The sequence below is a fragment of the Acomys minous genome (assembly GCF_964271855.1).
Source record: "Acomys minous genome assembly, chromosome: 6".
NCBI classification, from domain to species: domain Eukaryota; kingdom Metazoa; phylum Chordata; class Mammalia; order Rodentia; family Muridae; genus Acomys; species Acomys minous.
The window spans coordinates 120,206,194-120,267,141 of NC_140487.1; the positions used below are offsets into that span (position 1 = coordinate 120,206,194).

At 46.0% G+C, this 60,948-nt stretch overlaps 3 protein-coding genes across 4 annotated transcripts; all 3 read left to right on the forward strand.

Annotated features, from left to right (window-relative positions):
• Positions 1–2,444: 2,444 nt before the first annotated feature.
• Positions 2,445–19,102, forward strand: LOC311599710 (PRAME family member 8-like; the record flags this gene model as incomplete). The annotated part of the gene is made up of 3 exons (XM_084785711.1): positions 2,445–2,731; positions 17,649–18,239; positions 18,538–19,102. The coding sequence occupies 3 exons, from the start codon at positions 2,445–2,447 to the stop codon at positions 19,100–19,102; spliced, it is 1,443 nt and encodes a 480-aa protein (XP_084641837.1).
• Positions 19,103–31,188: 12,086 nt separating this feature from the next.
• On the forward strand, positions 31,189–33,481 carry LOC311599085 (PRAME family member 20-like; the record flags this gene model as incomplete). The annotated part of the gene is made up of 3 exons (XM_084784741.1): positions 31,189–31,549; positions 32,028–32,618; positions 32,917–33,481. Exons 1-3 carry the CDS (start codon positions 31,263–31,265, stop codon positions 33,479–33,481), a joined length of 1,443 nt encoding a protein of 480 aa, XP_084640867.1. The 5' UTR covers positions 31,189–31,262.
• Positions 33,482–46,168: 12,687 nt separating this feature from the next.
• LOC311600471 (PRAME family member 20-like) lies at positions 46,169–60,566 on the forward strand. Of its 2 annotated transcripts, none has more exons than XM_084787206.1 (4): positions 46,169–46,237; positions 58,123–58,552; positions 59,035–59,625; positions 59,924–60,566. In XM_084787206.1, exons 2-4 carry the CDS (start codon positions 58,266–58,268, stop codon positions 60,486–60,488), a joined length of 1,443 nt encoding a protein of 480 aa, XP_084643332.1. In that variant the 5' UTR covers positions 46,169–46,237; positions 58,123–58,265; the 3' UTR covers positions 60,489–60,566. The 2 variants fall into 2 exon arrangements, with proteins under 2 accessions (XP_084643332.1, XP_084643333.1); XM_084787207.1 differs by lacking the exon at positions 46,169–46,237 and adding an exon at positions 53,967–54,080.
• Positions 60,567–60,948: the final 382 nt, after the last annotated feature.

The window sequence follows — 60,948 nt, forward strand, 5'->3', positions numbered from 1 at the left end:
GGCATTTGGCCAATTAAGGTTCTGCAGTTGTTTACTCAGAAATGTCCTTTTCACTCTAGCTAACAAATAGAGGTGGGCACTGCTAATAGTTTTGAACACAAGTCTCAGCTGATCTGTGAACTGGGGCTTTAGGAGTGTGGTTCCTTCTTCCTTGACTATTTTTTGTTTGTTTGTTTGTTTTTCAAAGCAGGGTTTCTCTGTGTAGCCTTGGCTGTCCTGAACTCACTTTGTAGACCAGGTTGGCCAGGAACTGACAGAAATCCGCAGGCTTCTGACTGCCAAGTGCTGGGATTAAAGGTGTGAGCCACCACCGCCTGGCACTTGTCTGAGACTAAATTAACAGAAAATTAGGATTCGAAGCTGGAGCTGGGGTCGTGGTGGCCACAGCAGAGTCCCAGGGAACTAGCATTATGGTTCTAAGCAGAGAAGAGGCCAGATCCAAGGTGGACAAGGCTGCATGAAGACACCCGAGACCTCAAAGAGGAGACTTCTCACTGTGGCCTCAGAACCCATGTGTAATGGGACCAAAGCCCAGTAACGACCACCTCAGTCAAGACACTAAAGACCAGGTGAGGTGACACACACCTGTACTCCCAGCATTCCAGAGGCAAACACAGGTGGATTTTTGTGAGTTGGAGGCCAGCTTGGTCTACAAAGTGAGTCAAGACAGCCAAGGCTATGCAGAAAAACCAAACAGGAGCGGGACGTGGTGGCACAGGCCTTTAATCCCAGGACTCCAAAGGCAGGGACAGGCAAATCACTGTGAGTTAGAGGCCACCCTCATCTACAAAGCAAGTCTAGAACAACCAAGGCTACACAGAGAAACCCTTGCTTGAAAACAAACAAACAACAGAATGGCAGAGCATGGTGTCAGAGGCCTTTAATCCCAGCACTCAGTAGCCTGCCTGGTCTCCAAAGAGGAGTGGCTTTCGGGAACCTTACTGTCTCTTTTGGGCTTTTACATTTCAGACAAGGTCAGGTTGTGCAGCCAGATGGCCACGAGTATAGACCTTCTACCTCAACCCCAAAATAGGGTAATAAAACCAGTTCCCCACCCCAAGCTCAGAAGCCTTCAAAAGCAAAGGGTGGTGTCAGCCACGTCAGAGATTCTCCTCAGTTCCTCCGTGGCATCTAAGGCAGAGCCTTGGGCATATGACATAGGCACTGCCTTTTATTTAATTTGTGTTTTTATTGATGGTAGTGCTAGTGGTTTTTTTGTTTTTGTTTTTGTTTTTTGTTTTTTGCTTTTTTTGTTTTTTTTGGGTTTTTCGGATTTATTTTGGTTTGGTTTGGTTTGTGTTGGTTTTGGTTTGGTTTGTTGTGACAGAGTTTCCCTATGTTATCTTATCCATCCTGGACTTACTTTGTAGACCAGGCTGGCCTGGAACTCCCAGCCATCAGCCTGCTTCTGCCTCCTGAGTGCTGGGATTACAGCTGTGAGCCACCACACCCGGTTTAGTGGGTTTTTTTCTTCACACAATATTTTATTTTTTTTTTTGTTTTGTTTTTTCACTCTATGTATTACTATGTTTACAGTGCTCTGCCTGCATATACATATACATTACAGATAGCTGTGAGCCACCATGTGGTTGCTGGGACTTGACCTCAGGACCTCTGGGAAACAGACAGTGCTCTTAACCACTGAGCCATCTCTCAAGCCCTTGTTTTGTTTTTATCAAGACAGGATTTGTCTGTATAGCCTAGGCTGTACTGGACTCCCTTTGTGGACCAGGCTGGCCTTGAACTCACATTAATCCACCTGCCTCTGGCTCCCAAGTGCTGGGATTAAAAGCATGCACCACCACGGTAGCCTCATACATGCTTTCTTTGTGTGGCCTTACTTCCCGAGAACTAAGTCTGTAGAGCAGTGTGGCCTTGAAGTCTTGGAAATCACTCCCTCCCTAGCTCTGCCTTCTAAGTCCTCCTGTATGGGAATAAAGGTGTATGCCACTACCACCTGGTGGTGCAGCCTTTCTTGGGGACTTGAAAGGTAATCAGTGTATTTTTGGCAGGAGAGGAGGCTGGTCAGATGAGGGGTTGGAGACTCAGGTCTTTAATCCTAGCACTGGGGAAGCAGCAGCAGGCAGTTCTCTGTGAGTTCAAGGCCAGCCTGGTCTATAAAGTGAGTCCAGCATAGCCAATATGACCCAGAGAAACCCTGTCTAAAAATAAGAGAAAACAGAAGCTGGTCAGGTTGCTATCCCCTGAATCACCTGCCCAATGGAGAAGGAGATTCAGAAGAGAGAGGAGGGCCAGTGCTTGCTACTTTGTATGTTGATGGTGAATTTGTGCCTCTATGCAGGTTGTCCTGAGAGACTCCACGGGAGAGAGTGAGAAAGATTTGCCTTTGAAACCACCAAATAGTACAAAAGAACAGGTGAATTCTCCAGTTTTGCCAGGCCTGGACTTCTGAGAGCTTCACTGCTGCCTGAAGATCCATCAGGATGAGCTCCCAGGCCCCACCCACACTCCTGACCCTGGCACTGCAGAGCCTGCTGAGAGACGAGGCCTTGGCCATCTCTGCTCTGAAGGACCTGCCCAGGGAGCTCTTCCCACCACTGATGAAGGCAGTCGTGGCTGGCAGACACCTGACCATACTGCAGGCCATGGTGGCTGCCTGGCCCTTTCCCTGCCTCCCCGTGGGAGCCCTGGTGAAATTCCCGGATGTGACAACATTGCAAGCTGTCCTGGCTGGTGTAGACATGCAGCTGACAGGAATCTTTCGCAAGAAGTAAGTAATGACTAGGTAATACGCAGTAGGTCACATTTGTGTGGAGGAAAAGGAAGTCTGGACTCTTGGCTAATGGGGTCAAAGAAGGATCAGAGGCTTTTATTGGTATCCGCTTGGGGAGCTGTTGAGTCCTTGTAGCAAATGCCCCTTAAGTGTGCGGTGTAGGCTGCAGCCGGTGTAGCCACAGTAGAATGAACCAGTCCCTGTGTCTCCATCTGGCAGTAGAAACAGGGACAGCACAAGTCCAGAGTAATGAGTAGAGGAGGCAGGCCGGGTCTCCTGATGCAGCTGAGGAAAAGAGGTCTTGCCTGGCAGGCTCCAGTGGCTGTGTGGAGACCAAGGACTAGAAATAACATATGTAAGAGGCTGAGCAGGGAACAGATGACAGCAGAGCTCTGAAGAGCTTGCTGTGTGCTTGGTCTTTTGTATGGTCTGACATTTCTTGCTGTTTTCCTCACAGGAAGAGGAAGCTTCAAGTGCTGGACCTGAGCAGTGTGCACCATGATTTCTGGAATGTGTGGGCTGGCACAGAGGACGGAGAGCGCTCAGCAGAGACTGTGCCTGAGAAGCAAAGAGCAACAGGCCTCCATAGATACGCACTGACCTGGTGTTTGAAGGTGGTCACTGACCTGAGCTTTGGGCTCTTTCTGGATGAACACCATGAATACTTGTTGCAGAGGGCACAAAAGAGAAGAGGTTCCCTGCAGCTGTATTGCAGGAAAATGCACATTTCGGGATCATCCATGGACACTGTAAGGAAGGTCTTGCAGATTTTACAGCCAGATTGCATTGAGGAGTTGGAACTGAATGGAGGCTGGACTCTGGCCACACTGACGTCTTTTGCACCTTGCCTCGGTCAGATGAGAAATCTTCGCAAATTCTTTCTAACAGCAATGGATGGCGCCGGCTCCAACCCTCATAACACACTAACAGAGGCACAGAGGAAGAAAGTCACCAAGGTCCGGTCTCAGTTCTCCAAGCTCAACAGTCTCCAGCATCTCTCCATGTCTGGTGTCTACTTTCTCAGGGGCCACATGAAGCAGCTGCTCTGTTGAGAAAGGAGGGGAGAGGTCTTGCTGCTACCACAGCCAACATCTCCTGTTTCCCATGTAGACTAGTGGGCATTTGATGTCTGGCCAATACTGTAGATTTCCCGATCAGGACGGAGTCTAATCACATTGGTCACTGGCCCTGACCTAGAAAGGTGTGACTTGAGTGAGCATACTCAACAGGCTGCAGTGGGTCCTCACTGCCATCTCACAGTCACATTGAGTCTGCCTATGTGGTTCCCCCTACTCCAGGTCAGCACTCTCACTGCATGCCACACTAACCCCCTTGTCTTTCCTTAGGTGTCTGAAGACCCCCTTGGAGTTCCTGTCCATCAGCTTCTGCAACTTATCACAGGCAGACTTGGAGTCTTTTGCCCAGTGTCACCGTCTCCATCATCTCAACCATCTGCAATTGGGAGGTGTCGTTTTGTCTGAGCTGAGTCTTGTGCCTCTCAGAATCTTCCTAGAGAATGTCGCAGACACTCTGCAGATCCTGGACTTGGAGGGTTGTAGGATGAAGGACTCTCAGATCAGTTCTCTCTTCCCTGCCTTGAGCCAGTGCTCTCAGCTCACCAGGGTCAATTTCTATGACAATGACTTCTCCATGGCTGTCCTGAAGGACCTTATGCAGCACACCGCCAACCTAAGCCACATGGCCCAGGGCTTCTACCCTGCCCCTCTGGAGTGCTATGTTATCGGACAGGCCATCTTAGAGAGATTTCACCAGCTTTGTTCTGAGCTCAGGAACACACTTGGCACTGTCAGGGAGCCCCGGTCCATCTCCATTGCTACTCAGTTGTGCCTTGTATATTGTCCTCACTGTGACTCTCTCCAATCGACCAGATTTTACCATTCTTGGCAGTAAACAGGAGAAGGTTGGTTTTGATAATGAGACAGGAATGTCTGTGGACAAGTCTCTCATCAAGGGTCTGCTGAGCACACATCTTCTGAAACTGATCAAGTTTTGCAAAGCATGGTATGCAACTGGGACAGACCACAGGGGTCAACTGTGACATGGACAACTATGGGACTGTGAAGAGTGATGTCCGGGGGAGTCAGACAGCTCTACACTTCAAAATGTGCTCTGTAGAGCATCAGGACCCCTCCAGTAAAGTCTGTGTGACATATGCTGTCGTGTCTCCCGAGGTAAAGACCCCTGTGCAGGGAGAGCCTTCCTGAAAGGGCCTGATGTTCCTGACAGGAGCAATTGATTGCAGCCTTCTTTCTTCTCATTGTGTGGGCACACTGTGTCCCTATTCTTTCTCCTAACCTTACTCCCATACCAAGAGCATCCGAAGATGACTATGTTGCTATGAAACTCCCAAACTTGGGACCATAGCCAGGGACCATTCAGGCCCAGCATTAACCATCAAGTTCCTCTTCCCTCAATAAAAGAAACATGGCTATGAATTAATCATTAGTTATGTATTTGTATTATGATTTACAAAGAAGTAAAGTGTTTCAAAAGCTCCAAATAGCAGTGTTCAGATATTAGTAAGGAAACCTAAAAAACTGCCTTGGCACACAGATGTTGGGCATAAGTTGTATTAATGAGAGAACACTGACCCTTGACGAAGAGGACACAAGCACACGGATGCCAAACCAAGAACTTAACAGTGACGGCATCTTCATGGTGTATTCTGTACCATGCATTATATCAAGTCAATAACTCAAAATTACTTTGCATTCTGTGCCTTGTACTGTGTATGCCTGGTTGCTCACTGGTTCCCTTGAACCTACTCCATGGGAAATGTAACCACAACACACTCTCTGATTCAAAAAATGTACATAAAAATCTAAACTGCTTGCCTGAAAAACACACTGAGATCAAACTCTCCCCTGGGTTTGTCTGTTTGTCACTTTGCCAAATCCTTGTGCACTGACGCTCTGAGAACTCCTGTTCCCAAAGACCTATGCTGGACTGGGATGGTCGATGGCACTAGAGGACTGGCTAAGAAATTTTGTTCTTTGAAGAACATTTTTCTCTTCCATGTCTTTAATGATATCATGCAGTCCCCTCTGGCATTGAACTCATTTAACGTCTCCTCTGGGCTCCATGACTGCTGAGGTCACTCGCATGTGCCCCCAAGCCCAGCTTGTGGACCACCTGACTGTGGAGCACTATTCTTCAAGGCCCCTGACCTCTGATGGTCACATCCTTAGAGCAGCCTCTAGGAGGTAGGCAAACTCCATGTCCTATCTTGAAGAATACATTTTAAATGTTCCACAGTGAACTCTCTTCATTTTGTTAATGAGTCCTGGAAGCCTTTCTTTTATTTTCTTGTGTATGAAGGACCATGTAGCAATAAAATATTGTATCCAAACTTTTGTAGTGTTTTCATTGTGAAGATTATTATGAATAAGCATACTAATACTCCGGAGGCAGAGGCAGGTGGGTCTCTGTGAGTTCTGGGCTAGGATCATCCACAAAGTGAGTCCAGGACAGCCAATAAAATAAAGCAATTAGTTTCTTGAAAATGACCTCATCAAGCCCAGACAGGCCTTTCCTTTCCCAAATTCTCAGAGTGAGGCCCCATATCAGCAATCCCCCATCAATGCTCCCACAAAGGGACATGAGTGAGCTCCGGTTGGGACCCATCTCTAATTCCTGCCACCTCTGGATGACACATGGATGCCATCATTTTCCCTGCTACCTAGGAGTGTAGGATGTACTGGGTATGGATTTGGGAATCTGGTCAAAACTAGAAGGCACTGTTAGCAAAGAAAAGGTTGTGTGGAGTTATGGTGGCAAACACCTATACTTTATACTTCCAAGCAGAGCTTGGAAGGTGCCATGCATAAATATGGTGTAGATCAGGCAGTCAAGGAATCACTTCAGAAAACTAGCTCAACTTCAATCAGGGAGAACAAAGACTGTATATTTCTTGGGAAGTGGGTAGCTGTGGTCCCAGACAGGTTTACATAATTGGTTGAAACCAATTAAGGATGGTTGGTTTGTGCCAGGTGTGCTGGCTCACGCCTGTAATCTTGGCACTCAGGAAGCAGAGGCTGGTGGGCTGCTGTGGGTTCAAGGCCAGCCTGTTCTACAAAGCAAGTCTAGGACAGGGAGGGCCACACACTGAAGCCCTGTCTCAAAATCAACTACAACAACAACAACAACAACAACAACAACAACAACAAAGGGTTACTTTCTTTGCATTTGGCAGAACACTCCTATCATACATACAGGAGCACAACCTAATTGTCCTATCCCTTGGTAGGGGAGAGCTAGCAGGGAGATGGGTCAAAGGCTACACATCAAATGTGCTTAGGAGCATCTGTGTCCAGAGCCATTCTCCAGATGAAGTCAGGAAGAGATCAGGACACCCTGCTGGGAGAGGGAGCCCCACACAGTACACCAAGTTCAGAGTAGCTATCTAGACTGGGAGGATTGCAACCTCCCTCAAACAGCAGGGTCCTCCCAAGATTAGGTCACAATACTCATAGTACTAGGAGGAAGGCTAAGGAACGAAGGTTGTTGGGAGTCGGAGTTTCAAATCAACCTAAGCTGTAAAGCAAGACCCTGTCTCAATAATGAATCCATATCAGGGCATGGTCGTGCACGCCTTTAGTCCTAGCACATGGGAGCCAGAGGCAGGCTGAACTCTGAGGTCAAGATCAGCCTGGTCTACAAAGCCAGTCCAGGACAGCCCGGGCTCTTACACAGAGAAACCCTGTCTCGAAAAAAAAAAAGTACAAAACTTAGTCCATAGCTAACAAGTAAATAAATGACATAAAACTTCAGTCAACAGGATCATGACATTGAAGTTTTTCTTGGGTTTTCTGGCTTTCACAAAAAAAAACTCTGTTAATCTAGACACTGGAAAATGCATGTATTTTCTAGTGGATCAAAGCACCCAATAGAAGGAAGTTACTGTGGCTGGAGAGATGGCACAGCAGTTAAGAGCACTGCCTGCCTCTCCAGAGTTCCTGAGTTCAATTCCCAGGAATCATTTGGTGGTTCACACCCATCTAGGTGGGATCTGATGCCCTCTTCTGGTGTACAGATGTACATACAGACTTGGCATTTATATACATAAAAGAAGTAAATAAAATCTTAAAAAAGAAGGAAGCTACCGGTTAGGTTGTGGAGCTGTGAGCTGTGAGAAACTAAGTGTTACTGATTCGGAGTGAGAGGAGACTTTGGGTGTCCTGAAGCCCAGACTCAACTCTCTGGCCCCATCAGGTTCAGCATCTTTGTACCAGCCCCATAGCCAGGAAGTACCTCCTGACCATGTGCTGCTCCATCATGACCAGAGCCACAAGACCAACAATGACACAGGAAATTCTGATCTGTGTGTCCTGGGGGAACTGACTGAAGACATTGGTCTTGATTCCTAATGATTGCTGTCTGTTTCTCTAATCTGGCTTTTTAAGACATGGTCTCAGTGTGTAGCCCAAGTGGCCTGAAAACCTCTAGGTAGATGGGGCTTCCTCACACTCATTAAGATATGCCTGCTCATTCCTCTTGGCTGAAGGAATTAAAGCCACGTGCTACTGTTGCATGGTAAACATAGGTTCAACTCTTCTCATGTAATTTTGGATTATTTTGGTTTGGTTTGGTTTTTGATTTTCGACACAGGGTTTCTCTCTGTTAGCCTTGACTGTCCTGGTCTCACTTTGTAGACCAGGCTGACCTGGAACTCAGAGCAATTTGCCCACCTCTGCCTCCTGAGTGCTGGGACTAAAGACGTGTGCCACCAAGCCCGGCTTGGATTTCTTTCTTTTTAAGGATGAAGAGATTCATTTATGGTTCACAGTCTTATGTGGGTTTTTTTGTAAGCAAAGTTAACATTTATGTATAAAGAATCATCAGTGTAGTTTAATGGAGTATTTCACATCCTTTTGTTTGTTTGTTTGTTTCTCAAGACAGTGTTTTTCTGTTGCCTTGGTTGTCCTGGGCTTGCATTGTAGACCAGGCTAGCTGAAAGCTCACAGCGATCCACATGCCTCTGCCTCCCTGAGTGTTGGGATTACCGACTTGCACCACCTCACCTGGCTCACATCCTTTCTCCTCAGAAAGTCTAGATCCACCTACCTTATTAAAGTGCAGGGGATTCTCCAGTATTTCTGGTTGTCCTGGGCTTGCTTTGGAGACAGGCTGACCTCCAAGTATAGAGATCCACCTGCCTCTGCCTCCCAAGTGCTAGGATTAAAGGGGTTTGTTGGGCTGGAGAGATGGCTCAGTGATTAAGAGCACTGTCTGCTCTTCCAGAGGTCCTGAGTTCAATTCCCAGCAATCAAATGGTGGCTCACAACCATGTATTATGAGTTGAGATGCTCTCTTCTGCTATGCAGGTGTACATGCAAATAGTGCCCTCACAGACATAAAGATGAAATTATTATAAAAATGTAACAATACATAAATAAATAAAAATAAGGTTGCATGCCACCACACCCAGACTTTTAATGCTTGTTGTTTGTTTGTTTGTTTCTTTTAATTGCTTGTTTTTTCTTCTTTCGAGAAAGGATTTCTCTGTGTACCCTTCGGTGTCTTATACTCACTTTGTAGACTAGTCTGGCTTTGAACTCACAGCAATCCACTCGCCTCTGCATTTGTACTGGGAATAAAGGCATGTGCCACCACACCCAGATTTTTCTCTTCTTCTTTTTAAAAGATTTATTTATACTTGGGCAGTGGTGGAGCAAGGCTTTCATCCCTGCATTTGGAAGGCAGAGGCAGGTGGATCCCTGGGAATTCAATGCAAGCCTGGTCTACAAAGTGAGTCTTGATTAGCCAAGGGTACACAGAGAAACTCTGTCTGGAAAAAACAATTTACTTACTTGTTATGTATACAGTGTTCTTCTTGCATGTACACCTGCAGCCAGAAGAGAGCACCAGTCTCATTATAGCTGATGTGAGTCACCATGTGTTTGCTGGGAATTGACCTCAGCATCTCTGGAAGAATAGACTGTGCTCTTAACCTCTGAGCCATCTCTCCAGCCCTAAGGGCATTTATTTGTTTGTTTGTCTGTTTGTTTGTCTGTGTAGCCTTAGCTGTGCTGGACTCACTTTGTAGACCAGACAGGCCTTCAACTCACAATGATCCACCACCCTCTGCCTCCTGAGTGCTGGGATTAAAGGCATGTGACATCACACCCGGTGTAGTTTGGTTTTTCAAGACTGAGTTTCTCATTTACCATTATTTGTCTGAAACTGGATTCGTAGACAATGCTGGCCTCCAACTAACAGAGATCTGACAACTTGTGTCTCCCTTTCCGAGAGTCCTGAGATTAGAGGAATACATCACCATACTCAGACTTTTTTTTTAAATCAAAGATTTATTTATTAGTTGGGCAATGATGGCATATTCCTTTAATCCCAGCCCTAGGGAGGGGGAGGGAAGCAGATCTCTGTAAATTCTGGGTCTACAAAGCAAGTTCAGGTTTGGGAAGGCTCCACACACATATATCATCGGACCACCTGCGTTTGGTGTTTATACTTTGATGTGAGAAACCCATTGGAGGGGCTTCATTTTTGATTCTATGAATTTATCTTACTCTATAAAATTTTTTTTTATATTACAGTGTGTGTGTTTCTGTGTGTGTGTTTGTGTGTGTGTGTGTGTGTACATGATTGCAAATGCTCCAAGAGACCAGAAGACATGTCATAAAACACTAGTTCCAGGTGTCTGTGGGTGCTGAGGTGTGCAGGAGGAACAGCAAGAGCTCTTTACCTCTGAGCCATGTGTCCAGAGGAATCTCTGTAGCTCTTTGACTGGGGTTTCCTGAAGATGAATGGTATAAAATTCCCAGGATCAGGAATCTTGGGTCATTATTTACTCTAAAAGTTGCAAAAGGAGGAGAAGCAGGAGGAGGAGGAGGAGGAGGAGGAGGAAGAAGAGGAGGAAGAGGAGGATGAGGAGAAAGAGGAGGAGGAGGAGGAGGAGGAGGGGCAGAGAGAAGGAGCCTTAAGAGTATGGAAACACAAGGCAAGAATGAACTACACACAACTAGGAGGTCATCAGTGAACTCACTCAGTCATTAAAAGAGTGCAACACACTCTCATGCAAAGGGCTTTAATGAGACCCAGGAGAAACTCTAATGCTAAGGACGGTGGGGAAATAGTATCTGCATGAGGGTCTCTCCAAGTCAGAAAAGAGAGATCACGGGGTGGTAGTTTGCCTGCTGGTGAGGGCATCTTTGAACAGTGGTGGGAAGAGCTCCATGGGCAGGTCCTTTCAGAGCAGGGATGGCCAAGCCTTCCTCTTTCCGCAGGCTGCTTCTCGCCTACTGCAGGAGCCTGCGTGCAGCCTGGAAGCTCATCCTGACCTTCAGGGAGGCAGATGCTATGAAAGCATCCAGAGGAAGAAATCCTTCCTGGCACAAGCACTGTTAGGAGCCTCCTGTGCCCCATCATTGCAAAGTCCACTCTGCGCTGCTCCTGCTCTGGCAATGGTGGGAACCTTGTTCTTCCCACAGCTCACTGTCTGCCCCTCTCCAAGCCACTGCTCCCTCCTGAGCCTCCTGCAGGATGGATGTGCACCCATCTCAACTGCTCTTCCTTGTTATTCTGCCCAATGGAAACCACTGCTGAACCCTACTCCACTGGAAAGGTGAGACGGAGAGCCCCAGTACACTTTAATTACGGATTTCTCCAACCTCATCACAGGCTCCACAGTACAGCACACTGTGCCTTAGGGAAGACACAGGGAAGGAAAGGAACAGAGTTCACTCACTGGCTCAGTGAAACCTGAGTTTTATTAACATGTCACCCTCAGATATATGAGTGACAGAACAGGAGTTTGCTTCTATTTAGGATATTAGAAAGATTAAAACAAAAACAAAAACAAAAAAAGCAGGTGATCTTTTGCCATGTTAGATTTTGCTTTATTTTGTGTTTCAAGATAGGGTTTCTCTGTGTACCCACCCTAATGTCCTAGAATCTCTTTTTAGACCCAGTGAACTCACAGCCCTGCCTCTGCCTCCAGAGTGCTGGGATTAAAGGCATGGGCCACCACACCTGGCTGTTTTTTTTGTTTTTTGTTTTTGTTTTGTTTTCAAGACAAGTTTTCGATCTATAGGTGCTAGGATTATCGGAATGCATAACCACACTTGGACTTTGTCCAAAAGGATTAAAGATGTATTCATTAGCTGACCTGCGGTGTTGCATGCCTTTAATCCAAGACCTCAGGAGGCAGAGGCAATCAGATCTCTGTGAGATTGAGGCCAGCTCCTTCTAAAAAGCAAGTTAGGGCAGTCAAGGCTACACAAAAAAACCCTTTCTTAGAAAACAAAACAACATCAGCAACAACAAAATATTTCTTTCTTTTCTTTATTTAATTTTATTTCTATTTTTATTTATTTATTATAATTTACTCATATTACATCTTGATTGTTATCCCCTCACTCTCTTTTTTTATACTTTTATCTTATTATACATGTGTAAAACGAACTACATACAGTAGGGACAACCATGTGACAATCATGAGAACACTGAGTACTATATATGTTACATTCATAGTGACTTGGCCATCTGCATTCGTCTCTTTTGAAGTAAGCATTTTTCCTGTCTTGTTGGGTCCACATTTCCGAATCAGACTCAATATCTATCTTATCTCAACTCTAAGAGCTTAACTTCTTTATCTTGATCTAAAACGATCTTGTCCCCTAACCAGCTAAACTTGGAATATTATCTTGTCTTCAATGCCCCTCAGAGACTCGAGAAGGAATAAAACTTAAATTCCTGAGTGAACCAGCCGTGTGGGTTAGCAGTGTCCAAAATGTACAAATTGACTTAAGACAGTTTATCTTTCTTTCTTTCACATATGTGAGTGCTCTATCTGGAGGTTACCTGGAAGCCAAAAGAGGACACCAGTTCCCATTATAGATGGTTGGGAGCCACCATATGGGCGCTGGAATTGAACTCAGGACCTCTGGAAGAGCAGGCAGTGCTCTTCACTTCTGAGACACTGCTCCAGACCCTATGCCTACATTTTTCATCAGCTGAGTTCAACTTACAGAGCTGAGTGTGGTGATGGGAGCCTGTGGTGGACGTTACTCAGGAGGCAGAGAGAGAAGGGGAAAAGTGAAGCCCTCTCTGGGATACAGGGTGAGCTCAAAGCCAGCCTGAGGGATTTGTATGAGAGCTTGTGTGCCAGTGACAACAAGGGAAAAGGAGCTGTGAGGACTGCATGGTTTCTATGGGGGTCTAGAAAGCGCTGTCTCAGAAGTGGGGAGGAGACTATGTGTGTGGGGTTGGGTCCGGCAAATCAATAGAACAAAGAAATCAATATGAAGAGAGAGTTTGGATTTAAGGCCAGCAAGGGCTGCCCCTGAGAGGGGATGAGCCAAGCCTTGTATTCAGTCATGCGACTACCCTAAATCTGAGCCTCCTGGTATACAAGGGGGCCGAGGGGCAGTGGGCCAAATAGACCTAAGTTCTCAATGAGCAGGCCCCTCCTCACAGGTCAGAGAGCTCTGTTCTCATTGGTCCCTAAGTGGAAGGACCCTCCTTTGCTCCCTGGCTGCTGTGGGGTGTCCATGCCAGCTCCCCTACTCCAGCAGCTTCTGTGATTAAGGAACTCTGGAATCCCTCTCAGGCCATCTCTATACAGGACATGGGAAGACCCTTTATTATTTACAGCACAGGATTCATCTCCAGGACTGTTAAAAAAAAGCATGCACACTGAATAATTCAATGCGTCCTTGATGCCACTGGATTGTTTTTGATTTCTTAGAAATAACTATGATTCAATCCATCGTCCAAAAGAACAAACAATTACTGGGGCCTGGTGGTACATGCCTCTAATCCCAGCATTGGCAAGGCAGAGGCAGGCAGATCTCTGTGAATTCAAGGCCAGCCTGGTCTACAAAGCTGACCATGAAAGTCAACATAACATACAAAAACCCTGTGTCTAAACGTTAAAAAAAGCACATAAAAATTAAGAAACAACAACAACAATAAAAACCAAATAACTGTGATTCGCTTAATCTACCATAAGAGAAAACAATCCTAGGGATGATCCAGCCCAAGGAGGCTCAGCATTCCAATCTCGTGGAAGCTTGGAGGTGAGAGGTGTGGCTAAATAGGGTGGGTGTGAGGGCAAGAGCTATAAAAGGATTGAAGGAGCCTTAGACAGCACCCAGAGTCCTGGAGCCCACAGCCTCTGCTTGGCCATTCTGGGAGCAGGAGGGCTGTCACCAGTGTCCAGATCAGGTAAGTCACTCACCTCTCTCAGGAGGCCGCTTGCATGCTGGGCAGGCATATTATCAACTCAATGTCAAGATTCTGTATTTTCTATAAAATTGGGCTGGGCAGTGAAGGCACATGTGTTTAATCCTAGCACTTGGGAGGTAGAGGCAGGTGGTTCTCCCTGACTTTGAGGCCATGCTGGACTACAGAGGGAGTTCAAGGACAGCCAGAGCTGGTACACAGAGAAACCTTGTTTCCAAAAAACAGAAATATATATATATATATATATATCTTGCTTTCTGATTCCCCGCTCTTGGTAATGATGAGAGTGATTTTCCTCTATGTTAGCTTTTAATGAGAAATGTAGGTTGGATTGGAATTTTTATATCAGATTCATAGGCTCATTTGAGTATTTAGGGGACAGAGCCTCTGATTAGAAGGGCTAGCCTTGAACTCCAGATTCTTCTGCCTCTGTAATTCTGGATGGGATCTGCTTGTAGTTTAATCCCTTCCTTGGTATTTGGTCAATTAAGGTTCTGTAGCTGTTTACTTTGAAATGTCCTTTTCACTCTAGCAAACAAATAGAGGTGGGCACTGCTAATAGTTTTGAACACAAGTCTCAGCTGATCTGTGAACTGGGGCTTTAGGAGTGTGGTTCCTTCTTCCTTGACTATTATCTGTTTGTTTGTTTGTTTTTCAAAGCAGGGTTTCTCTGTGTAGCCTTGGCTGTCTTGAACTCACTTTGTAGACCAGGTTGGCCAGGAACTGACAGAGATCCGCAGGCTTCTGACTGCCAAGTGCTGGGATTAAAGGTGTGAGCCACCACCGCCTGGCACTTGTCTGAGACTAAATTAATAGGAACTTAGGATGGGAAGCAGGAACTGGAGTCGTGGTGGAACACAGCAGAGTCCCAGGGAACTAGAATTATGGTTCTAAGCAGAGAAGAAGCCAGATCCAAGGTGGACAAGGCTGCATGAAGACACCCGAGACCTCACAGAGGAGACTTCTCACTGTGGCCTCAGAGCTCGTGTGTAATGGGACCAAAGCCCAGTAAGGACCACCTCAGTCAAGACACTAAAGTCCAGGTGAGGTGACACACACCTGTACTCCCAGCATTCTAGAGGCAGACACAGGTGGATTTTTGTGAGTTGGTGGCCAGCTTGGTCTACAAAGTGAGTCAAGACAGCCAAGGCAATGCAGAAAAACCAAACAGGAGTGGGCCATGGTGGACGGGCCTTTAATCCCAGGGCTCCAAAGGCAGGGACAGGCAAATCACTGTGAGTTAGAGGCCACCCTCATCTACAAAGCAAGTCTAGAACAACCAAGGCTACACAGAGAAACCCTTGCTTGAAAACAAACAAACAACAGAATGGCAGAGCATGGTGTCAGAGGCCTTTAATCCCAGCACTCAGGAGCCTGCCTGGTCTCCAAAGAGGAGTGGCTTTCGGGAACCTTACTGTCTCTTTTGGGCTTTTACATTTCAGACAAGGTCAGGTTGTGCAGCCAGATGGCCACGAGTATAGACCTTCTACCTCAACCCCAAACTAGGGTAATAAAACTAGTTCCCCACCCCAAGCTCAGAAGCCTTCAAAAGCAAAGGGTGGTGTCAGCCACGTCAGAGATTCTCCTCAGTTCCTCTGTGGCATCTAAGGCAGAGTCTTGGGCATATGACATAGGCACTGCCTTTTATTTAATTTGTGTTTTTATTGATGGTAGTGCTAGTGGTTTTTTTGTTTTTGTTGTTTGGTTTTTGGTTTTTGCTTTTTTTGTGTGTGTGTATTTTTTTTTTTTTTTTTTTTTTTTTGGTTTGGTTTGGTTTGGTTTGGTTTTGGTTTGGTGTTGTGACAGAGTTTCCCTATGTTATCTTATCCATCCTGGACTTACTTTGTAGACCAGGCTGGCCTTGAATTCCCAGCCAACTGCCTGCTTCTGCCTCCTGAGTGCTGGGATTACAGCTGTGAGCCACCACACCCGGTTTAGTGGGTTTTTTTCTTCACACAATATTTTATTTTGTTTTGTTTTGTTTTTTCACTCTATGTATTACTATGTTTACAGTGCTCTGCCTGCATATACATATACATTACAGATAGCTGTGAGCCACCATGTGGTTGCTGGGACTTGACCTCAGGACCTCTGGGAAACAGACAGTGCTCTTAACCACTGAGCCATCTCTCAAGCCCTTGTTTTGTTTTTATCAAGACAGGATTTGTCTGTATAGCCTAGGCTGTACTGGACTCCCTTTGTGGACCAGGCTGGCCTTGAACTCACATTAATCCACCTGCCTCTGGCTCCCATGTGCTGGGATTAAAAGCATGCACCACCACGGTAGCCTCATACATGCTTTCTTTGTGTGGCCTAACTTCCCTAGAACTATGTCTGTAGAGCAGTGTGGCCTTGAAGTCTTGGAAATCACTTCCTCCCTAGCTCTGCCTTCTAAGTTGTCCTGTATGGGAATAAAGGTGTATGCCACTACCACCTGGTGGAGCAGCCTTTCTTGGGGACTTGAAAGGTAATCAGTGTATTTTTGGCAGGAGAGGAGGCTGGTCAGATGAGGGGGTGGAGATTCAGGTCTTTAATCCTAGGACTGGGGAAGCAGCAGCAGGCAGTTCTCTGTGAGTTCAAGGCCAGCCTGGTCTACAAACTGAGTCGAGCATAGCCAATATGACACAGAGAAACCCTGTCTAAAAATAAGAGAAAACAGAAGCTGGTCAGGTTTCTGTCCCCTGAATCACCTGCCCAATGGAGAAGGAGATTCAGAAGAGAGACGAGGGCCAGTGCTTGCTATCTTGTGTGTTGATGGTGAATATGTGCCTCTATGCAGGTTCTCCTGAGAGACTCCACGGGAGAGAGAGAGAAGGATTTGCCTTTGAGACCACCAAATAGTACAAAAGAACAGGTTGAATTCTCCAGTTTTGCCAGGCCTGGACTTCTGACAGCTTCACCGCTGACTGACGATCCATCAGGATGAGCTCCCAGGCCCCACCCACACTCCTGACCCTGGCACTGCAGAGCCTGCTGAGAGATGAGGCCTTGGCCATCTCTGCTCTGAAGGACCTGCCCAGGGAGCTCTTCCCACCACTGATGAAGGCAGTCGTGGCTGGCAGACACCTGACCATACTGCAGGCCATGGTGGCTGCCTGGCCCTTTCCCTGCCTCCCTTTGGGAGCCCTGGTGAAATTCCCGGATGTGACAACATTGCAAGCTGTCCTGGCTGGTATAGACATGCAGCTGACAGGAATCTTTCGCCAGAGGTAAGCAATGAGTAGGTAATGCCCAGTGGGTCACATTTGTGTGGAGGGAAAGGAAATCTGGACTCTTGGCTACTGGGATCAAAGAAGGATCAGAGGCTTCTGTTGGTATCATTTTAGGGAGCTGCAGAGTCCTGGACAGCTGTTGAGTCCTTGTAGCAAATGCCCCTGAAGTGTGTGGTGTAGGCTGGAGCCGGTGTAGCAACAGTAGAATGAGTCAGTCCCTGTGTCTCCATCTGGCAGTAGAAATAGGGACAGCACAAGTCCCAAGTAATGAGGGGAGGAGGCAGGCCGGGTCTCCAGATGCAGCTGAGGAAAAGAGGTCTTGCCTGGCAGGCTCCAGTTGCTGTGTGGAGACGCAGGACTAGAAGTAAAATAGGTAGGAGGCAGAGCAAGGAACAGCTGACAGCAGAGAAGCCTCCGAGGAGCTTGCTGTGAGCTTGTTCTTTTGTATGGTCTGACATTTCTTGCTGTTTTCCTCACAGGAAGAGGAAGCTTCAAGTGCTGGACCTGAGCAGTGTCCACCATGATTTCTGGGAAGTGTGGGCTGGCACAGAGGATGGAGAGCGCTCAGCAGAGACTGTGCGTGAGAAGCAAAGAGCAACAGGCCTCCATAGATACGCACTGAGGCGGCGTTTGAAGGTGGTCACCGACCTGAGCTTTGGGCTCTTTCTGGATGAACACCATGAGTATTTGTTGCAGTGGGCACAAGAGAGAAGAGGTTCCCTGCAGCTGTATTGCAGGAAAATGCACATTTCGGGATCATCCGTGTATACTGTGAGGAAGGTCTTGCAGGTTTTCCAGCCAGATTGCATTGTAGAGTTGGAACTGAATGGAGGCTGGACTCTGGCCACACTGACGTCTTTTGCACCTTGCCTCGGTCAGATGAGAAATCTTCGCAAATGCTTTCTAACAGTAATGGATGACGCCGGCTCCAACCCTGATAACACACTAACAGAGGCACAGAGGAAGAAAGTCACCAAGTTCAGGTCTCAGTTCTCCAAGCTCAACAGTCTCCAGCATCTCTCCATGTCTGGTGTCTACTTTCTCAGGGGCCACATGAACCAGCTGCTCTGGTGAGAAAGGAGGGGAGAGGTCTTGCTGCTACCACAGGCAACATCTCCTGTGTCCTATGTAGACTAGTGGGCATTTGATGTCTGGCAAATACTGTAGATTTCCCGATCAGGACCAAGTCTAATCACATTGGTCAAGGGCCCTGACATAGAACTGTGTGACTTGAGTGAGCATACTCAACAGGCTGCAGTGGGTCCTCACTGCCATCTCACGGTCACACTGACTCTGCCTATGTGGTTCCCCCTACTCCAGGTCAGCACTCTCACTGCATGCCACACTAACCCCCTTGTCTTTCCTTAGGTGTCTGAAGACCCCCTTGGAGTTCCTGTCCATCAGCTTCTGCAACTTATCACAGGCAGACTTGGAGTCTTTTGCCCAGTGTTACTGTCTTCATCATCTCAAACATCTGCAATTGTTAGGTGTCGTTTTATCTGATCTGAGTCTTGTGCCTCTCAGAATCTTCCTAGAGAATGTCGCAGACACTCTGCAGATCCTGGACTTGGAGGGTTGTAGCATGAAGGACTCTCAGATCAGTTCTCTCTTCCCTGCCTTGAGCCAGTGCTCTCAGCTCACCAGGGTCAATTTCTATGACAATGACTTCTCCATGGCTGTCCTGAAGGACCTTATGCAACACACCGCCAACCTAAGCCACATGGCCCAGGGCTTCTACCCTGCCCCTCTGGAGTCCTATGTTATCGGACAGGCCATCTTAGAGAGATTTCACCAGCTTTGTTCTGAGCTCAGGAACACACTTGGCACTGTCAGGCGGCCCCGGTCCATCTCCATTGCTACTCAGTTTTGCCTTGTATATTGTCCTCACTGTGACTCTCTCCAATCGACCAGATTTTACCATTCTTGGCAGTAAACAGGAGAAGGTTGGTTTTGATAATGAGACAGGAATGTCTGTGGACAAGTCTCTCATCAAGGGTCTGCTGAGCACACATCTTCTGAAACTGACCAAGTTTTGCAAAGCATGGTATGCAACTGGGACAGACCACAGGGGTCAACTGTGACATGGACAACTATGGGACTGTGAAGAGTGATGTCCGGAGGAGTCAGACAGCTCTACACTTCAAAATGTGCTCTGTAGAGCATCAGGACCCCTCCAGTAAAGTCTGTGTGACATATGCTGTCGTGTCTCCCGAGGTAATGACCCCTATCCAGCGAGAGCCTTCCTGAAAGGGCCTTATGTTCCTGACAGGAGCAATTGATTGCAGCCTTCTTTCTTCTCATTGTGTGGGCACACTGTGTCCCTATTCTTTCTCCTAACCTTACTCCCATACCAAGAGCATCCGAAGATGACTACGTTGCTATGAAACTCCCAAACTTGGGACCACAGCCAGGGACCATTCAGGCCCGCCATTAACCATCAAGTTCCTCTTCCCTCAATAAAAGAAACATGGCTATGAATTAATCATTAGTTATGTATTTGTATTATGATTTACAAAGAAGTAAAGTGTTTCAAAAGCTCCAAATAGCAGTGTTCAGATATTAGTAAGGAAACCTAAAAAACTGCCTTGGCACACAGATGTTGGGCATAAGTTGTATTAATGAGAGAACACTGACCCTTGACGAAGAGGACACAAGCACACTGATGCCAAACCAAGAACTTAACAGTGACGGCATCTTCATGGTGTATTCTGTACCATGCATTATTTCAAGTCAATAACTCAAAATGACTTTGCATTCTGTGCCTTGTACTGTGTATGCCTGGTTGCTCACTGGTTCCCTTGAACCTACTCCATGGGAAATGTAACCACAACACACTCTCTGATTCAAAAAATGTGCATAAAAATCTAAACTGCTTGCCTGAAAAACACACTGAGATCAAACTCTCCCCTGGGTTTGTCTGTTTGTCACTTTGCCAAATCCTTGTGCACTGACGCTCTGAGAACTCCTGTTCCCAAGGACCTATGCTGGACTGGGATGGTCGATGGCACTAGAGGATTGGCTAAGAATTTTTGTTCTTTGAAGAACATTTTTCTCTTCCATGTCTTTAATGATATCATGCAGTCCCCTCTGGCATTGAACTCATTTAACGTCTCCTCTGGGCTCCATGACTGCTGAGGTCACTGGCATGTGCCCCCAAGCCCAGCTTGTGGACCACCTGACTGTGGAGCACTATTCTTCAAGGCCCCTGACCTCTGATGGTCACATCCTCAGAGCAGCCTCTAGGAGGTATCTTGAAGAATGAACTATCTTGAAGAATACATTTTAAATGTTCCACAGTGAACTCTCTTCATTTTGTTAATGAGTCCTGGAAGCCTTTCTTTTATTTTCTTGTGTATGAAGGACCATGTAGCAATAAAATATTGCATCAAAACTTTTGTAGTGTTTTCATTGTGATGATTATTATGAATAAGCGTACTAATACTCCGGAGGCAGAGGCAGGTGGGTCTCTGTGAGCTCTGGGCCAGGATCATCCACAAAGTGAGTCCAGGACAGCCAATAAAATAAAGCAATTAGTTTCTTGAAAATGACCTCATCAAGCCCAGACAGGCCTTTCCTTTCCCAAATTCTCAGAGTGAGGCCCCATATCAGCAATCCCCCATCAGTGCTCCCACAAAGGGACATGAGTGAGCTCCGGTTGTGACCCATCTCTAATTCCTGCCACCTCTGGATGACACATGGATGCAATCATTTTCCCTGCTACCTAGGAGTGTAGGATGAACTGGGTATGGATTTGGGAATCTGGTCAAAACTAGAAGGCACTGTTAGCAAAGAAAAGGTTGTGTGGAGTTATGGTGGCAAACACCTATACTTTATACTTCCAAGCAGAGCTTGGAAGGTGCCATGCATAAATATGGTGTAGATCAGGCAGTCAAGGAATCACTTCAGAAAACTAGCTCAACTTCAGTCAGGGAGAACAAAGACTGTATATTTCTTGGGAAGTGGGTAGCTGTGGTCCCAGACAGGTTTACATAATTGGTTGAAACCAATTAAGGATGGTTGGTTTGTGCCAGGTGTGCTGGCTCACGCCTGTAATCTTGGCACTCAGGAAGCAGAGGCTGGTGGGCTGCTGTGGGTTCAAGGCCAGCCTGTTCTACAAAGCAAGCCTAGGACAGTGAGGGCCACACACTGAACCCCTGTCTCAAAATCAACTACAACAACAACAACAACAACAACAACAAAGGGTTACTTTCTTTGCATTTGGCAGAACACTCCTATCATACATACAGGAGCACAACCTAATTGTCCTATCCCTTGGTAGGGGAGAGCTAGCAGGGAGATGGGTCAAAGGCAACACATCAACTGTGCTTAGGAGCATCTGTGTCCAGAGCCATTCTCCAGATGAAGTCAGGCAGAGATCAGGACACCCTGCTGGGAGAGGGAGCCCCACACAGTACACCAAGTTCAGAGTAGCTATCTAGACTGGGAGGATTGCAACCTCCCTCAAACAGCAGGGTCCTCGCAAGATTAGGTCACAATACTCATAGTACTAGGAGGAAGGCTGAGGAAGGAAGGTTGTTGGGAGTCGGAGTTTCAAATCAACCTAAGCTGTAAAGCAAGACCCTGTCTCAATAATGAATCCACATCAGGGCATGGTCGTGCACGCCTTTAGTCCTAGCACATGGGAGCCAGAGGCAGGCTGATCTCTGAGGTCAAGATCAGCCTGGTCTACAAAGCCAGTCCAGGACAGCCCAGGCTCTTACACAGAGAAACCCTGTCTCGAAAAAAAAAAAGTAGAAAACTAAGTACATAGCTAGCAACTAAATAAATGACATAAAACTTCAGTCAACAGGATCATGACATTCAAGTTTGTATTGGGTTTTCTGGCTTCCACAAAAAAACTCTGTTAATCTTGATACTGGAAAATGCGTGTATTATGTAGTGGGTCAAAGCAGCCAATAGAAGGAAGTTACTGTGGCTGGAGAGATGGCACAGCAGTTAAGAGCACTGCCTGCCTCTCCAGAGTTCCTGAGTTCAATTCCCAGGAACCATTTGGTGGCTCACACCCATCTACAGTGGGATCTGATGCCCTCTTCTGGTGTACAGATGTACATACAGACTTGGCATTTATATACATAAAAGAAGTAAATAAAATCTTAAAAAAGAAGGAAGCTACCGGTTAGGTTGTGGAGCTGTGAGCTGTGAGAAAATAAGTGTTACTGATTCGGAGTGAGAGGAGACTTTGGGTGTCCTGAAGCCCAGACTCAACTCTCTGGCCCCATCAGGTTCAGCATCTTTGTACCAGCCCCATAGCCAGGAAGTACCTCCTGACCATGTGCTGCTCCATCATGACCAGAGCCACAAGACCAACAATGACACAGGAAATTCTGATCTGTGTGTCCTGGGGGAACTGACTGAAGACATTGGTCTTGATTCCTAATGATTTCTGTCTGTTTCTCTAATCTGGCTTTTTAAGACATGGTCTCAGTGTGTAGCCCAAGTGGCCTGAAAACCTCTAGGTAGATGGGGCTTCCTCACACTCATTAAGATATGCCTGCTCATTCCTCTTGGCTGAAGGAATTAAAGCCACGTGCTACTGTTGCATGGTAAACACAGGTTCAACTCTTCTCATGTAATTTTGGATTTCTTTGTATTATTTTGGTTTGGTTTGGTTTTTGGTTTTCAACACAGGGTTTCTCTCTGTTAGCCTTGACTGTCCTGGACTCACTTTGTAGACCAGGCTGACCTGGAACTCAGAGCAATTTGCCCACCTCTGCCTCCTGAGTGCTGGGACTAAAGACGTGTGCCACCAAGCCCGGCTTGGATTTCTTTCTTTTTAAGGATGAAGAGATTCATTTATGGTTCACAGTCTTATGTGGGTTTTTTTGTAAGCAAAGTTAACATTTATGTATAAAGAATCACCAGTGTAGTTTAGTGGAGTATTTCACATCCTTTTGTTTGTTTGTTTGTTTCTCAAGACAGTGTTTTTCTGTTGCCTTGGTTGTCCTGGGCTTGCATTGTAGACCAGGCTAGCTGAAAGCTCACAGAGATCCACATGCCTCTGCCTCCCTGAGTGTTGGGATTACAGACTTGTACCACCTCACCTGGCTCACATCCTTTCTCCTCAGAAAGTCTAGATCCACCTACCTTATTAAAGTGCAGGGGATTCTCCTGTATTTCCGGTTGTCCTGGGCTTGCTTTGTAGACAGGCTGACCTCCAAGTATAGAGATCCACCTGCCTCTGCCTCCCAAGTGCTAGGATTAAAGGGGTTTGCTGGGCTGGAGAGATGGCTCAGTGATTAAGAGCACTGTCTGCTCTTCCAGAGGTCCTGAGTTCATTTCCCAGCAATCTAATGGTGGCTCACAACCATGTATTATGAGTTGAGATGCTCTCTTCTGCTATGCAGGTGTACATGCAAATAGTGCCCTCACAGACATAAAGATGAAATTATTTTAAAAATGTAACAATACATAAATAAATAAAAATAAGGTTGCATGCCACCACACCCAGACTTTTAATGCTTTTTGTATGTTTGTTTGTTTGTTTTAATTGCTTGTTTTTTCTTCTTTCGAGAGAGGATTTCTCTGTGAACACTTAGGTGTCTTATACTCACTTTGTAGACTAGTCTGGCTTTGAACTCACAGCAATCCACTCGCCTCTGCATTTGTACTGGGAATAAAGGCATGTGCCACCACACCCAGATTTTTCTCTTCTTCTTTTTAAAAGATTTATTTATACTTGGGCAGTGGTGGAGCAAGGCTTTCATCCCTGCATTTGGAAGGCAGAGGCAGGTAGATCCCTGGGAATTCAATGCAAGCCTGGTCTACAAAGTGAGTCTTGATTAGCCAAGGGTACACAGAGAAACTCTGTCTGGAAAAAACGATTGACTTACTTGTTATGTATACAGTGTTCTGCTTGCATGTACACCTGCAGCCAGAAGAGAGCACCAGTCTCATTATAGCTGATGTGAGTCACCATGTGTTTGCTGGGAATTGACCTGAGGATCTCTGGAAGAATAGACTGTGCTCTTAACCTCTGAGCCATCTGTCCAGCCCTAAGGGCATTTATTTGTTTGTTTGTCTGTTTGTTTGTCTGTGTAGCCTTAGCTGTGCTGGACTCACTTTGTAGACCAGACAGGCCTTCAACTCACAATGATCCACCACCCTCTGCCTCCTGAGTGCTGGGATTAAAGGCATGTGACATCACACCCGGTGTATTTTGGTTTTTCAAGACTGAGTTTCTCATTTACCATTATTTGTCTGAAACTGGATTCGTAGACAATGCTGGCCTCCAACTCACAGAGATCTGACAACTTGTGTCTCCCTTTCCTAGAGTGCTGAGATTAGAGGAATACATCACCATACTCAGACTTTTTTTTTAAATCAAAGATTTATTTATTAGTTGGGCAATGATGGCATATTCCTTTAATCCCAGCCCTAGGGAGGGGGAGGGAAGCAGATCTCTGTAAATTCTGGGTCTACAAAGCAAGTTCAGGATTGGGAAGGCTCCACACACATATACCATCGGCCCACCTGCCTTTAGTGTTTATACTTTGATGTGAGAAACCCACTGGAGGGGCTTCATTTTTTATTCTATGAATTTATCTTACTCTATAAAATTTTTTTTATATTACAGTGTGTGTGTGTGTGTGTGTGTGTGTGTGTGTACATGATTGCAAATGCTCCAAGAGACCAGAAGAAATGTCATAAAACACTAGTTCCAGGTGTCTGTGGGTGCTGAGGTGTGCAGGAGGAACAGCAAGAGCTCTTTACCTCTGAGCCATGTGTCCAGAGGAATCTCTGTAGCTCTTTGACTGGGGTTTCCTGAAGATGAATGGTATAAAATTCCCAGGATCAGGAATCTTGGGTAATTATTTACTCTAAAAGTTGCAAAAGGAGGAGAAGCAGGAGGAGGAGGAGGAGGAGGAGGAGGAGGAGGAGGAAGAAGAGGAGGAAGAGGAGGAGGAGGAGGAGGAGGGGCAGAGAGAAGGAGCCTTAAGAGTATGGAAACACAAGGCAAGAATGAACTACACACAACTAGGAGGTCATCAGTGAACTCACTCAGTCATTAAAAGAGTGCAACACACTCTCATGCAAAGGGCTTTAATGAGACCCAGGAGAAACTCTAATGCTAAGGGCGGTGGGGAAATAGTATCTGCATGAGGGTCTCTCCAAGTCAGAAAAGAGAGATCACGGGGTGGTAGTTTGCCTGCTGGTGAGGGCATCTTTGAACAGTGGTGGGAAGAGCTCCATGGGCAGGTCCTTTCAGAGCAGGGATGGCCAAGCCTTCCTCTTTCCGCAGGCTGCTTCTCGCCTACTGCAGGAGCCTGCGTGCAGCCTGGAAGCTCATCCTGACCTTCAGGGAGGCAGATGCTATGAAAGCATCCAGAGGAAGAAATCCTTCCTGGCACAAGCACTGTTAGGATCCTCCTGTGCCCCATCATTGCAAAGTCCACTCTGCGCTGCTCCTGCTCTGGCAATGGTGGGAACCTTGTTCTTCCCACAGCTCACTGTCTGCCCCTCTCCAAGCCACTGCTCCCTCCTGAGCCTCCTGCAGGATGGATGTGCACCCATCTCAACTGCTCTTCCTTGTTATTCTGCCCAATGGAAACCACTGCTGAACCCTACTCCACTGGAAAGGTGAGACGGAGAGCCCCAGTACACTTTAATTACGGATTTCTCCAACCTCATCACAGGCTCCACAGTACAGCACACTGTGCCTTAGGGAAGACACAGGGAAGGAAAGGAACAGAGTTCACTCACTGGCTCAGTGAAACCTGAGTTTTATTAACATGTCACCCTCAGTTATATGAGTGACACAACAGGAGTTTGCTTCTATTTAGGATATTAGAAAGATTAAAACAAAAACAAAAACAAAAAAAGCAGGTGATCTTTTGCCATGTTAGATTTTGCTTTATTTTGTGTTTCAAGATAGGGTTTCTCTGTGTACCCACCCTAATGTCCTAGAATCTCTTTTTAGACCCAGTGAACTCACAGCCCTGCCTCTGCCTCCAGAGTGCTGGGATTAAAGGCATGGGCCACCACACCTGGCTGGTTTTTTTGTGTTTTGTTTTTGTTTTGTTTTCAAGACACGTTTTCGATCTATAGGTGCTAGGATTATCGGAATGCATAACCACACTTGGACTTTGTCCGAAAGGATTAAAGATGTATTCATTAGCTGACCTGCGGTGTTGCATGCCTTTAATCCAAGACCTCAGGAGGCAGAGGCAATCAGATCTCTGTGAGATTGAGGCCAGCTCCTTCTAAAAAGCAAGTTAGGGCAGTCAAGGCTACACAAAAAAACCCTTTCTTAGAAAACAAAACAACATCAGCAACAACAAAATATTTCTTTCTTTTCTTTATTTAATTTTATTTCTATTTTTATTTATTTATTATAATTTATTCATATTACATCTTGATTGTTATCCCCTCACTCTCTTTTTTTATACTTTTATCTTATTATACATGTGTAAAACAAACTACATACAGCAGGGACAACCATGTGACAATCATGAGAATACTGAGTACTATATATGTTACATTCATAGTGACTTGGCCATCTGCATTCGTCTCCTTTGAAGTAAGCATTTTTCCTGTCTTGTTGGGTCCACATTTCCGAATCAGACTCAATATCTATCTTATCTCAACTCTAAGAGCTTAACTTCCTTATCTTGATCTAAAACGATCTTGTCCCCTAACCAGCTAAACTTGGAATATTATCTTGTCTTCAATGCCCCTCAGAGACTCGAGAAGGAATAAAACTTAAATTCCTGAGTGAACCAGCAGTGTGGGTTAGCAGTGTCCAAAATGTACAAATTGACTTAAGACAGTTTATCTTTCTTTCTTTCACATATGTGAGTGCTCTATCTGGAGGTTACCTGGAAGCCAAGAGAGGACACCAGTTCCCATTATAGATGGTTAGGAGCCACCATATGGGCGCTGGAATTGAACTCAGGACCTCTGGAAGAGCAGGCAGTGCTCTTCACTTCTGAGACACTGCTCCAGACCCTATGCCTACATTTTTCATCAGCTGAGTTCAACTTACAGAGCTGAGTGTGGTGAGCGGAGCCTGTGGTGGACGTTACTCAGGAGGCAGAGAGAGAAGGGGAAAAGTGAAGCCCTCTCTGGGATAGGGTGAGCTCAAAGCCAGCCTGAGGGATTTGTATGAGAGCTTGTGTGCCAGTGACAACAAGGGAAAAGGAGCTGTGAGGAATGCATGGTTTCTATGGGGGTCTAGAAAGCGCTGTCTCAGAAGTGGGGAGGAGACTATGTGTGTGGTGTTGGGTCCGGCAAATCAATGGAACAAAGAAATCAATATGAAGAGAGAGTTTGGATTTAAGGCCAGCAAGGGCTGCCCCTGAGAGGGGATGAGCCAAGCCTTCTATTCAGTGATGCGACTACCCTAAATCTGAGCCTCCTGGTATACAAGGGGGCTGAGGGGCAGTGGGCCAAATAGACCTCAGTTCTCAATGACCAGGCCCCTCCTCACAGGTCAGAGAGCTCTGTTCTCATTGGTCCCTAAGTGGAAGGACCCTCCTTTGCTCCCCTGGCTGCTGTGGGGTCTCCATGCCAGCTCCCCTACTCCAGCAGCTTCTGTGATTAAGGAACTCTGGAATCCCTCTCAGGCCATCTCTATACAGGACATGGGAAGACCCTTTGTTATTTACAGCACAGGATTCATCTCCAGGACTGTTAAAAAAAAGCATGCACACTGAATAATTCAATGTGTCCTTGATGCCACTGGATTGTTTTTGATTTCTTAGAAATAACTATGATTCAATCCATCGACTGTAAGAAAAAAGAATCACTGGGGCATGGTGGCACATGACTCTAATCCTAGCACTGGGAAGGCAGAGGCAGGCAGATCTCTGTGAATTCAAGGCCAGCCTGGTCTACAAAGCTGACCATGAAAGTCAACATAACATACAAAAACCCTGTGTCTAAACGTCAAAAAAAGCACATACAAATTAAGAAACAACAACAACAATAAAAACCAAATAACTGTGATTCGCTTAATCTACCATAAGAGAAAACAATCCTAGGGATGATCCAGCCCAAGGAGGCTCAGCATTCCAATCTCGTGGAAGCTTGCAGGTGAGAGGTGTGGCTAAATAGGGTGGGTGTGAGGGCAAGAGCTATAAAAGGATTGAAGGAGCCTTAGACAGCACCCAGAGTCCTGGAGCCCACAGCCTCTGCTTGGCCATTCTGGGAGCAGGAGGGCTGTCACCAGTGTCCAGATCAGGTAAGTCACTCACCTCTCTCAGGAGGCCGCTTGCATGCTGGGCAGGCATATTATCAACTCAAAGTCAAGATTCTGTATTTTCTATAAAATTGGGCTGGGCAGTGAAGGCACATGTGTTTAATCCTAGCACTTGGGAGGTAGAGGCAGGTGGTTCTCCCTGACTTTGAGGCCATGCTGGACTACAGAGGGAGTTCCAGGACAGCCAGAGCTGGTACACAGAGAAACCTTGTTTCCAAAAAACAGAAATATATATATATATCTTGCTTTCTGATTCCCCGCTCTTGGTAATGATGAGAGTGATTTTCCTCTATGTTAGCTTTTAATGAGAAATGTAGGTTGGATTGGAATTTTTATATCAGATTCATAGGCTCATTTGAGTATTTAGGGGACAGAACCTCTGATAAGAAGGGCTAGCCTTGAACTCCAGATTCTTGTGCCTCTGTAATTCTGGATGGGATCTGCTTGTAGTTTAATCCCTTCCTTGGTATTTGGTCAATTAAGGTTCTGCAGCAGTTTACTTTGAAATGTCCTTTTCACTCTAGCAAACAAATAGAGGTGGGCACTGCTAATAGTTTTGAACACAAGTCTCAGCTGATCTGTGAACTGGGGCTTTAGGAGTGTGGTTCCTTCTTCCTTGACTATTTTTTTGTTTGTTTGTTTGTTTTTCAAAGCAGGGTTTCTCTGTGTAGCCTTGGCGGCCCTGAACTCACTTTGTAGACCAGGTTGGCCAGGCACTGACAGCGATCCGCTGGCTTCTGACTGCCAAGTGCTGGGATTAAAGGTGTGAGCCACCACCGCCTGGCCCTTGTCTGAGACTAAATTAATAGGAACTTAGGATGCGAAGCGGGAGCTGGGGTCGTGGTGGCCGCAGCAGAGTCCCAGGGAACTAGCATTATGGTTCTAAGCAGAGCAGAGGCCAGATCCAAGGTGGACAAGGCTGCATGAAGACACCCGAGACCTCAAAGAGGAGACTTCTCACTGTGGCCTCAGAGCCCGTGTGTAATGGGACCAAAGCCCAGTAACGACCACCTCAGTCAAGACACTAAAGACCAGTTGAGGTGGCACACACCTGTACTCCCAGCATTCCAGAGGCAAACACAGGTGGATTTTTGTGAGTTGGAGGCCAGCTTGGTCTACAAAGTGAGTCAAGACAGCCAAGGCTATACAGAAAAACCAAACAGGAGCGGGGCGTGGTGTCACGGGCCTTTAATCCCAGGGCTCCAAAGGCAGGGACAAGCAAATCACTGTGAGTTAGAGGCCACCCTCATCTACAAAGCAAGTCTAGAACAAGAGAAACCCTTGCTTGAAAACAAACAAACAACAGAATGGCAGAGCATGGTGTCAGAGGCCTTTAATCCCAGCACTCAGGAGCCTGCCTGGTCTCCAAAGAGGAGTGGCTTTCGGGAACCTTACTGTCTATTTTGGGCTTTTACATTTCAGACAAGGTCAGGTTGTGCAGCCAGATGGCCAGGAGTGTAGACCTTCTACCTCAACCCCAAACTAGGGTAATAAAACCAGTTTCCTACCCCAAGCTCAGAAGCCTTCAAAAGCGAAGGGTGGTGTCAGCCACGTCAGAGATTCTCCTCAGTTCCTCCGTGGCATCTAAGGCAGAGTCTTGGGCATATGACATAGGCACTGCCTTTTATTTAATTTGTGTTTTTATTGATGGTAGTGCTAGTGGTTTTTTTGTTTTTGTTTTTTGGTTTTTGGTTTTTGCTTTTTTTGTGTGTGTGTATTTTTTTTTTTTTGGTTTGGTTTGGTTGGTTTGGTTTTGGTTTGGTGTTGTGACAGGGTTTCCCTATGTTATCTTACTTTATAGACCAGGCTGGCCTTGAACTCCCAGCCATCAGCCTGCTTCTGCCTCCTGAGTGCTGGGATTACAGCTGTGAGCCACCACACCCGGTTATTGGGTTTTTTTCTTCACACAATATTTTAATTTTTTTTGTTTTGTTTTTTCACTCTATGTATTACTATGTTTATAGTGCTCTGCCTGCATATACATATACATTACAGATAGCTGTGAGCCACCATGTGGTTGCTGGGACTTGACCTCAGGACCTCTGGGAAACAGACAGTGCTCTTAACCACTGAGCCATCTCTCAAGCCCTTGTTTTGTTTTTATCAAGACAGGATTTGTCTGTATAGCCTAGGCTGTACTGGACTCCCTTTGTGGACCAGGCTGGCCTTGAACTCACATTAATCCACCTGCCTCTGGCTCCTAAGTGCTGGGATTAAAAGCATGCACCACCACGGTAGCCTCATACATGCTTTCTTTGTGTGGCCTAACTTCCCTAGAACTAAGTCTGTAGAGCAGTTTGGCCTTGAAGTCTTGGAAATCACTTCCTCCCTAGCTCTGCCTTCTAAGTTGTGCTGTATGGGAATAAAGGTGTATGCCACTACCACCTGGTGGTGCAGCCTTTCTTGGGGACTTGAAAGGTAATCAGTGTATTTTTGGCAGGAGAGGAGGCTGGTCAGGTGAGGGGGTGGAGACTCAGGTCTTTAATCCTAGCACTGGGGAAGCAGCAGCAGGCAGTTCTCTGTGAGTTCAAGGCCAGCCTGGTCTACAAAGTGAGTCCAGCATAGCCAATATGACACAGAGAAACCCTGTGTCAAAAAATAAGAGAAAACAGAAGCTGGTCAGTTTGCTATCCCCTGAATCACCTGCCCAATGGAGAAGGAGATTCAGAGGAGAGAGGAGGGCCAGTGCTTGCTACCTTGTATGTTGATGGTGAATATGTGCCTCTATGCAGGTTGTCCTGAGAGACTCCACGGGAGAGAGTGAGAAAGATTTGCCTTTGAGACCACCAAATAGTACAAAAGAACAGGCTGAATTCTCCAGTTTTGCCAGGCCTGGATTTCTGAGAGCTTCACTGCTGACTGAAGATCCATCAGGATGAGCTCCCAGGCCCCACCCACACTCCTGACCTTGGCACTGCACAGCCTGCTGAGAGACGAGGCCTTGGCCATCTCTGCTCTGAAGGACCTGCCCAGGGAGCTCTTCCCACCACTGATGAAGGCAGTCGTGGCTGGCAGACACCTGACCATACTGCAGGCCATGGTGGCTGCCTGGCCCTTTCCCTGCCTCCCCGTGGGAGCCCTGGTGAAATTCCCGGATGTGACAACATTGCAAGCTGTCCTGGCTGGTGTAGACATGCAGCTGACAGGAATCTTTCGCAAGAAGTAAGTAATGACTAGGTAATGCACAGTAGGTCACATTTGTGTGGAGGAAAAGGAACTCTGGACTCTTGGCTAATGGGGTCAAAGAAGGATCAGAGGCTTCTATTGGTATCCGCTTGGGGAGCTCCAGAGTCCTGGACAGCTGTTGAGTCCTTGTAGCCAATGCCCCTTCAGTGTGTGGTGTAGGCTGCAGTCGGTGTAGCCACAGTAGAATGAGCCAGTCCCTGTGTCTCCATCTGGCAGTAGAAGTTGGGACAGCACAAGTCCAGAGTAATGAGTGGAGGAGGCAGGCCGGGTCTCCAGATGCAGCTGAGGAAAAAAGGTCTTGCCTGGCAGGCTCCAGTTGCTGTGTGGAGACCCAGGACTAGAAATAACATATGTAAGAGGCTGAGCAGGGATCAGATGACAGCAGAGCTCTGAAGAGCTTGCTGTGTGCTTGGTCTTTTGTATCGTCTGACATTTCTTCCTGTTTTCCTCACAGGAAGAGGAAGCTTCAAGTGCTGGACCTGAGCAGTGTGCATCATAATTTCTGGAATGTGTGGGCTGGCACAGAGGATGGAGAGCGCTCAGCAGAGACTGTGCGTGAGAAGCAAAGAGCAACAGGCCTCCATAGATATGCACTGACCTGGTGTTTGAAGGTGGTCACCAACCTGAGCTTTGGGCTCTTTCTGGATGAACACCATGAGTATTTGTTGCAGTGGGCACAAAAGAGAAGAGGTTCCCTGCAGCTGTATTGCAGGAAAATGCACATTTCGGTATCATCCATGGACACTGTGAGGAAGGTCTTGCAGGTTTTCCAGCCAGATCGCATCGAGGAGTTGGAACTGAATGGAGGCTGGACTCTGCCCACACTGATGTCTTTTGCACCTTGCCTTGGTCAGATGAGAAATCTTCGCAAATTCTTTCTAACAGTAATGGATGACACCGGCTCCAACCCTGATAACACACTAACAGAGGCACAGAGGAAGAAAGTCACCAAGTTCCGGTCTCAGTTCTCCAAGCTCAACTGTCTCCAGCATCTCTCCATGTCTGGTGTCTACTTTCTCAGGGGCCACATGAAGCAGCTGCTCTGGTGAGAAAGGAGGGGAGAGGTCTTGCTGCTACCACAGCCAACATCTCCTGTGTCCTATGTAGACTAGTGGGCGTTTGATGTCTGGCAAATACTGTAGATTTCCCGATCAGGACCAAGTCTAATCACATTGGTCAAGGGCCCTGACATAGAACGGTGTGACTTGAGTGAGCATACTCAACAGGCTGCAGTGGGTCCTCACTGCCATCTCACGGTCACACTGACTCTGCCTATGTGGTTCCCCCTACTCCAGGTCAGCACTCTCACTGCATGCCACACTAACCCCCTTGTCTTTCCTTAGGTGTCTGAAGACCCCCTTGGAGTTCCTGTCCATCAGCTTCTGCAACTTATCACAGGCAGATTTGGAGTCTTTTGCCCAGTGTCACTGTCTTCATCATCTCAAACATCTGCAATTGGGAGGTGTCTTTTTATCTGAGCTGAGTCTTGTGCCTCTCAGAATCTTCCTAGAGAATGTCCCAGACACTCTGCAGATCCTGGACTTGGAGGGTTGTAGGATGAAGGACTCTCAGATCAGTTCTCTCTTCCCTGCCTTGAGCCAGTGCTCTCAGCTCACCAGGGTCAATTTCTATGACAATGACTTCTCCATGGCTGTCCTGAAGGCCCTTATGCAGCACACCGCCAACCTAAGCCACATGGCCCAGGGGTTCTACCCTGCCCCTCTGGAGTGTTATGTTATCGGACAGGACATCTCACAGAGATTTCACCAGCTTTGTTCTGAGCTCAGGAACACACTTGGCACTGTCAGGCGGCCCCGGTCCATCTCCATTGCTACTGAGTTGTGCCTTGTATATTGTCCTCACTGTGACTCTCTCCAATCGACCAGATTTTACCATTCTTGGCAGTAAACAGGAAAAGGTTGGTTTTGATAATGAGACAGGAATGTCTGTGGACAAGTCACTCATCAAGGATCTGCTGAGCACACATCTTCTGAAATTGATCAAGTTTTGCAAAGCATGGTATGCAACTGGGACAGACCACAGGGGTCAACTGTGACATGGACAACTATGGGACTGTGAAGAGTGATGTCCGGGGGAGTCAGACAGCTCTACACTTCAAAATGTGCTCTGTAGAGCATCAGGACCACTCCAGTGGAGTCTGTGTGACATATGCTGTTGTGCCACCCGAGGTAAAGTCCCTTTTCCAGGGAGAGCCTTCTGGAAAGGGCCTGATGTTCCTGACAGAAGCAATTGATTGCAGCCTTCTTTTTCTCATTGTGTTGACATACAGTGTCCCTATTCTTTCTCCTAACTTTACTCGCATACCAAGAGCATCCGAAGATGACTAGGTTGCTATGAAACTCCCAAACTTTGGACCGCAGCTAGGGACCATTCAGGCCCAGCATTAACCATCAATTTCCTCTCCCCTTATTAAAAGAAACATGGCTATGAATTAATCATTAGGTAAGTGTTTGTATTATGATGTACAAAGAAGTAAAGTGTTTCAAAAGCTCCAAATAGTGGTGCTCATATATTAGTAAGGAACCCTAAAAAAACTGGCTTGGCGCACAGGTGTTGGACATAAGTTGCATTAATGATAGAACCCTGACCCTAGACGAAGAGGACACAAGCACACTGATGCCAAACCAATAACGTAAGAGTGATGACATCTTCATGGTGTATTCTGTACCATGCATTATTTCAAGTCAATCACTCATAATGACTTTGCATTCTGTACCTTGTACTGTGTATGCCTGGTTTGTCACTGGTTCCCTTGAACCTACTCCATGGGAAATGTAACCACAACACACTCTCTGATTCAAAAAATGTGCATAAAAATCTAGACTGCTTGCCTGAAAAACACACTGAGATCAAACACTCCCCTGGGTTTGTCTGTTTGTCACTTTGCCAAATCCTTGTGCACTGACTCTTTGAGAACTCCCGTTCCCAAAGACCTATGCCGGACTGGGATGGTCCGTGGCACTAGAGGACTGGCTAAGAATTTTTCTTCTCTGAAGAACATTTTTCTCTTCCATGTCTTTAATGATATCATGCAGCCCCCTCTGGCATTGAACTCTTTTAACGTCTCCTCTGGGCTCCATGACTGCTGAGGTCACTGGCATGTGGGCCCAAGCCCAGCTTGTGGACCACCTGACTGTGGAGCACTATTCTTCAAGGCCCCTGACCTCTGATGGTCACATGCTCAGAACAGCCTCTAGGAGGTGTGCAAACTCCATGTCCTGTCTTGAAGAATACATTTTAAATGTTCCACGGTGAACTCTCTTCATTTTGTTAATGAGTCCTGGAAACCTGTCCTTTCATTTCCTTGTGTATGAATGATCATGTAGCAATAAAAAAATTGCATCCAAACTTTTGTAGTGTTTTCATTGTGATGATTATTATGAATAAGCGTACTAATACTCCGGAGGCAGAGGCAGGTGGGTCTCTGTGAGCTCTGGGCCAGGATCATCCACAAAGTGAGTCCAGGACAGCCAATAAAATAAAGCAATTAGTTAGTTGAAAATGACCTCATCAACCCCAGACAGGCCTTTCTTTTCCCAAATTCTCAGACTGAGACCCCATATCAGCAATCCCCCATCAATGCTCCTACAAAGGGACATGACTGAACTCCTGTTGTCACCCTATCTGTAATTCCTGCCACCTCTGGATGACACATTGGATGCAATCATTTTCCCAGCTACGTAGGAGTGTAGGTGAGATGTGGATGGATTTGGGAATCTGGTCAAGACTAGAAGGCACTGTTAGCAAAGAAAAGGCTGTGTGCAGCCATGGTGGCACACACCTATACTTTATGTGTATGGGAGGGAGAGGCAGCACAGTGCAGAAGTTCAAGGTCACCTTCAATCACATGGGCTCCTAACGGAAAACCTTAACAGCCTATCTTTTTGTTGTTGTTGTTTTGGTTTTGGTTTTGGTTTTTTGGAGACAGCTTTTCTCTGTGTAGCCTTGGCTCTCTTGGACTCACTTTGTAGACCAGGCTGGCCTCCAACTCACAGAGAACCACCTGCCTCTGCTTCCTAAGTTCTGATTAAAGTATGCACTGCTGCCACCACCACGCAGCATAACCTGTCTTATATCCAAACTATACACACAAAATCAAGCAAGAAACTGAACAAACTAAATCTCAGAGAAGATACTGGAGAATGTGAGGATCCTAGAGTTAGAGTCCCTGAGACTCTTGGAGATTTGTCACCACATGCAGACACCACTGAGTCTATCTCTAGGCAATCTGCAGGCCTGTCAAACGACTTAAGGCAACACACATATAACCATGCTTGTCTTATCCAATACAAATGTTTAAGACCTTTTATTAAGGCAGGCTTGTTGTTAAAGATGGAAGCCAGCATGGTTCATGGAGAGTTAGAGCCTAGCTCTGGATGCAGGTCCAGTCCTTACTCATAAAAGCAGCAACAACTGCTTACCAGCTCATACCTATACATCCCTGACCTGGAGGTCACTATGTAGACCAGGCTGGCCGTGAACACACAGAAACTATTAGCCTCTTTGGTCTCTGGAGCACTAATAGGAAAAGAGTACACAGCCATGCTTAGATCATTGATTGTTTCCTTGTTTTGAAGTTTTTGTTTTGTTGTCCAGAAGTGACAATAGTGTTTCTACTTCCTGTTGGGATAAGAGTGAGGCATCATCCTGTCTCAACTCCATTCTGTGTTTGAAGCAGGGTCTTACCATATAGGTCTCAAACCTTCTCTGTAGACCAGCATCAAACTCATAGAGCTCAGCCTGCCTCTGCCTCCCAAATGCTGGATTAAAGGTGTGTGGGACCATGCCTGCCTCAGCTCTCACTCTTTATTTCCTGTTCTCGACTCGGTGTGCTGGGTTTGTGTTTCCCAAAACACCCTCTTCTGACAGAAAGCCAAGGCGCCTGCCTTGCTCGATGACACAGAGTTTTCTCCGGCCGAGGCTACTTTCAAATTTCCTAAAGAGCCAGAGATGACCTTGAGCTTGTGATCCTCACCTACCAAACTCTTGAGGTCTCGGATGACAGGCATGTCCCAAAGTGTCTAGTTCATGCCTGAGGAGAGACACCCCAGGGTTAGTGATTGTAAGCATGCACTCTTCCAATTCTGCTACACCTCGAGGACCCCTGCCTAACAATAAGAGATGCAAGTCATCCTCCTGCCTCAGCCTTCTGAACAGCTAACTCAGAAGATGACTGACAGAGCATCCAACTTAGCTCTTCATTCCAGGACAGGTTTGACAGCATGGCAAGATGGTTGTCACAAGGTCCTTGAGGAAATATTTTTAGGTGTGTGTGTGTGTGTGTGTGTGTGTGTGTGTGTGTGTGTGTGTGTTTTCAAGGACTTAGTAAAACCACCCTGAGTCCCATTCAGAACCATGTGGGTCTCAGGTGACTAAGACTCAGCCAGTTGTGTTAGCTTATGGTTCTCCTTCACCCTGGGCAGCTGCTGCCCTCAGCCCACCAAGGCAGGAGGAGCAGAGGACGAAGAGCAGAGCTTGGAAGGTGCCAAGCACAAACATGGTGTAGATCAGACAGTCAAGGAACCACTTCAGGGAGCTAGCTCAACTTTAATCAGGGAGAACAAAGACTGTATATTTCTTGGGAAGCCGGTAGGTAGCTTCCCAGGCAGGTTTACATAATTGGTTGAAACCAAGCACTTTAAGGATGATTGATTTGTGCCAGGTGTGACGGCTCAAGCCTGTAATCCCAGCACTCAGGAGGCAGAGGCTGGTGGACTGCTGTGGGTTCAAGGCCAGCCTGTCATACAAAGCAAGTCTAGGACAGTGAGGGCTACACATAGAAGCCCTGTCTCAAAACAACAACAACAACAACAACAACAACAACAACAACAACAACAACAAGCAGCTTCTTTTTCAATTGTCAGAATCATACATACAGGAGCACAGCCTAATTATCCTATCCATGGGGGAGTGGAGAGCTAGCAGGGAGCTGGGTCCAGACCACACATCAACTGTGCTTAGGAGCATCTGTATCCAGTGACATTCTCAGATGAAGTCAGGCAGAGATTAGGACACCCTGCTGGGAGAGGGAGCCCTACACATTACAGCAAGTTCAGAGTGGCTATCTAGACTGGGAGGATTGCAACCTCAAACAGCAGAGTCCTCTCAAGATTAGGTCACAACAGTCATAGTACTAGGAGGAGGCTGAGGAAGGAGGGTTGTTGGGAGTCGGAGTTTCAAATCAACCTAAGCTGTAGAGCAAGACCCTGTCTCAATAATGAATCCATAGCAGAGCATGGTGGTGCTTGCCTTTGGTCCTAGCTCTTTGGAGCCAGAGGCAGGCAGATCTGAGGTCAAGATCAGCCTGGTCTACAAAGCCAGTCCAGGACAGCCAGGGCTCTTACACAGAGAAACCTTTTCTCAAAAAAGAAAAGTACAAAACTACGTCCATAGCTAACAAGTAAATAAATGACATGAAACTTCAGGGTTGGGGAGTGATTCAGTCAATAGGTTCATGACATTCAAGTTTGTCGCGTGTTTTCTGGCTTTCACAAAAGAAACTCTGCTAATCTATGCACTGGAAAATGCATGTATTATCTTCTGGGACAAAGCACCCAATAGAAGGAAGTTACTGGGGCTGGAGAGATAGCTCAGCAGTTGAGAGCACTGTCCGCTCTTCCAGAGGTCCTGAGTTCAAATCCCAGCAACCATTTGGTGGCTCACAACCATCTACAGTGGGATCTGATGCCCTCTTCTGTTATGCAGGTGTACATAGAGACTTGGCATTTATATACATAAAAGAAGGAAATAAAATCTTAAGAAAAGAAGGAAGCTACCGGTTAGGTTGTGGAGCTGTGAGCTGTGAGAAAATAAGTGTTACTGATTGGGAGTGAGAGGAGACTTTGGGTGTCCCGAAGCCCAGACTCAACTCGCTGGCCCCATCAGGTTCAGCATCTTTGTACCAACCCTAAAGCCAGGAAGTACCTCCTGACCGTGTGCTGCTCCATTATGACCAGAGACAGAAGTCCAACAATGACACAGGAAATCTTGATCTGTGTGTCCTGGGAGAACTGACTGAAGACATTACTCTTGATTCCTAATGATTTCTGTCTGTTTCTCTAATCTGGCTTTTTGAGACATGGTCTCAGTGTATAGCCCAAGTGGCCTGAAAACCTCTAGGTAGACGGGGCTTCCTCACACTCATTCAGATGTGCCTGCTCCTTCCTCTTGGCTGAAGGAATTAAAGCCACGTGCTACTGTTGCATGGTAAACACAGGTTTCAACTCTTCTCACAGAATTTTGGATTTCTTCTGTTTTGGTTTTTTGCTACTGTTTTTCTTCTTTCTGTTTTTGTTCTTGTTTTTGAGACAGTGTTTCTCTGTGTTATCCTTAGTTGTCCTGGACTAACTTTGTAGACCAGGTTGACCTCGAACTCAGAGAGATGCACCTGCCTCTGCCTCCCGAGTGTGGGTATTAAAGGTATATGCCACCATGCCCAGCTTGGATTTCTTTGTTTTGAAGGATGAAAAGATTCATTTATTGTTCACAGCCTTATGTGGGTTTTTGTAAGGAAAGTTAACATTTCTGTATAAGGAATCATCAGTTTAGTTTAATGGAGTATTTCACATCCTTTTGTTTGTTTGTTTGTTTGTTTCTCAAGACAGTGTTTCTCTGCTGCCTTAGGTATCCTGGCCTTCTTCTGTAGACCAGGCTAGCTGCAAGCTCACAGCGATCCACATGCCCCTGCCTCCCTGCCAGCTGGGATTACAGGCTTGCACCACCTCACCTGGCTCACATCCTTCCTCCTCAGACACTTTGGATCCATCTACATAATTAAAGTGCAGGGGATTCTCTTGTATTCTTGGTTGTCCTGGACTTGCTCTGTAGAAAGGCTGACCTCCCACTCATAGAGATCCACCTGCCTCTGGCTCCTAAGTGCTAGGATTAAAGGGGGTTGCTTGGCTGGCGAAATGGCTCAGTGATTAAGAGTACTGTCTGCTCTTGCCGGGGTTCTGCGTTTAATTCCCACCAATCAACTGTGGCTCTCTAATTAGAAGAGATGCTCTCTTCTGGTATCAAGGTGTACATGCAGATAGCGCCTTCACATACATAAAAATATGATTAATAAAAATGTAACCATGAATAAATAAATAAATAAACAAACAAATGAATAAAATAAAGGTGTGTGTCACCACACCCAGTTCATTTAAGGTTTCGCTGGTTGTTGTGTTTTTTTTTTGTTTGTTTGTTTGTTTTTTTTTTTTTGCTTTTTCTAGAGAGGATTTCTCTGTTTACCCTTGGCTGCCCTAGATTCGCTTGGTAGACAGGGCTGGCTCCAGCTCACAGCAATCCACCTGCCTCTGCATCTCAAGTGCTGGGACTAAAGGCATGTGCCACAACGCCTAGTTTTTTCTTTTCTTCTTTTTATCTAAAGCTCGGAGTTGGTGGTGCATAACTTTAATCCCAGCATTCGAGAGGCAGAGTTCGAGGCCAGCCTGGTCTACAACATGAGTCAAGGACAGCCACAGATAAACAGAGAACACTTGGCTGGAAAATAAAGATTTATTAATTAGCCAGGCATAGTGGTGCACACCTTTTGAAGGAACCCGGTCCTCCCTTAAGGACCACCATTAAAGCCAAAGGATGTCAATTTCTAGAGAGTCCAGCTGGAACCCAGGACAGATAGCAATATCAGATCACTGTGTGTGGCAGGGACAAGAGAAACCTTGAAGATTCCAGCTTGTCCTGAGAACAACAAGATTCGTGTTGAAAGATAATAAGAATCCAGCTTGACTCAAGGACTGTCAGTTTATGTCACAGCTTGTGTTTAAAAATTTTCCGCCAACTCAAAATTGTACTTACCCCTCCCCAACTAAGAAAGTACCGTGCTAGTGTATTAACCAATAAGGTTTCTCTGCTAAGTTCTGCTTCTGTAAAGAGTATAAGAAGCCCATGCTTCTGCTCCTCGGTGTATCCAGCTCGAAAGGGCTTGGCCGACTCTATTGCATCCCCTCAATTAATTCCTATGCCTTTGCATCAACAATGGACTTTCTGTCAAACTGGGGACTCCGGGAACAGACTATAGGTTTCCCTGCAGAGATCAGAGCTTGGCACTTTAATCCAAGCTCTTAGGAGGCAGAGGCAGGCCGACTGATGTGCTTTTGAGGCCAGCCTGGTCTACAAAGCAAGCCCAGGACAACCTCTGAGCCATCTCTACAGCCCTAAGGGCATTTATCTATTTGTTTGTTTGTCTGTGTAGCCTTGGCTGTCCTGGACTCACTCGGTAGACCAGGCTGGCCTTAAACTCACAGTGATGCACCACTCTCTGCCTCCCGAGTGCTGGGATTAAAGGCATGTGCCACCATCCTGGGCTTTAAATTTTTATTTTTATTTTATGTGTGGTGGTGTTTTGCTGGCATGTCTGTCTCTGTGAGGGTGTCATACTTCCTGGAACTGGAGTTACAAGTAGTTCTGAGCTGCCATGAGGGTACTAGGATTAGAACCCAGGTCATGTAAACAGCAGTTGGTGCTCAGCCTCTGAGACACTTCTCTAAGCCTTCTCTGTTTTACTTTCTGCCTCTCTAGCATTCTTTCTACTTTCTGTCTATCTGCCTTTCTGAATTCCTTTCTGTCTGCCTTTCTAAATTTCTTTCTATTCTTCTGAGTGGTTTGGTTTTCTTGTTTGTTTGATCTTGGTTTTTTGAAACAAGGTCTCTCTGTGTAGCCTTGACTGTCCTGGACCCACTTTGTAGACCCGGGTGGCTTCCAACTTACAGTGATCCACCTATCTCTGCCTCCAGAGTGCTCAGATTAGAGACATGTACCACCACCACTTGGCTTCAGGTTTTTTTAAATCAGAGCCTCATCTTTATAAAATTGGTCTACAAGTCACTATGTACCCCAGGCTGACTTTGTTTGTTTCTCCCACCTCATCACAGGCTCCACAATACACTCCACACTGGGTCTTAGGGAAGCCATTGAGAGGTATAGACCAGGGTTCACTCACTGGCTCAGACATACCTGATTATTAGTAACATGTCGCCCTATGATTTCTGAGTGACACACCAGGGGTTTGCTTCTGTTCATGACTACAGAAAGAATCAAAGGAAGATGTCTTTGGCCATGTTAAATTTTGTTTTGTTTTGTTTCTCGAGATAGGAGTTCTCTGTGAATCTGCCCTGGCTGTCCTAGACTTGCTTTGTAGACCAAGGTGGCCTTGAATTTACAGTCCTGCTTCTTTTCCCAGAGTGTTTGGATTAAGGGCATATGCCATCAGACCCAGCGTTCTTTGGTTTTTCAAGACTGAGTTTCTCATTTACCATTAGCTGGAAGGGGTGGCACAGGCATTTAATTCTAGCACTAGGGAGGCAGAGGCAAGCAGATCTCTGTGAGTTCCAAGTCTACAAAGCAAGTTCAGGACAACGAAGGCCACACACATATATAACAGCACCCACCTGCCTTTGGCTTTTTTATACTTTGATGTGAGAAACTCATTGGAGGGGCTTCATTTTCAATTCTATGAATTTATCTTTATCTAGAAAATTTTTTATATTAATGTGCGTGTGTGTGTGTGTGAGAGAGAGAGAGAGGCAGAGAGACAGAGAGACAGAGAGAGACAGAAAGAGATAGACAGACAGAGAGAGACAGAAAGAGAGAGAGAGACAGAGAGAGACAGAAAGAGAGAGAAAATATATATGTGAAAGTGAGAGAGAAAAAGAGAATGTGTGTGTGAAAGAGAGAAAGATAGACAGAGACAGAAAAAGAGAGAGAAGGGGGGAGATCGTTGGAGAAAAGGGTGTAGAGAGACAGAGACAGACAGAGTAAGTGTAGAACACAAGGCTGTTAAGAGACATGTGGGAGTGCAAAGGTAAAATTATGTCAGTCCTTTATTTAACTTCTGAACCATCTCACTGCTCCTCTCAAGGGGCTTGGTTTTTTGTTTGGTTGTTTTGTTTTTTCCAGACAGGGCTTCTCTGTGTAGCCTGGACTGTTCTGGACTCACTTTGAAGTCTAGGAAGGCCATGAACTCACAGAGATGAGCCTGCCTCTGCCTCCCAAGTGCTAGGATTAAAGGAGTGTTCCACCAAGCCCCCTGTACCTCTCAGTGTTTTTTAAACACAGCCACATCTCTCCCAAATTGGTCTACAAGTCACTGTGTAGCCCCTGTACACTTTAATTACGGATTTCTCCCACCTCATCACAGGTTCCACAATACAGTACACTGTGCCTTAGGGAAGCCACAGGGAAGGAAAGGAACAGAGTTCATTCACTGGCTCAGTCAAACCTGAGTTTTGTTTTTTTTTTTTTGAGACAGGGTTTCTCTGTGTAGCCTTGGCTGTCCTGGATTCACTTTGTAGATTAGGCTGACCTGGGACACAGAGCGATCCGCCTGCCTCTGCTTTCCGAGTGCTGGGATTAAAGGCGTGCGCCACCACGCCCGGCTTTTAGTTTGATTTTTTTTTTTTTTTGGAACCTGAGTTTTATTAACATGTCACTCTATGATTTCTGAGTGGTAGAACAGGAGTTTGCTTCTCTTTCGAGTGTTAGAAAGTAGTAAAAAACAAAAACAACAACAAAAAAACCAAGCAAACAAACAAAAAAACAAGTTTTACCACATTAGGTTTTGCTTTATTTTGTGTTTCAAGATAGGGTTTCTCTGTGTAACCACCCTAATGTCTTAGAATCTCTTTTTAGACCAACTGGACTCACAGCCCTGCCTCGGCCTCCAGAGTGCTGAGATTAAAGGCATCTGCCACCACATCTGGCTTCTTTGGTTTGTTTGTTTTTGTTTTTCTTGACATGTTTTCACTCTGTAAGTGCTGGGATTACAGGAATGCATCACCACACTTGGACTTTGTTCAAAAGGATTAAAGATTTATTCATGAGCTGACCTGTGGCATTGCATGCCTTTAATCCTAGCCCTCAGGAGGCAGAGGCAGGCAGATCTATGTGAGATGGAGGCCAGTACCTTCTACAAAGCAAGTTAAGGCAGCCAAGGCTACACAAAGAAACCCTTTCTCAAAAAACAAAACAACATCAGCAACAACAAAATATTTATTTCTTTCTTTTGCATTTATTTTTATTTTTTTATTTTATTTCTATTTTTATTTATTTATTATAATTTATTCATATTACATCTGGATTGTTATCCCCTCATTTTCTTTTTTTATACTTTTATTTTATTATACATGTGTAAAACAAACCACATACATCAGGGACAACCATGTGACAATCATGAGAATACTGAGTACTATATATGTTACATTCATAGTGACTTCGCCACCTGCATTCGTCTCCTTTGAAGTAAGCATTTTTCCTTTCTTGTTGGGTCCACATTTCCGAATGAGATTCAATATCTATCTTATCTCAACTCTAATAGCTTAACTTCTTTATCTTGATCTAAAAGGATCTTGTCCCCTAACCAGCTAAACTTGGTTATAGAACTATATTATCTTGTCTTCTATGCCCCTCAGAGACTCGAGAAGGAATAAAACTTAAATTCCTGAGTGAAGCAGCAGCGTGGGTTAGCAGTTTCCAAAATGTACAAATTGGCTTAAGACAGTTTGTCTTTCTTTCTTTCACATATGTGAGTGCTCTATCTGGAGGTTACCTGGAAGCCAGAAGAGGACACCAGTTCCCATTATAGATGCTTGGGAGCCACCATATGGTTGCTGGGAATTGAACTCAGGACCTCTGGAGGAGAAGACAGTGCTCTTCACTTCTGAGACACTGCTCCAGACCCTATGCCTACATTTTTCATCAGCTGAGTTCAACTTACAGAGCTGAGTGTGGTGATGGGAGCCTGTGGTGGACGTTACTCAGGAGGCAGAGAGAGAAGGGGAAAAGTGAAGCCCTCTCTGGGATCCAGGGTGAGCTCAAAGCCAGCCTGAGGGATTTGTATGAGAGCTCGTGTGCCAGTGACAACAAGGGAAAAGGAGCTGTGAGGACTGCATGGTTTCTATGGGGGTCTAGAAAGCGCTGTCTCAGAAGTGGGGAGGAGACTATGTGTGTGCGGTTGGGTCCGGCAAATGAATGGAACAAAGAAATCAATATGAAGAGAGAGTTTGGATTTAAGGCCAGCAAGGTCTGCCCCTGAGAGGGGATGAGCCAAGCCTTGTATTCAGTCATGTGAGTAGCCTAAATCTGAGCCTCCTGGTGTGCAAGGGGCCTGAGGGGCAGTGGGCCAAATAGACCTAAGTTCTCAATGACCAGGCCCCTCCTCACAGGTCAGAGAGCTCTGTTCTCATTGGTCCCTAAGTGGAAGGACCCTCCTTTGCTCTCCTGGCTGCTGTGGGGTCTCCATGCCAGCTCCCCTACCCCAGCAGCCTCTGTGATTAAGAAACTCTGGAATCCCTCTCAGGCCATCTCTATAACAGGACCTGGGAAGTCCCTTTATTATTTACAGGACAGGGTTCGTCTCCAGGACTGTTAAAAAAAAGCTAGCACACTGAATAATTCAATTCGGCCTTCCTGCAACTGGATTGTTTTTGATTTCTTAGAAATAACTATTATTCAATCCATCGTCCAAGAACACACAATCACTGGGGCATGGTGGCACATGACTCCTATCCCAGCATTGTTAAGGCAGAGGTAGGCAGATCTCTGTGAATTCAAGGCCAGCCGGGGCTACAAAGCAGACCAGGAATTCAACATAACATAGAGAAACCCTGTGTCCTAACATCAAAAAAAGCATAAAAAAATTAAGAAACAAAAACAATAAAAACCAAATAACTGTGATTCTACCATAAGAGAAAACAATCCTAGGGATGATCCAGCCCATGGAGGCTCAGCATTCCAATCTCGTGGAAGCTTGCAGGTGGGAGGTGTGGCTAAATAGGGTGGGTGTGAGGGCAAGAGCTATAAAAGGATTGAAGGAGCCTTAGACAGCACCCAGAGTCCTGGAGCCCACAGCCTCTGCTTGGCCATTCTGGGAGCAGGAGGGCTGTCACCAGTGTCCAGATCAGGTAAGTCACTCACCTCTCTCAGGAGGCCGCTTGCATGCTGGGCTGGCATATCACCAACTCAATTTCAAGATTCTGTATATAAAATGAAATTGGGAGGTCTGCGATTTCCCCTGCTCTTGATAATAGTGATGGTGATTTTCTTCCTCTACATTTGCTTTTAATGAGAAATGTAGGTTGTATTGGAATTTTCATCTCAGATTCATAGGCTCATTTGAGTATTTAGGGGACAGAGCCTCTGATTAGACGGGCTAGCCTTGACCTCGAGATTCTTCTGCCTCTGTAATTCCAGATGGGATCTGCTTGTAGTTTAATCCCTTCCTTGGCATTGGGTCAGTTAAGGTTCTGCAGTTGTTTAAGTGGAAATTTCCTCCTCATTGAGCTTACAAATAGAGGTGGGCACTGCTAATAGTTTTGTAACACAGGTCTCTGCTGATCTGAGAACTGGGGTTTTATGAATGTGGTTGATTCTTCCTTGAGTATTCGACATGGCCTTGTCTGAGACTAAATTAACAGGAACTTAGGATGCGCAGCGGGACCTGGGGTCCTGGTGGCCACAGCAGAGTCCCAGGGAACTAGAATTTTGGTTCTAAGCAGAGAAGAATCCAGATCCAGGGTGGACAAGGCTGCATGAAGACACCCAAGACCTCACAGAGGAGACTTCTCACTGTGGCCTCAGAGCCCATGTGTAATGGGACCAAAGCCCAGTAACGACCACCTCAGTCAAGACACTAAAGACCAGGTAAGGTGACACACCTGTACTCCCAGCATTCCAGAGGCAGACACAGGTGGATTTTTGTGAGTTGGAGGCCAGCTTGGTCTACAAAGTGAGTCAAGACAGCCAAGGCTATGCAGAAAAACCAAACAGGAGCGGGCCGTGGTGGCACAGGCCTTTAATCCCAGGGCTCCAAAGGCAGACACAGGCAAATCACTGTGAGTTAGAGGCCATCCTCATCTACAAAGAGGGTCTAGGACAACCAAGGCTACATAGAGAAACCCTGGCTTGAAAAAACAAACAAATGAGCAAACAAACAACAGAAAGGCAGAGCATGGTGTCAGAGGCCTTTAACCCCAAGCACTCAGGAGGCAGAGGCAGGTGGATCTCTGTGAGTTCAACAGCTAGCCTGGTCTCTAAAGAGGAGTGGCATTCAGGAACATTACTGTCTCTTTGGCGCTTTCATATTTCAGAGAGCGTCAGATGTGCAGCCAGATGGCCAGGAGTATAGACCTTCTACCTCAACCCCAAAATAGGGTAATAAAACCCAGTTCCCCACCCCAAGCTCAGAAGCCTTCAAAAGCGAAGGGTGGTGTCAGCCACGTCAGAGATTCTCCTCAGTTCCTCCGTGGCAGGTAAAGCAGAGCCTTGGGCATATGACATAGGTGCTGCCTTTTATTTAATTTTTCTTTTTGTTGATGGTGGTGTTAGTGGTTTTGTTTTTTGGTTTGGTTTGGTTTTGGTTTGGTTTTTTGAGACAGAGTTTCCCTATGTTATCTTATCTGCCCTGGACTCACTTTGTAGACCAGGCTGGCCTCCAACTCACCGCCTGCCTCTGCCTCCCAAGTGCTAGGATTACAGCTGTGAGCCACCACACTGGGTTGAGTGCTTTTTTTCATACACTTTTTAGTCTGTTTGTTTGTTTGTTAAGGGTTTTTAGTTTATTTATTAGTATGTATACAGGGCTCTCCTTGCATATACACACACCTGGAGGCCAGAAGAGAGCATCAGATGACATTACAGATGGCTGTGAGCCACCATGTAGCTGCTGGGAATTGAACTCAGGACCTCTGGGGAAAAGCCAGTGCTCTTAACCACTGAGCCATCTCTTCAGCCCTTGTTTTGTTTTTTTCAAGACAGGGTTACTCTGTGTAGGCTTGCCTGTCCTGGACTCACTTTGTAGACCAGGCTGGCCTCGAACTCACAGCGATCCACCTGTCTCTGCTTCCTAAGTGCTGGGATTAAAGGCGTGCACCACCACACCCGGCTGTGAACTCTGTTTTTATTAATGAGTTCCTGAGACTACTGTTGTGTTCCCTTGTGTCTGTATAATAGGATGGCAATAAAATAATCTTTGTAGAAGTTTTTGAGTTTCTTTTCATTTTATTTTGTTCATTTGTTTGTTTTTTGGAGAAAGGATTGCTCTGAGTAGCCTAGCTGTCCTGTAACTCCCTCTGTAGACCAGGCTGGCATCGAACTCATGCAGATCAGCCTGCCTTGGCCTCCTGAGTGCTGGGCTTAAATGCGTGCCCCACAACCACTCAGCTGGGTTGGATTTTTTGGTTTTTGTTTGTTTGTTTTTGTTTTGAGACAGGGTTTCTCCATGTAATAGCTCTGGCTGTCCTGAATTTACTCTAGACCAGGCTGGCCTTGAACTCACATATATCAGCCTGCCTCTGCCTCCCAAGTACTGGGATTAAAGGCATGTGCCACCACACCCAGCTGGTTTTTTTTCTTTGTTTCTAAATTTATAAAGAAAATATGGGTAGCCAAGCTTGCTCAGTGTGGAAAGGGTAGTTAGTTCCAAGCTTGACAATACTGGAATAATAATGGGAGGGGAAGGCTAACTCCTAATGTTGACCTCTGATCTCCACAAACAGGCATGGCAAGGATGTTGTGTTGTGTGTGTGTGTGCAGACACAAACAGACTGTAATGATTAATTGTTGTGAAAGGATGCTGACTTTTATAAAACATACATGTGAAGAACCTTCAACAATTTTACTCCTGGGGTTTTTATTTGTTTTGGTTTTTGGTTTATCAAAACAGGGTTTCTCTGTGTTAGCCTTGGCTGTCCTAGACTTACTTTGTAGACCAGGCTGGCCTCGAACTCACAGTGATCCATTTGCCTCTGCTTCTGCATAATAAAATAATTCTGATCATAAAAGTATGCATATCTCCCTTCCAAACCCACCATATAGCTCTCATTCTTGCTGTCAAAATTGTGGCATCTTTCTCCATTAATTTGTATTACATGCATTTATCTTTATGCACATATATAAATATTCCTAAATACACTCTGCCCTATCTAAATAGTGTCACTTGAGTTTGTTTTTGCTTTTGTTTTTTGTTTGCTTGCTTTGTTTTGTTTTTCCAGACAGGGTTTCTCTGTGTTAGCCTTGGCTGTCCTAGACTGGCTTCGTAGACCAGGCTGGCCTTGAACTCACAGCAGTATGCCTGCCTCTGCCTCCCAAGTGCTGGGATTAAAGGCCTGTGCCACCGTGCCCGGCAATAGTGTCACTTGAATGTTATGGTTTTACTGCTACCTATTTCCAAACCAAAGTTAAAATCTGAACCAAGTGGGGCTGGAGAGACAATTAAGAAGTTCCAGGGGGCTGGAGAGATGGCTCAGAAGTTAGGAACACTGACTGCTCTTCCAGAGGTCCTAAAATCAATTCCAAGCAACTACATGTTGTAATCTATCATGTGATCTGATGCCCTCTTCTGGCCTGCAGGTGTACATGCAGGCAGTCCACTGTATACATAATAATAAAAAAATAAATCTTAAAAAAAAAAAAGAAGTTCCAAAAAGCAGCTGGGTGGTGGTGCGGTGGTGGCACATGCCTTTAAACCCAGCACTCGGGAGGCAGAGGCAGGTGGATCACTGAGTTCGAGGCCAGCCTGGTCTACAAAGCAAGTCTAGGACAACCAAAGCTAAATAGACAGACCCTGTCTTGAAAAACCAGTAGCCATATGGTGACTCAAAACCGTCTGTAACTCCACTTCCAAGGGGACTACTAGAGACTGCTTATGACCTCCACAGGCACTGCACGCACTTGATACACACAGAGAGAATGTAACAAATACCCAAAATAAGACAGAAGAGATGTGGAGAATTGGAACCTGGGTTCAAGTTCCAGAATGCATATTAAATGCTTCACAGATGCTTGTATCTCCTACTCCAGGGTATCTGAAGATTCTGCCCTCTTTGGACACCTTCACTGAGGTGTAAAACCTACCCACCCACACCTGTATTAAGACACATCCTTGTATTAAAATTTTAATTAAATTAAGCCTGCCAGGCAGTGGTGGTGCAGGCCTTTAATTCCAGCACTCGGGAGGCAGAGGTAGGTGGGTTGCTGTGAGTTCCAGGCCAGCCTGCTCTACAAAGAGAGTCCAGGACAGCCAAGGCTACACAGAGAAACCCTGTCTCGAAAAACCCAATTTCTCTTATGAACATTGATGCCAAAATACTCAATAAAAACGCTTGCAAACCGAATCAAGAACACATCAAAGGTATCATTTCCCATGACCAAGTAGGCTTCATTCTAGGCATGCAGGGATGGTTCAATATATGGAAATCCATCAATGTAATCCAATATATAAACAAACTGAAAGAAAAAAAACCCCACATGATCATCTCCTTAGATGCTGAAAAAGCATGGGACAAAATCCAACACCCATTCATGTCTAAAATTTTGGAGGTTCCTGAATAAACTGCTGCAAGAAGAGTAAAAAAATAAATAAATAAAATTTTGGAAAGATCAGGGATCCAAGGCACATACATAAACATAAAGGTTATATACAGCAAACCAATAGCCAACGTCTAAATAAATTGAGAGAAACTCAAAAGAAATTCCTCTAAAATCAGGGACCAGACAAGGCTGTCCACTTTCGTCATATCTCTTCAATATATTTCTTGAAGTTCTAACCAGAGCAAAAAGACAACAAAAGGAGATCAAGGGGATCCAAATGGGAATGGAAGAAGTCAAATTATGCCTATTGGTACATGATATGATAGTGTACATAAGTGACCTCCAAAATTCCACCAGAGAACTACAGCTGATAAACACCTTCAGCAAAGTGGCTGGATACAAAATTAGTGCAAAAAAAAAAAATCAGTAGCCTTCCTGTATACGAACCACAAACGTTCTGAGAAAGAAATTAGGGAAACTACACCCTTTACCATAGCCGCAAGCAATACAAGGTATCTAGGAATAATTCTAACCAAGCAAGTGAAAGCCTTGTTTGAAAAAAAAAAAAACTTCAAATCTCAGATTTGCTCCTTCATGGTAGCCCCAGCAGCCATGCCTACAAAGCAACAAACAGATGTGGTGTCCTGGTGGGGGTGAGTGACTTATCTGATCTGGACACTGCTATCAGATGCTCCAATCCCAGCATGCCCAGGAAGACATCCCAGGCTCCAAGGCTCAGAATGTTTTGTCTGGCCTTACTGACCCTTGTATCCACTTTGCCCTCACACCTTCCCTTTGTAGCCCCACCTCTCAGACCCAAGCCGCCACCTGATTAGATGAAGTCTCCACCCATTTCATCCTGTTTGGGGTGTAATAACTTGTAGTTTGAATGAATCAGATCTTAATATGGGAATGTATAAAATCTGAGATTATGGTCAAGGTCCCAGGCCCATCCATGGTACCTCTCTCTCCTCAAACTCTGAGTTCTGGGATTCATTGTCTTATTTTCATTGTTTTTTGGAGGTTTCACTTTCCAGGTAAGGTGTCACAGTACAGCTCTGGCCTGTGTGGAAATCACAAGGTACCCTGAGCTGGGGGTCTCCGGAATCCTCCTGGCTAGGGAAACAATATGTAACAAGGTGCATCCTGGTGGCTTAGATTTCCCTCAGGAAAGAATGAATTGACACCACGGAGAAGACAACGTCCCAAACACAGCCAGCGAACAAACACTAAAGCTTTCTGCTTTTCTCTTCCTTCTTTCCTTCCTTCCTTTCTTTCTTTATCTCTCTGTCTTTTTATCTTTCCTTCCTTCCTTTCCCCCTTTCTGTCAGTTTAACTTTCTTCTTTTTTTTTATTGATTTTGTTGTTGTGTTGTTTTTTTGTTTGTTTGTTTTTGTTTTTTTGTTTTTCAAGACAGATTCTCTCTGTGTAGCCTTGGCCCTCTTGAACTCACTCTGTAGACCAGGCTGGCCTCCGAACTCACAAAGATCTGCCTGCCTCTGCCTTTCATGTGCTTGGATTAAAGGTGTGCCACCATGCATGGCTTAACCTTTTTTTTTTCCTAAGTTTTGTTCTGTCCGTTTTTGTTTCTCATCATTTTTGTTTTGTTTTTGAGTCTGTGTAGCACTAGCTGTCCTGAAATGTTCTCTGTAGACCAGTCTATCCTTGAGTTCACAGAGATCAGCCTGTCTCTGTCTGTCTCTGCCTCCTCAGTGTTGGGAGGGAAAGGCATTTACCCTCAATGTCTATCTCCAGTTCTTTTGTTTTTTGTTTTTTTTTGGCTTGCTTGGTTTTTTGAGACAGGGTTTCTCTGTGTAGCCTTGGCTGTCCTAGACTCGTTTTGTTAACCAGGCTGGCCTTGAACTCACCTTTGCTTGTTTGTTTGTTTTGTTTTTCAAGACAGGATTTTTCTGTGTAGCCTTGTCTGTCCTGGACTCACTGTGTAGACCAGGCTGGCCTCGAACTCACAGTGATCCTCTGGCCTCTGCCTCCTGAGTGCTGGGATTAAAGGTGTGCACCACCAAATCAGGCTTCAAAAACTTACTTTTATTTTATGTGCTTTGGTGTTTGGCCTGCGTGTCTGTCTCTGTGAGGGTGTCATAATTCCTGGAACTGGAGTGACAGGGACTTGTGAGCTGCCATGTGGATTCTAAGATTAGAACCCAAGTCATGTAGAACAGCAGTCGGTGCTCAACCTCTGAGGCCACTCTCAGGGCTCTCTCTGTTCTTCTTTCTGCCTTTCTAACATTCTGTCTGCTTTCTGTATGTCGGTCTTTCTAAATTTCTTTCTTTCTTTCCTTCCGAGTGGTTTGGTTTTTTGTTTGTTTGATTTTAGTTTTTTGATAACTCTCTATGTATCCTTGACTGTCTTGGACCTGCTTTGTAGACCAGGCTGGCAAAGAACTCAAAGCGATGCTCCTGTCTCTGCCTCCCCAGTGCTGGGATTAAAGATGTGTGCCACCAACACCTGGCTCATCTTTCAAAAATTGGTCTACAAGTCACTATGTCACCCACACAATTAACAAATTAATTGTTTAATTTTCCCACTTCAATACAGGCTCCACAATACAGCACACTGTGCCTTAGGGAAGCCACAGGGAAGGAAAGGAACAGAGTTCACTCACTGGCTCAGTCAAACCTGATTTTTATTAACATGTCGCCCTCAGATATCTGAGTGACACAGCAGGAGTTTGCTTCTGTTTATGATGTTAGAAAGAATCAAAAGAAGGTGATCTTTGTCCACTTTAAATTTTGTTTTCTTTTGTTTTTCAAGATAGGGTTTCTCTGTGTATCCCCCCTGGCTGTCCTAGACTAGCTTTGTAGACCAAGCTGGCCTCGAATTCACAGCCCTGCTTCTGCTACCAGAGTGCTGGGATTAAAGGCATGTGCTACCACACTTGGTTTTTTTGTTTGTTTTTCAAGACTGGGTTTCTCATTTACCATTATTTGTCTGAGACTTGATTTGTAGACAATGCTGGCCTCCAACTCATAGAAATCTGATTACCGCCAGGTGTGGTGGTGCACGCCTTTAATCCCAGCACTCGGGAGGCAGAGGCAGGTGGATCGCTGTGAGTTCGAGGCCAGCCTGGTCTACAAAGTGAGTCCAGGACAGCCAAGGCTACACAGAGAAACCTTGTCTCAAAAAACCAAAAAAAAAAAAAAAAAAAAAAAAGAAATCTGATTACCTCTGCCTCCCTTCCCCCAGAATACAGGGATTATAGGAATACACCAACAGGCTAAGACTTTGTCAAAAAAATTAAATATTTATTAGCTAGGCAGTGGTGGCAGAGGCAAGCAGTAGGAGGCAGAGGCAAGCAGATCTCTGAGTTCAGGGCCAGCCTAGTCTACAAAGCAAATTCAGGTCAGGTAGGCTACACAGAGAAACCCTATCTCAAAACAACAACAACAACAAAAACAACCAATAGCAGCAACAGAAAACAATTTACTATTTTTTTTTTCACATATGTGAGTGCTCTATTTGTAGATCACCTGCATGCCAGAAGAGGACACCAGGTCTCATTATAGATGCTTGTGAGCCACCATAAAGTTGCTGGGAATTGAACTCAGGACCTCTGGAAGATCAGAGAGTGTTCATAACTGCTGAGCCACTGCTCCAGCCCCTATGTCAAAAATTTTAGCCAGGCAGTGGTGGCACATGCCTTTAATCTCAGCACTGGGGAGGCAGAAGCAGGCTGATCTCTGTGAGTTTGAGGCCAGCCTGGTCTACAGAGCCAGTCCATGAAGCTAAGGCTACACAGAGAAACCCTGTCTTAAAAAAACACAAAACATTTAATTTGTTGACTTCAAATTGCAGAGTTGAGTCTACAAAGCCAGTCCAAGACAGTCTACATAACACATAGAAATCCTGTATCTAAACATTAAAAAAAAAAAGGAAAAAAAAAGAAAGGAAAATTAAGAAATAAAATAAAAGAAAAAAGTAACTATGATTCAATCAATCTAACATAAAACAATCCTAGGGATGATTCAGCCCATGGAGGCTCAGCATTCCAATCTCGTGGAAGCTTGCAGGTGGGAGGTGTGGCTAAATAGGGTGGGTGTGAGGGCAAGAGCTATAAAAGGATTGAAGGAGCCTTAGACAGCACCCAGAGTCCTGGAGCCCACAGCCTCTGCTTGGCCATTCTGGGAGCAGGAGGGCTGTCACCAGTGTCCAGATCAGGTAAGTCACTCACCTCTCTCAGGAGGCCACTTGCATGCTGGGCAGGCATATCATCAACTCAATGTCAAGATTCTGTATATAAAATAAAATTGGGAGGTCTGTGATTTCCCCTGCTCTTGATAATAGTGATGGTGATTTTCTTCCTCTACATTTGCTTTTAATGCGAAATGTAGGTTTTATTGGAATTTTTATATCAGATTCATAGGCTCATTTGAGTATTTAGGGGACAGAGCCTCTGATTAGAAGGGCTAGCCTTGAACTCCAGATTCTTCTGCCTCTGTAATTCCATATGGGATCTGCTTGTAGTTTAATCCCTTCCTTGGCATTGGGTCAGTTAAGGTTCTGCAGTTGTTTAAGTGGAAATTTCCTCCTCATTGAGCTTACAAATAGAGGTGGGCACTGCTAATAGTTTTGTACACAGGTCTCAGCTGATCTGAGAACTGGGGTTTTATTAACGTGGTTGATTCTTCCTTGAGTATTCGACATGGCCTTGTCTGAGACTAAATTAACAGGAACTTAGGATGAGCAGCGGGACCTGGGGTCCTGGTGGCCACAGCAGAGTCCCAGGGAACTAGAATTTTGGTTCTAAGCAGAGAAGAAGCCAGATCCAGGGTGGACAAGGCTGCATGAAGACACCCAAGACCTCACAGAGGAGACTTCTCACTGTGCCCTCAGAGCCCATGTGTAATGGGACCAAAGCCCAGTAACGACCACCTCAGTCAAGACCTAAAGACCAGGTAAGGTGACACACCTGTACTCCCAGCATTCCAGAGGCAGACACAGGTGGATTTTTGTAAGTTGGAGGCCAGCTTGGTCTACAAAGTGAGTCAAGACAGCCAAGGCTATACAGAAAAACCAAACAGGAGTGGGGCGTGGTGGCACAGGCCTTTAATCCCAGGGCTCCAAAGGCAGACACAGGCAAATCACTGTGAGTTAGAGGCCACCCTCATCTACAAAGAGGGTCTAGGACAACCAAGGCTACACAGAGAAACTCTGGCTTGAAAAAACAAACAAACAAGCAAACAACCAACAGAAAGGCAGAGCATGGTGTCAGAGGCCTTTAACCCCAAGCACTCAGGAGGCCGAGGCAGGTGGATCTCTATGAGTTCAACAGCCAGCCTGGTCTCTAAAGAGGAGTGACATTCAGGAACATTACTGTCTCTTTTGGGCTTTCATATTTCAGAGAGGGTCAGGTTGTGCAGCCAGATGGCCACGAGTACAGACCTTCTACCTCAACCCCAAAATAGGGTAATAAAACCAGTTCCCCACCCCAAGCTCAGAAGCCTTCAAAAGCGATGGGTGGTGTCAGCCACGTCAGAGAATTCTCCTCAGTTCCTCCGTGGCAGGTAAAGCAGAGCCTTGGGGATATGACATAGGTACTGCCTTTTATTTAATTTTTCTTTTTGTTGATGGTGGTGTTAGTGGGTTTGTTTTTTGTTTTGTTTTGGTTTTGGTTTGGTTTTTTGAGACAGAGTTTCCCTATGTTATCTTATCTGCCCTGGACTCACTTTGTAGACCAGGCTGGCCTCCAACTCACCGCCTGCCTCTGCCTCCCAAGTGCTAGGATTACAGCTGTGAGCCGCCACACTGGGTTGAGTGCTTTTTTTCATACACTTTTTAGTCTGTTTGTTTGTTTGTTAAGGGTTTTTAGTTTATTTATTAGTATGTATACAGGGCTCTCCTTGCATATACAAACACCTGCAGGCCAGAAGAGAGCATCAGATGATATTACAGATGGTTGTGAGCCACCATGTAGTTGCTGGGAATTGAACTCAGGACATCTGGGGAAAAGCCAGTGCTCTTAACCACTGAGCCATCTCTTCAGCCCTTGTTTTGTTTTTTTTCAAGACAGGGTTACTCTGTGTAGGCGTGCCTGTCCTGGACTCACTTTGTAGACCAGGCTGGCCTTGAACTCACAGCGATCCACCTGCCTCTGCTTCCTGAGTGCTGGGATTAAAGGCGTGCACCACCACACCCGGCTGTGAACTCTGTTTTTATTAATGAGTTCCTGAGACTACTGTTGTGTTCCCTTGTGTCTGTATAATAGGATGGCAATAAAATAATCTTTGTAGAAGTTTTTGGGTTTCTTTTCATTTTATTTTGTTCATTTGTTTGTTTTTTGGAGAAAGGATTGCTCTGAGTAGCCTGGCTGTCCTGTAACTCCCTCTGTAGACCAGGCTGGCATCGAACTCATGCAGATCAGCCTGCCTCGGCCTCCTGAGTGCTGGGCTTAAATGCGTGCCCCACAACCACTCATCTGGGTTGGATTTTTTGTTTTTTGTTTGTTTGTTTTTGTTTTGAGACAGGGTTTCTCCATGTAATAGCTCTGGCTGTCCTGGAATTTACTCTAGACCAGGCTGGCCTTGAACTCACATATATCAGCCTGCCTCTGCCTCCCAAGTACTGGGATTAAAGGCATGTGCCACCACACCCAGCTGGTTTTTTTTCTTTGTTTCTAAATTTATAAAGAAAATATGGGTAGCCAAGCTTGCTCAGTGTGGAAAGGGTAGTTAGTTCCAAGCTTGACAATACTGGAATAATAATGGGAGGGGAAGGCTAACTCCTAATGTTGACCTCTGATCTCCACAAACAGGCATGGCAAGGATGTTGTGTTGTGTGTGTGTGTGCAGACACAAACAGACTGTAATGATTAATTGTTGTGAAAGGATGCTGACTTTTATAAAACATACATGTGAAGAACCTTCAACAATTTTACTCCTGGGGTTTTTATTTGTTTTGGTTTTTGGTTTATCAAAACAGGGTCTCTCTGTGTTAGCCTTGGCTGTCCTAGACTTACTTTGTAGACCAGGCTGGCCTTGAACTCACAGCGATCCATTTGCCTCTGCTTCTGCATAATAAAATAATTCTGATAATAAAAGTATGCATATCTCCCTTCCAAACCCTACCATATAGCTCTCATTCTTGCTGTCAAAAATGTGGCATCTTTCCCCATTAATTTGTATTACACACATCTATCTTTATGCACATATATAAATATTCCTAAATACATTCTGCCCTATCTAAATAGTGTCACTTGAGTTTGTTTTAGCTTTTGTTTTGTTTTTTTTGTTTGTTTGCTTGCTTTGTTTTGTTTTTCCAGACAGGGTTTCTTTGTGTTAGCCTTGGCTGTCCTAGACTGGCTTCGTAGACCAGGCTGGCCTTGAACTCACAGCAGTACGCCTGCCTCTGCCTCCCAAGTGCTGGGATTAAAGGCGTGTGCCACCATGCCCGGCAATAGTGTCACTTGAATGTTACGGTTTTACTGCTACCTATTTCCAAACCAAAGTTAAAATCTGAACCAAGTAGGGCTGGAGAGACAATTAAGAAGTCCCAGGGGGCTGGAGAGATGGCTCAGAGGTTAGGAACACTGACTGCTCTTCCAGAGGTTCTAAATTCAATTCCCAGCAACCACATGTTGTAATCTATCATGTGATCTGATGCCCTCTTCTGGCCTGCAGGTGTACATGCAGGCAGTCCACTGTATACATAATAATAAATAAATCTTAAAAAAAAAAAGAAGTTCCAAAAAGCAGCCGGGTGGTGGTGCGGTGGTGGCACATGCCTTTAAACCCAGCACTCCGGAGGCAGAAGCAGGTGGATCACTGAGTTCGAGGCCAGCCTGGTCTTGGAAATCACTTCCTCCCTAGCTCTGCCTTCTAAGTCGTCCTGTATGGGAATAAAGGTGTATGCCACTACCACCTGGTGGTGCAGCCTTTCTTGGGGACTTGAAAGGTAATCAGTGTATTTTTGGCAGGAGAGGAGGCTGGTCAGGTGAGGGGGTGGAGATTCAGGTCTTTAATCCTAGCACTGGGGAAGCAGCAGCAGGCAGTTCTCTCAGTTCAAGGCCAGCCTGGTCTACAAAGTGAGTCCAGCATAGCCAATATGACACAGAGAAACCCTGTCTAAAAATAAGAGAAAACAGAAGCTGGTCAGGTTGCTATCCCCTGAATCACCTGCCCAATGGAGAAGGAGATTCAGAAGAGAGAGGAGGGCCAGTGCTTGCTGCCTTGTATGTTGATGGTGAATATGTGCCTCTATGCAGGTTCTCCTGAGAGACTCCACGGGAGAGAGAGAGAAGGATTTGCCTTTGAGACCACCAAATAGTACAAAAGAACAGGCTGAATTCTCCAGTTTCACCAGGCCTGGACTTCTGAGAGCTTCACCGCTGACTGAAGATCCATCAGGATGAGCTCCCAGGCCCCACCCACACTCCTGACCCTGGCACTGCAGAGCCTGCTGAGAGACGAGGCCTTGGCCATCTCTGCTCTGAAGTACCTGCCCAGAAAGCTCTTCCCACCACTGATGAAGGCAGTCGTGGCTGGCAGACACCTGACCATACTGCAGGCCATGGTGGCTGCCTGGCCCTTTCCCTGCCTCCCCGTGGGAGCCCTGGTGAAATTCCCGGATGTGACAACATTGCAAGCTGTCCTGGCTGGTATAGACATGCAGCTGACAGGAATCTTTCGCCAGAGGTAAGCAATGAGTAGGTAATGCCCAGTGGGTCACATTTGTGTGGAGGGAAAGGAAGTCTGGACTCTTGGCTACTGGGATCAAAGAAGGATCAGAGGCTTCTGTTGGTATCATCTTGGGGAGCTGCAGAGTCCTGGACAGCTGTTGAGTCCTTGTAGCAAATGCCCCTTCAGTGTGTGGTGTAGGCTGGAGCCGGTGTAGCCACAGTAGAATGAGCCAGTCCCTGTGTCTCCATCTGGCAGTAGAAACAGGGACAGCACAAGTCCCGAGTAATGAGTGGAGGAGGCAGGCCGGGTCTCCAGATGCAGCTGAGGAAAAGAGGTCTTGCCTGGCAGGCTCCAGTTGCTGTGTGGAGACCCAGGACTAGAAGTAAAATAGGTAGGAGGCAGAGCAGGGAACAGCTGACAGCAGAGAAGCCTCCGAGGAGCTTGCTGTGAGCTTGGTCTTTTGTATGGTCTGACATTTCTTGCTGTTTTCCTCACAGGAAGAGGAAGCTTCAAGTGCTGGACCTGAGCAGTGTCCACCATGATTTCTGGGATGTGTGGGCTGGCACAGAGGATGGAGAGTGCTCAGCAGAGACTGTGCGTGAGAAGCAAAGAGCAACAGGCCTCCATAGATATGCACTGAGGCGGCGTTTGAAGGTGGTCACCGATCTGTGCTTTGGGCTCTTTCTGGATGAACACCATGAGTATTTGTTGCAGTGGGCACAAGAGAGAAGAGGTTCCCTGCAGCTGTATTGCAGGAAAATGCACATTTCGGGATCATCCGTGTACACTGTGAGGAAGGTCTTGCAGGTTTTCCAGCCAGATTGCATTGTGGAGTTGGAACTGAATGGAGGCTGGACTCTGCCCACACTGACGTCTTTTGCACCTTGCCTTGGTCAGATGAGAAATCTTCGCAAATTCTTTCTAACAGTAATGGATGACGCCGGCTCCAACCCTGATAACACACTAACAGAGGCACAGAGGAAGAAAGTCACCAAGTTCCGGTCTCAGTTCTCCAAGCTCAACTGTCTCCAGCATCTCTCCATGTCTGGTGTCTACTTTCTCAGGGGCCACATGAAGCAGCTGCTCTGGTGAGAAAGGAGGGGAGAGGTCTTGCTGCTACCACAGCCAACATCTCCTGTGTCCTATGTAGACTAGTGGGCGTTTGATGTCTGGCAAATGCTGTAGATTTCCCAATCAGGCCCAAGTGTAATCACATTGGTCAAGGGTCCTGACATAGAACGGTGTGACTTGAGTGAGCATACTCAACAGGCTGCAGTGGGTCCTAACTGCCATCTCACGGTCACACTGACTCTGCCTATGTGGTTCCCCCTACTCCAGGTCAGCACTCTCACTGCATGCCACACTAACCCCCTTGTCTTTCCTTAGGTGTCTGAAGACCCCCTTGGAGTTCCTGTCCATCAGCTTCTGCAACTTATCACAGGCAGATTTGGAGTCTTTTGCCCAGTGTCACTGTCTTCATCATCTCAAACATCTGCAATTGGGAGGTGTCGTTTTATCTGAGCTGAGTCTTGTGCCTCTCAGAATCTTCCTAGAGAATGTCGCAGACACTCTGCAGATCCTGGACTTGGAGGGTTGTAGCATGAAGGACTCACAGATCAGTTCTCTCTTCCCTGCCTTGAGCCAGTGCTCTCAGCTCACCAGGGTCAATTTCTATGACAATGACTTCTCCATGGCTGTCCTGAAGGACCTTATGCAGCACACCGCCAACCTAAGCCACATGGCCCAGGGCTTCTACCCTGCCCCTCTGGAGTGCTATGTTATCGGACAGGCCATCTTAGAGAGATTTCACCAGCTTTGTTCTGAGCTCAGGAACACACTTGGCACTGTCAGGCGGCCCCGGTCCATCTCCATTGCTACTCAGTTGTGCCTTGTATATTGTCCTCACTGTGACTCTCTCCAATCGACCAGATTTTACCATTCTTGGCAGTAAACAGGAGAAGGTTGGTTTTGATAATGAGACAGGAATGTCTGTGGACAAGTCTCTCATCAAGGCCTGCTGAGCACACATCTTCTGAAACTGATCAAGTTTTGCAAAGCATGGTATGCAACTGGGACAGACCACAGGGGTCAACTGTGACATGGACAACTATGGGACTGTGAAGAGTGATGTCCGGGGGAGTCAGACAGCTCTACACTTCAAAATGTGCTCTGTAGAGCATCAGGACCCCTCCAGTAAAGTCTGTGTGACATATGCTGTCGTGTCTCCCGAGGTAAAGACCCCTATGCAGGGAGAGCCTTCCTGAAAGGGCCTGATGTTCCTGACAGGAGCAATTGATTGCAGCCTTCTTTCTTCTCATTGTGTGGGCACACTGTGTCCCTATTCTTTCTCCTAACCTTACTCCCATACCAAGAGCATCCGAAGATGACTACGTTGCTATGAAACTCCCAAA

What these genes read in the sequence shown, in the direction of transcription:
- LOC311600471 (XM_084787206.1), top strand. Translation starts at nt 58,266, where the DNA reads ATGAGCTCCCAGGCCCCACCCACACTCCTGACCCTGGCACTGCAGAGC. An exon ending in ACAGGAATCTTTCGCCAGAG is followed by an intron (nt 58,553 to 59,034) that starts GTAAGCAATGAG and finishes TTTTCCTCACAG; the next exon opens with GAAGAGGAAGCTTCAAGTGC. An exon ending in CACATGAAGCAGCTGCTCTG is followed by an intron (nt 59,626 to 59,923) that starts GTGAGAAAGGAG and finishes GTCTTTCCTTAG; the next exon opens with GTGTCTGAAGACCCCCTTGG.